This window comes from Neopelma chrysocephalum, unplaced genomic scaffold (genome assembly GCF_003984885.1).
Source record: "Neopelma chrysocephalum unplaced genomic scaffold, ASM398488v2 Primary Assembly neopelma1_72, whole genome shotgun sequence".
NCBI classification, from domain to species: domain Eukaryota; kingdom Metazoa; phylum Chordata; class Aves; order Passeriformes; family Pipridae; genus Neopelma; species Neopelma chrysocephalum.
The window spans coordinates 8,399,389-8,471,477 of NW_020897732.1; the positions used below are offsets into that span (position 1 = coordinate 8,399,389).

The window sequence follows — 72,089 nt, forward strand, 5'->3', positions numbered from 1 at the left end:
TCTGAAATGGACTCAGTCACACTGGAAAAGCGTCAGCTCAATATTAAACGGTGCGATAATCACCCCTGAAAAAAAGGAGAATTATTGATGCTTAAGTCAATAGCTACCTATAGCCATTGGGGGACGTGCTGCTCGCTCCATGTTTGCTTTTTCCCCTGCAGGACTCAGTCAGTCAGCAGGGCACGGTTTCCTTTGCAGTCTGGAGCGCTGGGGATGCTGTGTTTAGTTAAGTGCACACCAAGCCTCCACTGAGAGCTGTGGCATCTCCACAGAGGCAAAGGTGGAGGCTTTGGATTATTTTTCTGCATCTGAGATTCGCAGTGCGGTTGCCAGGTGATTTGGGGCAAGCAGCACCCACAGCCAGCCAACAGGAGGGTCAAATCTACAGTGGGGCTACCCACAATGCTGCATGGAGGTGCACAACCTCCTCCTCAAGCTCTGCTGCTGGAGTTGTTGCTCAGTGCCCTGCAAACCAGAGGGGTTCTGGGGAGCTGCCCTCGCTGGTGTAGGCTGGCTTTGTTTGTTCAGCTCATCTGTGCACCGTGACCAAGGTGCTTGGGAAGACCCCTTCAGCACCCTTCTTCCCAGGCGTGCTTGTCGTGGTGGTGATTCCACCTGGCTCCAGCTAAGAAGGCTTTGGCATATATTGACAGTAATGCACACAGGGGGAAAAACTCCCCATCTGTGGTCATGGAGCGGAGAGACGAGTGGCTGCCTTTCTTAACAGATGGCATAACAAACTACACGAAAAACGCGTCCCCCTGAGACATATAACCTGACATCAGATAGCTTCAACAGCATATTGAAATAAGTCCTCCCTGATGATCACTGTGGCTTCAGACACAGCCATACCTCTCTCCCTGAATCCCTTGACAAAGCCGTGGGTGATGGAGGCACAGCAGTTTTGAGAGGTCCCACCCTGCTGCCTCTGCCGGCAGCCGGATTTGGGGCGGCAGGCTGAGCAGTGACTGAGACGGCCCCCAGATGCTGGGGACTGGGGAAGTGGGGAGCTAAGACGTTAGCACTTCTCTGTAGGTAGTCTTTTTCAGGCTGAGTAAGCTCTTTGTTCTGAGAAGTGCTTACTTTAAACATCTGCAGTAGGAGTTTTTGTGTTTTACTTTGGGGATAATAGACTTGGACTAAATGGAAGAGGAGCAGAACCACCTTGAGGAACAAGCTTTCAGAAGCTGCTTTTGCTGTTGGGAAGCTCTATGTAGTGGAACGCTGCCCTAAAGCTGAGCAGTGGGCAGGTTGGTCATCCTGGCCTTCATGGTACTCTGGACTTGTGAAGCAATGCTCAAATATGACCAAATTTGAGAATTTGGGAGCTGAAATCATAGTGCTCGGCAGCCCACATAGACCCATCAGCACCAGAGGTGCCTGGGGTGTCTGTAGGGACCAGGGCAGGGCTCCCATTCCGTGTCTGCCCAGGGCTTGGGAGGCTTTGTACCAGTACAGCAGTGATTCACACATTGACTGTGTCCTTTCTCAGTGATAGCAGTGAGCAAGGAAGAAGCAGAAACAGCCCACACGACATGCAAATAGCACCAGCATCAGATGGAGTGGGAGCTGGTGGAGTAATAAACATTAAATTAATTTAGTTCACAACTCTCCTGTAGGGTATGGGATCTCCCTGTTTTCTCAGGAAGAAGTCTAGAGAGATTAATGTCAAAAAGATCCACTAATTTTGATGACCCAATTTGCATGCCTAATGACCTGATTTTTCTGAACACTTCATGTTCTGTAGCATTTTATGTGCTGGAAGGACAGTGCCCTTGTTTTCTTTCACAGCAACGAGTGCTCAGCAGTTTGTGAATCAGAAATTGGGGTATTTTATGCATTCAAAAAACAAAACCCCACACAATTACCAAGAGGAGGCTTTCAATGTATGGTTTGGATGACTTGGCAGTATCTCAGAGAAAGTCTTCAGCAGGGACAGAGATAGCAGCCAGGGCCCCAGGACGCCATTCAGCTGCCTTCACCATGTCTCCTTCCTCCTTCTCAAATTTCCTGCCTCGTTTCCTGGGCAGCTTCCAGTTTCAGCAACAAATGAGAGGGGAATTGAGTGGACACAGGGCTCTTTCCAGCAGATGCTAAGGCAGGCGTTTATGGACTTCCAAGATCCTGATTTGAAAACTTAATATATTTGTGTGATTAACAGAAGTAGCTCTGCAGCGTTTAACATCCTGCTTTGCAGAGCTGAGCTCTTTGGGCTGAAAGTCAGATTAAAGAAGACTGAAGTTCTCTGTCAACCTGCACCTCAGGAAGTCCTCCATCATCCCCACATCACCATTGGCCAATCAGAGCTCAAATCAGTCCAGCAGTTTAATTACCTAGGCAGCCTCATCTCCTCGGATGGTAAGATTGACAGAGAGATAGACAACAGGTTAGCAAAGGCATATAGTGCTTTCGGAAAACTCCATAAAAGAGTTTGGCGTAATAAACACTTGAAGAAAAGTACAAAGATCAGTGTTTACAGAGCCATAGTGCTGTCCACTCTCTTATATGGATCTGAATCATGGGTCATCTACTGCCATCACCTGCGACTCCTGGAACGCTTCCATCAACGCTGCCTCCGTACAATCCTAAACATCCACTGGTCAGATTATGTGACCAATACATCTGTTCTTGAACAGGCAGCAATCACAAGTATTGAGGCCATGCTGCTGAGAACACAGCTGCGTTGGGCAAGGCACGTCTCTAGGATGAAGGACCACCGCCTCCCTAAGATCCTGCTTTATGGTGAACTTGCCACCGGCTGCCGCAAGAGAGGAGCCCCAAAGAGAAAATACAAGGACTCCCTGAAACAGCATCTCAGCCTTGGCCATATTGATCACCATAACTGGTCTACTCTGGCCTCAAATCGGGAGGTCTGGAGACACACCATCTAAAACGCTGCTGATGCTTTTGAGAAAGCACGCAGGATCACCCTTGAGGAGAAAAGACAACGCAGAAAGAATCGTGCCTTGCAGAATTTACCATCTAAGGAGTCTTTCTGTTGTGCCTTTTACAACCGGACCTGCCTATCTCGTATTGGCCTTTTTAGCCACCAGCGCGCTTGGAACAAATGTGGGTAGAGCCCTTCCCAAATCTTCATTCATGGAGCCTAGCCATGATGATGATGATGACTTCTGTATAGCACAGCATCCTCTTTTTAGCTCTCTTATGGTTTGGTACATTAGATCCCATTCTGATGAACTTACACTCTGTTTTAACATATCACGGAATCACAGAGGAAGGGACCTCTGGAAATCATGCAGTCTAACCCCTCTACCAAGGCACTGTCACCTAGAGCGGGCGATACAGGAACACATCCAGGTGGGTTTTGAATGTCCCCGGAGAGGGAGACTGCACGACCTCCCTGGGCAGCCTGTTCCAGTGCTCTGCCACCCTCGGTGTTAAGAAGTTCTTCCTCATGCTAAGGTGGAATGAAACGTCTTGTGTTTTAGTTTATGGCCATTGCTCCTTGTCCTGTCACTGGGCACCACTGAAGAGTCTGGGACCACCCACCTTTGAGATATTTACATGCATTAATGTGATGCCCTTGAAGTCTTCTCTTCTCCAGACTAAACAGGCTCAGTTCCCAGAGTCTCTTCTCATAACAGAGATGCTCCAGACCATTAATCACCTTTGTGCCCTCTGCTGGACCCTCTCCAGTACCTTCTTCTTGTACTGAGGAAGCCAGAACTGGACACAGCACTCCAGATGTGCCCTCACTAGGGCTGAGTAGAGGGGCAGGATCACCTCCCTCGACCTGCTGGCCACTGCTTCCTGATACACCCCAGGATCGCATTGGCCCTCCTGGCCCCAGGGCACGCTGCTGGCTCATTGTCAGCTTGTCACCCACCAACACTCTCAAGTCCTTCTCAGCAGAGCTGCTCTCTGTAATTCCACCTTCCTGTGCCTCCCATTACCAGGACACCGATCTGATTCAGCAGCAGCCCCACATTTTCTCTGGTCTTCCTTTTGCTGCTGATGGAGCATCTCTGTAAGTTCCTTCTTGGGCTCTGCAGTTATGTGTGTGGTTTTGAACACAAGCAGGTCCCCAAAGGCCACCACTGCGGTCCTGCAAGGAGCACTGCCATCAAGAGTGGAAGCTCTGTCCTTGCCAGCTCCAACACTGTGCAACCATGGTGAGTGTGTGACTGGGGCCAGACCAGAGGACTGACTCAGGCTAAAACCTCAGGCTGAGACTTCATCCATGGAGCTGGAATACAAGATACATTAGATTTGGACAAGCCGCTGAAAAGAAGCAACATTACTTCACCTCCACTATTGGCTGTACCTGTTGGGTGCTAGTCTGGCAAGCACCCAACAAGCTATTCAAAATATCTTCCTGGGTATTTGCAGGGTATTTGCTATTTTGCTTATCCCAGCATAACTTGATCCTTGGTGCGAGGAAAGCCTATCCTGTGCCAGCAGGTTTACTTTCCCTGCATATACATATGCCAAATGCATCCTGTGCTATCTGCACAGTGCTCTTCTGCACTGGACAGAAATCCAGGTCTTCTGTGTGAAGTGTTCAGGTGGCTGATCTGTACCTGGGCTGATCTATATGACCCACAGAGAACCTAAAATATAGCAGCCTTCAGGAGAAACGGTGTGGACTTTTGACTGTGACATGTTACACATGGATTTGAGGCAGACAGTGAAGGAGAAACACTGGCAGCTCACTTGAAATCAAATGTCAAATAAAATCAACACAATTTAATTAAAAGGAAAAAAAATCTTTCCAAAAAATCTTTGAATTAGATTGAAGACTCTATCTCTTAAGAACATACTGCAAGCTTAATTTTTGGTGTTACAGTTAAATAAAGACATACTTATCTGATTAGCTGTAATCCTCTCATGTTTATTCCTTAAGTCAGAGACCTTATAAAAATGTATCTGAGATTTAGAAGTGGGACCCAAGGACAGTCAGTCTGCACCTGGTCTCTGCATCTGATTGCTGGGAGATCTCTCTGTGGTGTTACCAATGAAAAATTACTCAGCTGTTTTGAGAATCTCTGTTGTTCTCAAAACCAAAATGTAAAACAAACATATTTCTCCATCTCCTTCCATGGTTACCAGTCCTCACCTGAGTTTTTTGGACTTTCCCTCCTTGTAACAGAACTGGAGCATAGACTTGACCAAAATCCCAAGACCCCATGATAAAGGGGTTGAAATTCTCCTCAACCATAAACAAGAACCTCTATCCGACAGCACTGATCCCATGATTCAGGCTCCCTAGAGTAGAGTATTACGTAATATCCTCATTTTGATCACTGTCATCCTCACTAGATGAGCACAAGGACTGTGCTGTCTGTGTCATGTCTCATTGCAGTCACGCTGGGACTCCATCACGTCTGGACCAATTACCCCAGCAACATGTACTGTCAAGGCAGAAGCTGGTAGGGAAATCCAGTTCACGACTCATCCCATGTCTGAAATAGGTCAAGTCTTCAATGGGAATCACACTCTGGATCTTGCTTCCCTGGTTACAAAGAGGATGTGTTTCCGGAAGTCTACATTGCAGATGTCTGATGGTGAGATAAAACCCATCCAAGAAGACTAATATTCTCTGTCACGCTCATATTCTGAGTATTGAAAAAATTAATGAAAATCTAGTTGGCAACTGTATTTTTAGGCATTTAAAACCAAACACCAAAGAGAGTTGAAGAACATTTTGCAGAGGGTTCTGTGTCTCTGCTGTGCTGGGAGTGACCGAGCTTTCCCTTGCTGCCATTAGTGGGAGCCATCGCACAGGGCAGGGCAGGACCTGTCTCTGCTCGGGGCTCGCTCAACTTCGGCGCTGGTTGGGATTTTCTGCTGCAAAAATTACAGAAACCAAAGCCTCGGAGAATGTTTCGGGTGGTTGGGGTTTTTTCCCATACCAATGATTTTGTTTGTTTGGGAAAAAATGCCTTTTCTAAGGACCAAATTTCGTAAGATTGATTCAGTAGTACTCTGCCCACTTCATAGTAAATCTTTAATATGTTTGAAATTAATTAGTTAGAATTTTCACTTTTCAGCCAGAAAATTGTCAGTGTCTACCACTGACCATTATTTCCCCCTAAACTTGTGTACTCACACCTCCTTTGCCTGTGAGCAAATGTTACCTACTACTAGTAAAAAATTGTTAGGTTTATAAATCTCAAGAAACAAAAAGCTGAGAGGTCTTCAGTCTTTCTATCAGTTAGCCATTTTCTCAAGTTTTGTATTTGTCTCATGATAAGAGTCCCATAACGTTATATCAGACATCACAGTCTCACAGGATTGCATTGATGCTGTTTCTGAAGCACTCCTGGTAGGAGGGGAAAATGAGTTTGTAGGCCACTGGAAGAATGTTTAAAGAACACAGAGCCAGAGGTTTTTCAATTGTCTTTCCCATTTGCAATATAATGGCATATACAAACAAACTGCTCCTCTCCATGTGTTAATGGGGCTGGTTGTGTTTATTGCCCCTGCAAGCAGCTCCACTGTGATGCAGAGATGCTATTCCTCCTTGGGAAGACAGTTAGAAGGCTGTTCCTTGAGTCCCTTTACCGGGGACTTGAGGAGTAGTCTGACTTTCACTGAAGTTGGTCACAGTGCTGTTGCTTTTGGAGGGGGTAGGATTAGGTCCTCCCTGCTCAGCAGAGCTTTATTATGAAATCTCCGCCTGTGCTTTTTAAGCCACACAGATAAACAATCAAAAAAAGCTTTTCTAACTGATTTGAAAGCACAGCTGTGATAAAGGTGTGATAAAAGGACCAGCTCCAAAACCTATGTGATCATGGTGGTCCTAGTGTGATTTACAGCAACATTTCACATATCTGTTTATTTTAGTTAAAGAAGAAAAGTTTCAGTTACTGTAGACTTAACAGATTTTTATCTTGCATAAAATATGCTTAGCAGAGGACACACTTCAGTATGGTTTCATTGTTAGCAGACCTTTGGCAGTTCATGTCAAATATCAGTATAATGGTCTTACACACACTATTGATTTAATGACAACTATCACTGCAAGGAATTGATCTAATGTTTTCATTAGACTTAAAAAATGTTTTAACAACAAGTTCATTCAGAACTGGATAATTACAAAGCCCTACATGGCCAAAGATCACATTCCCCATAGAAGTGTAGTTTAGATGATCTTTTTAGGAGATAAGTAGATTAATAATAATAGAGGCGCGGTTGAGGGAAATAAAAGCTAGTCTTCATGCCTTAAAAACATAAATAAATTGAATTATCACCCATTATATTTCTGGAGGGAATTTTCTGAACTTTCGAACAAATTTTAATGAATATGCAGTGGTGTTTTGCTTGCTCTTGTAGGCACAAAGTAACTGGTTTTGTTGCCCTCTTCTTTTTGTCTGTTCTTTTTGTTCCTTACCCCATGGACATTAGCAGAGGTAGGTTTCTTCTGCTTGAGTTGAATATACAACTTTGTTAATTTTCAGCAGTAGTAGCATCTTTTATCCCTTGTATGTGAACAGGCCAGGGAGAGGCATTTTGTGGGAGATTTCAGGACATGGTGTCCTTACGGACATGATGCTGAACTGTCCTCAAGGAAAGTTTTCCATCACTGACTGTGACTGAAGCAATGCTGGACTGATTAGTGGCTCTTCATGAGGGCATGACCTAAATATGGGTGGAGAAACAAGTTTCCCGCGCTGATGTGGAAGCTGCAGACACATTTTCCATATGACTCCAGATGACAGTGATTTTCTTGTCAAACTATCTTCAACCTCTGCTTTTCCTTATACTAAGGCTCCTCCTTTCCGAGCACTGTGGTCAATATTCCTTTCTTTTTGCTGATATTGGACCCATAGGCCACATTGCATGCGCTCACTGTGGTGGGTCATGGCTTGCACATGCCACTGGATCTTCCTTGGCATTGTGGGTTTCTTGCTGCTCTTTGTAAAGGACTGCAGCTTTCAAGATGCTTCTTGGGAGCCTGCCCTGAGCCCGACTGAATGGGCATTTTTGGTGTCTCTGTGCACCTTGGCTCTGATTGCCTGCAGAGTCTTTTGTGCTCAGATCTTTAAGCCAGATCTCAGATATCTTAGAGCGGATGTTTCAAAATAAGAGAAGACAATAAAAGGGTCACTTTGAATATGACCTGGAGTAAAACCTGGGTCTCCCTCCCTATGGAAAGAATTACCTGTTCCTAAATTACAGACATCTTTTATACAAGCTTTACTTCAGACCACATTCTGGGGGGTTTAATAGTCCAGGAAAGTCTGTAATAAAGAATATACCAGGTTATCTAGACTGGTAGATTATCAAACAGCAACTCTGAACCAACATGGCTGTATACTACCTCAGAAAAGTCAGAAGCTCCTCTTTCAAGGAATATCCTGACTTTTCATGTATGTCGGGTAGTTTTACTGAACTCAGGGCTCTGTTTGACTGAATACATTTCCAGTATAACCATTAGATTGGGGCAAACATTTGACCTACATGGAGTCCTAGCACAGAACAAATACGAAAAGTAATGCAGACCCAAAAAAGATCCTAGCCCCACCCAAACTACCAAACTATGTCATATATTATTAGATTTTCTCTTATAGAATTATATTTGGTAAGAAATACAATAAAAGATCATTTTGATGGTCAGAAGATGCTTAAGGTGGATAAAAACAATGCAACGAACCCAGCTGATCTCTTGCAGCAAAGGTACAACCTACAGCTGCTACTCTTTATCTGTCATCAAAAAGCCTCTTGCAGGCAAATGAACTCCATGCTTAAACTACTGAGGAGTTCAGGCATCCCAGCACAGCCACACAACTAAAATCTTTAGGCTGCAGGGCTGCAGTCTGCACCACTGTGGGAGGAAGAGAAGTCCCTTCCCAAAAACATGGGGATCTGCAGTGCGGTAGACGAACCTCACAGGCTGTGTGGAGCAGTGACACCAGGGCCACGCTGTGGGTGTCCATGGGATTGCCCTGGAACAAGGCTTGGGCTTCTGACCAACACATTTGCTTTAAATAACTTCCACAGAAATTCAGCCACTGTGGGAACTAAGTGTCTCCATGTGTCCTTTGGGGCCAGGGTTTTGTATGCTTCAAGGTATAACGAAGATTAAAGGCAATATTCTTAAATGAATAGGGAGATGCTTATGCCAAAATATACATGAGTAATCTAGAGCATGATACAAAAATGCAAATGCAAGAATAGAAGGAAATCAGGACACCGTAATGCATATTGCTTTAATTTGAGGAGCAAAGGGATTTGACTGGATTTCTAGGGTATAATGCAATACAGAATAATACAGTGTTTATGTCAGATATAGATGATGAAATCTCCCAACAGATCAATGCAGGAAAAGGGTATAAATCAGTAGTATTGCAAGGTGTCACTTGAGAGCAAATCTATTCTCAAGCTAAGGTAATATTTTCTGATACTCCCTGTAGTTGAATGAAGTAATGTTGAAACAACGTAGGAGAGAAAAAAATAAATCCAAATGCACTGGAAGGGAAAATGAGAGTTAAAAATATCATCTTCAGGATCCATCATCTGTACAGATGGTCTGGGTGAAAGAGAGCACCCATCCCATTAGCAATCATGAAGATAAAGCTGGAACAGCCAACCTGGCTGCTGGGCCAGAGCTGAACTTGTCTTTGCCCAGGGCAGGGGAGCAGCAACCTCCACTTGAGCACTACCTCAAGGTGTTGCTCAGCACTTGGCTCTGTGCACAAACCTCTCCTCTGACAGAGTGGCAGACACAGCCCAGCTGAAATGATGGGGCTCTTTGCTTGTGAAGTGCCACACATTTCCTTCACGTTGCATTTCCTCCTTCATTTTGACAGTGTTAAATCACTTAGTGTGCTGTATACAAACAGTCACCTTTTTGTTGAGCATAGACTTCATTGAGAAAAAAAGAAAATTAATAAGTATAGCTAAGAGAACTACTATTCCTGTGTCCAGTAATTGCTTCTTCATCATCTGCTGAGTTTTAATATGTAAATGAATGGAGAGAGCCTTCTGGCCTTGCAGTCTCTGTGAGAGAAGGTTTATCTTGATGACAAATGCCATTTGGGAGAGCAAGGGAAGTTGATGTAAGGTAAGCCCAAACTAGGACTCATTTATACTGTTTTTAAATCACTGGGCTTATTTCCAGTCATTGCTGATATGAAATCAGACCAAGGCAGCACTGACAGAGCACCTTGTCTTGGGCTGGACTCCTCCAGTCTGTTCTGTGCGCCTTCCTAACCCCATTTGCCCTGGGTTGTTGTAACATTATTCCTAAATTAAAAGAAAAGATGAGCAGGTCATCCTGGGCAAAACGGGCTGGCTGCAGTGAAGATGTGGGCCACCCCAGTCCTCTGGGGCATGTCTACCTGTCTCAGCTGAGTGCATCCCTTTGCTCCTGGGGCCGTGTGTGTGAGGGCAGGAGTCACAGGCTGGGTGATTGCCACTCTTCCCTTCAAAACTCAGTTTAACAGTACTTGTGGGAATGTCTTGCTCTGCCTGCAGAAATCATTTTACATGTGTCTGCCTGCTTTTGCTTCTGCTTGATTTCTCTATCTGCCTAAAGCTCAGAGTTGAATAGATGGGTAGATCTGTTTGAAGTTATCCTCTTGTACATGAATGCCTGTTTTTTTCAGATAAAATTCTATGACATCTCAAATTTTTATCTTGAACATATATTAGACAAGTTGTTTCATACATATATATTTGCAGTGTTCACAAAGTGATAGCTCCATTGGAGTTTCTGTTAGAAAATGCTTTTTTCCTTCACAGACTGGAGGCAAGGGGAAGGGATGAGTTTGCAAACCAGCCTCACAACCTCACTCTGACCTGGAATTCAGCTCACTCCAGAGTGAATTCTCAAATACGGGGAGATCCAGAAGACAGTTTTTTTCTTGGATCACCAACTAGGACTTGAGGTGCATGGTTTCCTCTGCCTTGCCACATTACTAATCCCTTCTCTGCCTCCAGTGTCCCTTCTATGGGGGGAAAAAAAGAAGCTGTCCTTCCACTCACCCCATGCCATGATTCTTGGTTTCTTTGCAGAGCTTCTCAGAGCCCCTCCTGCTCCATCACCTGGTGGTAGTGCTGGGCTGCCCTCCTGGAGGCAGTTTTGAAGCAGGGACTGTAGCAGACCTGCCTTGTGAGGTGATGTGACCTTTCTCCCCCCTGCCACTCGCAGATGTTCCGCAGGTTTTGCATTATCCATTTTGCACACTTGCTTTTGCCTGGTTCCATTGCAGCCTGCATGGAAGCTTGCACACATTCCTCATTTGGTGAGGAGTTACTTGGTGTCCAACCACATCAATTACCCATGGACAGCTGACCAGGTGAGGCAGATTACCCCACATCCATGGTTATCCTTTTGCTGTTAGTCATAGAATGGTTTGTGTTGGAAGAGACCTAAAAGATTATCTGGTTCTAACTCCCCTGTCATGGGCAGGGATACCACCCACTAGATCAGATTGCTCAGGGCCCCATTTGATCACACATCAAATGTCTGTGCCTTCTGATGATGACCTTATTTTTTTCTCCAAATGCATAGAATGAAAGACCAAGGACTTAGAACCAGGACTCTTTCAGAATTATCTTCAATTACTCTTACAGTTACCTTTAAAGACCTGTTGTATAAATACTTTTCTTTCACATATGATATGCCAGGTTAATCTTGGTAGAGTTCAGTACCAAACTGCCAGAGAGTATGGAGTAAACTATTTTATACAAGTCTCTTACATGTTAGAGTATAACATCAAGTTAACAAACAATTACCTTTAATGAATTCACATTATATTGCATTTAGTATAGTATTTTTTCTATCTATTATGAACTGAACTCTAAACCAGCACATCGTCCTTCCCAGAAGCTGGACCAGCCTAGGATTTGGCCAGATCACTTTAATTTGAAAATCAGTATTATGCTGACAGTTGTCCAGCCCCCTGCAACTTCTGAGACTTATTGAAAATTCGTATTAATGTTACAGAGTTAAGGCTTCTGAGTAGATTCTCTAACATTTCTGTAAATAAAAGTTTAACATAGCTGAAACTGGAACTAGCTCTGAGGAGGGGAGCAAAGCATGAACAGGGTAAACAGGACTACTCAGCACTTGACAGGAATCGCTAACCAAGAGCCTTGTAGTGGCTTTGAGAAGGCATTAAACACTCAGGTTAGGGGTAAAAGACCTGCTAAAACTAGAAGGAAGATTAACTTAGGAACTCTATATCTTACAGCAGTGCAAACTGGGATGAGACCTTGAAGGAAACCTTGAAGGAAACTGCTGGAAAGGAATGGGGATCAGATGGGAAGCTGAGGACCATGTCCTGGTGTGACTGGCGAGCTCAGGAAGCCACATGCCAACTCCCAGCCCTCAGACTGCAGTTCCATGTTCCTCTGCTGGGGGGTTGGGTCATATGTGCACGAGCCCCCAGGGAATTTTGAGATTAAATGTCACTCTCAGGAATGCAGAAACTTTACTTCTTTTTAAATATATTTTCAGCCCTTTGCCAGCGATTAAAGTTCAAGGTCGAGATGCATCTTTCCTTGTGGACATTTGCTTTGATTCCTGATGTGCTTTACTGAAAAATCTCAGACGTACAGCGAAGGAGGTGACAGCATGTCAGAGAAGTACATATTTAGTTCTAGCAGTGAGTCAATCAGACATCTAGGCAATTACCCTCTGCTCAGGATGACAACTGAGAGATGTGTTTATTCTGTCTCCAGGAATCTCTGTTATTTTAGGATCCTTTCCAGAGTGCAACCAGTGCTAACTTGTCAGTACGTGGAGACTCTTGTTTATGCTTTGGTTTCCTATCTGGGTGGGATTATTCAGTTATTGACTTGCTGGCCCCCACTCAACCTTTTAAATTCATTTCTACCTTCCACACAATTTCTTGGCAGGAACTACAGGCTGTCTAAGCCCAGGCCCTCATATCTTCATCTGTGCTGATGAATCTTTTATCTGCTTTTCAAAGGGTATTAGCTCTTCCACGAGCTGTGAGGTTGCACCTTGCTATCACTGCTAAGACTCCTGCATTTGACTGCGGTTTGGCATCTCCCACAGCGTGACACAGAGGTTTGCTGGTCCTTCCCAGGGCTTCTCATCTTGGTGGCCCTTGCAGAGACAGGACTCTGCCTGTGTGGTGGGATCCCCATGTCAAGCCCTGCTCTCCTTTACATCCCTATAAAGTCACTGACCTTGGAGGCATCACTGCAGGTCAGTCCTGGGACACCTGAAGGCCAGCTGTGCCTGTCCTCTCTAGATGTACCATAGGCACACTGCAGGCAGCCTGTTACACCTCCTGCCTGGATCTGATTAGTGAGCTAAATATTTTCTGCTCCATGGGAGCACCCAGTGCCATATAAGCTGGAGGCTTCCCTCAGGCAACGAACAGATGAGTTTAGCTGGAACAGACTGTGTTATCTTTTGACACTTTACTGAGGAATCAGTTACTTTTGTGAGGAAAAAGGTGTTTCTGATGGTGTTCGCCTTTCTGAGTGATGCAAAGGCTCTGACAAGCTGCAGAAGTGGGTCCCACTGCTCAGCTCAAGGGCAGGCCACTGTTACCCCCCAAAATGTCCCCGGATGGGGCAGGAGTTATAAGCAGCCTACATGTAGGGAACTGAAGCTCCCCCTTTTCATTTGAAGAGGATTCAATATAACCTGTACTTTCCTGACCAGGCAAGACCCAGCATACTCAGCTCCTGTTGAGTCCCCACAGTGTGACCTGGAGCCAGGTGCTGCACCATCTGGGGCGGGATGGCATCTGAACCATGCACAGAGACAATCCTCTCCCACCCCACTCAAACCTCTCCCCACTAAAACTCCCCTCCCCACACACACCCTTCTCCCCCTGCGAGGCTGGAGGACAAAGAGGGTTTTTGCAGGTTCAGGAGGCCTTTCTTTATTTCTCTCCCTGGAAGCCTGCTTATTACAGCAGTAGCCTCTAGCTACATCTGTGAAGAGGAGCACCTCCACCAGGCACCTCCTGTAATAATGACTTCTTTTTTCTTTGAACTTGCGAAGCACTGTTGTATGACATTAAGAAGGTGAATCCAAAGAGGACCATAGATGAGGGGTCATTCCAAGTAAACCCTGACGGGACACAAGAGAGGAGTAAGGTAGCAGAAAAATGATATGACAGCACATAATTGCTGATATGTGCAATTACCAACCACTTATCCAAACAGCAGTTGGTCTTAATCTTACAACCTTTTTTCTTGCTAAGGGTATCAGCCACTAAATTGCTTCTGCTTCCTCTGGGACCCAAAGTAATCTTTAGGCTTGAAATTGAGGTATTTTCCTTCCTTTTCAGTACCTACATTTCTTTGCCTTTTTAATATTTGAAGCAGTATTGTTCCATTGTTAATCTTGATAAAAAATAAATCAGAGCTACACACATTATTAAGACAGAGAAAGAAAAAGGAAGAATGAAAGAGAGAGAATATACACTCTGACTAGAGACTGTCTGTTATCTAATCAGGCATTGCACTGGAGGTCCAGGTAATGTCCATTGATGTCCATGGGCTTCCTGTGGGTGCTGAATATCCTCAAATTCCATTGCCCGTGGTGGGAACTGAGGGTGGCCAACATTTAGCTGGAACAAGCCATCACGTTGCCAACACCCAGGAGCAGAGCTTGGCTTACTCTATGTGTTTTGCAGCATAAAAAATAGAGATCACACCAGATCCATGTAAATAGAAAAACCCCTGGAAATGTCTGGTGACTTGGGTCATTTAGAAAATATTTAAGGGAATTGTTGTTGACTCAGATAACGGACTTTTCCATCATCACTGTCTGTAAATTAAAAGGCTTAAGAGAGTATTTAAAGCATAATGAAGGTGAAAGCTGCTTCTTTGTAAATGGCAGTGGCCTTCTCATGATGATGCTTCTTAGGCCTGGCTTTACATGTCTATTCCCAAGCTATCACTGAGAAGGATTGAGGAGCAAGCTGTCCAAGGATATGCCTGGAAACAGGCTGCAACTGGGGGTGAGATGAACTGGAAGCTGTCCAAGATGTCTGTCTTCTGAAGTCCAGCTCCAAGAAGTTTATCTTCATTGTCAGTGAGAGCTTCAGGCTTGGGGTACAGTTGTTGCCATCAGCAAGAGACAGGCTTATGTTAAATAAGATTAACAACTGAGAGAAAGGGAGAGGAGAGCACAGAGGCTTGGCTGGCATTCCATGGTTAGTCTATAGCAGAACAAGCTCCTGGGGTGATCCCAGGTCAGTGCCCCAGCCCATGGACTTTGCTGCCTCTAGCAGTGTGTGTCAGCATAGACCTCAGTACTGGATTGATATGTGTCCCTTCCTCACTTTGAGCAAGAAAATAATTTCAGCACACACAAATTATAGAATGGTTTGGAGCTGAAGGGACCTTAAAGATCACCTATTCCAACCCCCATGATGTGTTGATGTGGACCAGAGTATGAATGACTGCCCATACCTGCCTGTGGACACAGGGACACACAGGACCTGACTGCAGCAGATCTTGGTATGATAAGTAAAGCAACACAGATAACCAGGCACACATTAATAGAGCCTGGCTCTAGTACATGCTGCCATTCTTGTTTATTCATATGTTGACCCCAGCATTAGCAGTACACATTTCTTAAACAAAATCCATGTCCTGCACTGCTAATTGTTAACATAACAGAGGGTTCATGAACCCGTCTTTCATCACATCTCTTAAACATTATTTAAACAGTATTTTATTACATTTATTTCTTCAGAGGTAAAAACATTTCCTTGCTATGCCTGTCAACTGATTTGAAAACTAAATATCTAAATTGCTGTCGTTTATTTTTCACGATTTCTATATTGTTTCAATATTAACCTGGGAGAATAAAACAAAAAATGTGGCTCTCTATTGTCTTAATTTTTGGATATTGGAAGACTGCTTTCCCAGGAAAGAAATATTGTTGGCTTGTTGACAGAATGAGTTTTAGACCTCAGTTTGGATCTTCAAAAGTGAACAAGGGAGTTAGATGCCCAAACCCTGTGACTTTCAATGAGAATTGATTACTTAAAATTCAGAGGTCTCCTTCAAAAGCTCATCCCTAATCCTTCAGAACCATTTATACTTCATTGTAATTAACTGTGGATTTAGACTTCAGTATAAATTCACCTTGACTAAAATGTACAAAAGAATCCTCAAGTCCTATTTTCAGAATGGCTCAGGCCCCAGAAAGCCCAAGCTCCACTGAAAGTCCCCAAAATTACTAGTGCCACATCTAAAGTGTGGCACTGGAGACCCTTCCTGAGCTCCTGAGTTCAGATGTTTGCATTTGCCACATCCAATTTCCATCCCACAGTAAGGCCTGTGCCTTCCCTGCCACCACAAGCTGGGTGTGTGTGGACTAGAGAAGTGGTGCAATTGCTGCTGCTCGTTCTGGACCTGGTGACCATGGTGGTGAGATGTGCAGTGAAGCTTAACTGACCATGATCTGTTTTGGCCCGATGGCTGGGCAATGACAAGGATGCATTTCATTAGGATATTGTTCTTCAGGAAGATGGGAAAGGTCTGCCTTGGTATGAGTGACTAAGGGTTCATAATGTACCTTGAAGTGAACAGAGAAAGTGGATAAATGTGGATATAGGATTTCTTTTCTGCGTTGAAAAGAGTGGCATAATTGTTTCCTGTTTATTGATTGCTCCTCCATCTTGGCAAAGAAGGGTCAGGGAAACCCAATACTGAGAGCAATGCCAGAAAAGCAAAGAAAAAACCTTCTTTGAGAGCTTTAAGATTTCTCCTTCTCTTGGTATGATTGCCGAAGTTTCAGTTCAAGTCTCTGTTTCTGCAGAGCTCTGCATATCTTTCTGCACTTGAGCTGTCCTGTAGACCTCTGTATTATCACGATCCCAGTATGCTCCTGTGTGTTCCCAAAATCAGAGCTGGGATCCAGGGGCTGCTGGCTCTCACTGCTTCACTGCAAACTGCTACTGGGTAAAAAAAAAAGGAAGCTAAGAAAACTTGTGGTTTGTGTTTTCCAGTTGGCCAGTAGTGGTAGCTCCTCCTATCTGGGAAGACCCAGAACAAGGTTTCCCATCTACTGATTCACACAAGAGTTTTAAATATTTTAGGTAGCGCTTTTTTTTTTCTCTCTTGTTTTAATTCAGAAAACACTGATTTGCTGTTGGTGACAGTTTTTTGTAAGGATCACATGAACCAGCTCTGATGACAATTTCACAGGGGTAGGATTTTTTAGTTCCAGGAGGACATTCCTGTGCAAGGCTGGATTGCCACCTAGACAGGGCACATATTTAGAAAGAACAGGTTATAAGGGCAGGTCTGTCCTAGTAACCAACAAGGCAAGGACCAGACCCCTGCCCTGTTGTCAAGGGTATGATATGAGCTGTGTCTGGATTCATACTAAATATTCTTCACCCTAAATTGCTCACTGCATCCTGCCCTGTCCCTATAAAATACTCTTAAATAGTGATATTTGGGATGAGATCAGTTCAATGATATGGATGATACAAGATCAGTACCTGAGCTCATCTGTGACACTTGGCAGTCAGAGCCCTGCCTAACCAGCTCTCCCTTCTGGGTACCACAGGTATCAGCAGCATCACAGCCTCCACCACTGGGGTTGCTGGACATTTTTTGGCATCCCAATCTCTGATTTCCCACAGCAGAGTATTGATTGTTCTGGGACCCCTGGTTTTTCTTGCTCTTTTTGGAATAGAAAATCCATCCTAAAGCAGAGAAGCTTTTTTTTGGTCAAGTTTTTTTCTGAGGCTTGTTACATTCTGTAATCAGTTTTGGTTTCAGCAAATCAGGATGTGTGTGAGTGTGTGGATAGAATAAAATACACCTCAGAGCAACCTCCCTATAAACAACCCTCTCAGTCACAGTCTCATCCTACCTTTCTGCCTCTGATTTTGTGCTGCTTGTCTAATTATGTTGGCTGCTGTGTAATTATTTTCATGGAACAATAATTTTAACAGCGTGCAAGTTTATCAGAGGTGCAAATTATACGTAATAACATACAGCAATTTTCAGTTAAAACTTGCATAACATTCAAAATTCTTGCATTTTTCAACAAATTGAAGAGGAAAAAGGTATTATTCATTTTGTATCTACCCTTTTTTTCTTAGAGAAAACAACCTACTGGTTTTCTTGGAGTCAGTTAAATCCATTTGAAAGAAAGCACATTTATTTTGGAAGAAGACTGTCCACATGGGGAGTTAATCAAGAATAATTATTCCTCTCTAAATTCACATCCTCAAACAATTTGAATTAAATCCCAGCCCTAGACCAGCCCTAAATGTCAAAGGAGGTTAAAAAACAAGTCATCTAGAGGAGGTTTATCATATGAAGAAAGACTGAGAGTATAAACCTTGCCGTGGCACCCTGGCCAGGCTGGTGAGGAAAAGCCATGTCAAGGCTGAATAAGACTCACTCACCCCCTTTGGTTACACAGAGGGTTAAAGTCAATCCCACACACGTCTCAGCAGCATCATCTGTATGTGCACATGTCGTGGTGATGGTGGTGTCAGAGAGGGAGATACTGTGATCATCAGCTGAGAGCAAGGATAAACATATTTCAGGGAAAGAACTTTGCTCAGGGATGCCTTTTCCCCTTGCTTTTCCAGCAGGCTGAAGGCAACACGACTCATACCTTTCAGAGTGAGGGAGCTAAGGGGAATTTAGGCATATCTGCAATTCCATCTCAGATTTGACAAATTGGGGTTTTAAAATCCAAGCTTCCCTTTCACATTTCTGCCAATTGACCAACGGGGTTTGTAGCCATTATTTCTCTAAAACAACAGTGACACTGCAGTGCCTTTGCTGTGCCAAAGAACCAGTGGTTGCAGCAGCCTCTGGAGAGTTTGAAGGCAGGACCAGGTTCCCCTGTCCTCTGCAGCCTCCCTACAGTAAAAGAAAAATACTTCCACTGTATTTACCTGCATGACACTTCATCCCTCAAGCAAATCACTATCAAAACCTGGAGGCAAATCCCCTAGCCATCATACAAACCCCACAGAGGTGGGTGGTAGGTGGCTTGGCCAGGATTTCCATCCACAAAACTTCAAGGTGCCTCAAATGTCTAAACTCAAGGTTTTACCAAGCACAAGGCATGTGCCAGAGCAGCACTTACATTTTGAGGTGATTCTCTGTTCAACAGAGCTTTTATCATGAATGTGTACACTGGGACTGCCTCCTCTGCAGGTTTCATGGGGAAATGGGACTGTTGGGCAGAGATAAAAGGAAGTATCTTTATATATAGGTATCCCTGCCCATGGCAGGGGTGGTGGAATTAGATGATCTTGAAGGTCCCTTTTAACCCAAACCATTCTATAATTTTATGATTCAGTGATTCTACATATAGCTGATGCTCTCCTTATAGCAGGCAAGCCAAGCTGGCCTGCTGGGCTGGGTCCCATAACACAGAATGGGCTGGGGTGCTTGGGTTTGCTTTTTCTGCATGGAACAAAAGAAAAAAAAAACAACAAGAATTTGCTCCCAAGGCAAACCCCACCACCCCATTCCAGCTTCCCTATCACTTCCCTATCCCCTCCCATCCTTTCCCCACGTCCAAACCCCCAGGGATACTTCAGGTCTTGTCTTGAGGAGGGCCCATATGAGTTTGGAGGAAGAATAAGCTCAGTGTCTTGGAGATGAGGGACACAAGTAGCCCCTAGAACTATTTTGGGAAGAATTTCAATCTACCCCTCCTGATGGGGGCTGATGGGGACAAATCTCAGGAGTGTCATCCATCCAGAAGGAAAAATATTACTACTGGTACACAGGGTGAAGTGCAGTGAAGAAGACAGGAGATGGCCGGCCATCACTGGTGTCTCTGGCCAGGCACTAGTTCTGGGACATGGAGGGAATTCTTTCAGAGGCAGAAAGTCATAGAGAAAAAGCTCAGATTATTAAGACATAAGAAAAAAAATTGAGTTATGGTATTGGCAGGAGTACAAACCATATGGAAATGTCTGGAGTCCTTGAATGGCAAGAGGATAAAGAACCACTCGACTGTGGGTGACCAGGCCAAGGGCAGGGTGTAATGTGAGATGCAGAGCTTGGTCCCAGCACCTCAGCTCTACCCTGTATCACAGCAATGACTGGGGCAAGGGCTTTTTCCAGCACGGAGGGAGATGGCTACTTGTAATTTTACTCAGAAGAATGTCACTGAATGTTGTCCAGAAACTTTACTCTCTGGAGTTATGTAACACCACTTTGTTATTCCTGTGCTCTAACATTGCATTTTTAAGCCAGGGCATGGAAATACCAGGGTGTGAATGAAATCCCTTTTCATCTGCTTTGGGTCATGGCAGTACAATCCTTCTTCTGTCCAATTTCCAGCCGTGTCACCAGGAACCAGCAGAGCAGGGCTCCATGTCTGACTCTGTTCCCAAAGGAGGCTGGTTTTCACATTCCCCTTACGTGGTTCTTCCACGCTGCATCTGGAGGGTGGCTTTCCCCATTACCCAATGTCTGATCATTGCTCTTTGATCTGACAAATTCTTCTCCTTCTACGGCATGGTTTTAAGGAAGAGGGATTAATGAGACTGTTATGCTTTTTAATCGAGGTTTTTGACTCAAAGGACTGCTCGAGAAAGCACCAGGGTACTTGTTTCTGGAGGATCCTTAACTCACTGTAAATGCAGGTGGCAGTGAAAACAAACAGGACTGCATGAGAAGTGTCACCTCAGCAGAAATTTGACAGAAGATTGTGATGACCATACAGGAAAACAAGTGGCTGCACTGCAAAAGAAATCTACTTTTCATGGAAACCTATGATGGATTCTGATCTCATGTTTCCACAAGAGGACAGTAACTCCTGTCATCTATTTTTCTTGCTCTCTGCCAGCACATTGGGAGAGGCTTCCCTGTCTCTGTGGAGTATCACACTTGGTGACCACACACACACATCTGTGGTATTGATGCCAGCTGTGGTTACCATTTCAAGTCCCAGTTCAAAATACAGTGTTTACCTCCAGAATAATTAGAAGACTTCATGAGTCCATGAATGATGGCTCCAGCAGCCAAAACAGTGATCTGTGAAGATTCTGAATCGTGTCTGAGGGTGACAAGCTCTCCTGGGCTGTTAGTGCCAGCAGGTCTGAAGGCACAGGCATAAGCAAACTAAGAGGAACAAGAACAGCTCAGTCTAGCTCAGATATATCAGCTTCTCAGTTTTGGGTGGAGTTGTTTCCTCTTTCAGGCACTCTACCAGTATGCACTGCTGCCAAGGGTGGCTATCTCTGAGGCTTCCTTTAAAACAATTAAATTAAATTAAGTTAGGGACCTATCCTATTTCATATAAGTCGTTTCAGTGGACTGTTGTCAGCCTTTCTCTGCATCTATCAAGACCTAAGATGAATGAGAGTAAATATGCACAGGGTGTTTCTCAAATTAGTGTCTTGCCACTTTTCCACTGCTCTCCAAAACTGTACAGAAGATAGAAAGAGCACAAATCTCTGCTACTGTCCATCCCTTTCTGTCACATGGGTTTTCTGATGATTTCTCTCAAGACTTTGCTCTGAATCTTTGGCTTCTTGGTTTTTTTCCCAACAGAAGTTTTCTGTTACAAAAACTTATTGAGGCAAGTGTCTGTCAGAGATGGATGGACTTCTTTAATGCTGCCTTGGACACTCAGAGAAGTCACTGCACAGGATTTAATCTAGTGTGTGACATGAAAGGTTGCTCTTCAGCTAATACTCTGGGCAGGTTAAATGTAACTGTAGGGTCAGATCTTGCAGCAGGAGCAAAATATTTAAGTAAAATGTCAATTCTGTGAAACGTCAATTCTGCAAGCCATGATGTTACCAGCTTGTTTGGGAAAATCCCCAAGTAATAAAACTGCTGTTACATAAATACTTTTTGTTCTTCCCCCACAAAGTTTTACACTACAACCTTGCAACAGTGTTCTGCATCTTACTTTACCAGCTGACTCTACTTCTGTTTATCAGCTACAGAGAGAGTCTCCACACACGAATTTCAAGTCAGGGACTTTCTCTGAATTGAATTCTTTGATGGGTTCCATTATTGCATGTTTAAGCTAGATACAGGGGCTTGATAACTCTCAAAATAAACAGGAAAAAATTCTTTTTCTTCAAGAGCAAGAATTTTTTTTTAATTCTTCAATTAATTACCAAATTCCAGCCTTCAGTAATAAGGCAGAAGAGCTTCCTAGCCAAGGTAGAACACACAGAGGAAGGCTGGTATAGATCTGTAGACTGATTTGCTCAAATGAAGTGCTTTAGGGAAACAGAAGCACATTCTCCTGACTACCTGAAATGTCAGCCTGAAATCCCATTTCTTCCTCAAACACTGAGTGAGGCATTTTGTGGATAACAGTGCCTGCGGATATCTAATTTTTTTATGACCACTCTGGCTTCTGCTATAGCTACAAGGTAAGAAATGTTGCTCTTGTCTCCTATCTTTGCTACCTGTGTTGGAGAGACAACTCAGAAAATCCACTCTCCAACTCATTTAAGCAGATCTGAACATCTTTATTGGATACCTTCTCAGACAGACACTTTTCTGCTGAGTGGATTAAATTCTCTCTATAAACAACCATATTTCTGGCTTTGAACATGAACAGGGATTTACCTTTTTCCCCACAGTTCTTTTCCTTTGCCTCTAAAAACAGCACATCAGCAACATGAGAGACCAATGCTACCAGCTTCCGTGCAGAACCAAGCACCTGTGCCAGCAGCAGCATTGGCATTTCCTAGCACCCATCCCTACATCCACAGACCCTTCCTGGGGGTGGGGATCATCATAAGGGGTGCAAGGAGAATAATGTGTCTGCGAAGCATTCGTCTCCTTTGTGCTGAGATTACCCACCACGACACTGACTGCAGCTGCCTTTGTGATTTATGTCCCTCTTCCTTAATGGCACGAAGCAGTTTTTAAAACCGTGGGAGATAAGTATGCTCAGTGTCTATGGACCCTGCTCAGTGAAGCAGCTACCAAACTGCATTTTGAATAACATCCCTGAATTTACTAATCTCTGCTTATAAAGGCAAAATATTTACACTCCTGAGTCAAAGGCTGGGATCTTCAGTTTGCTCAGCGCGGTCTCAAGTCTGTTCCTCTTGGATACAATGGCAGATTTACCATCAGCTTCTCTGGGAGTCATAGTCAGGCCAAAAACAAGGGCTTATGGAAATACCATCCACAGTTCCTAATCCTCTGCTGGAAGACTTTCCAGAAAAGCTGTACTGGCAAGCATCCCCTTCTCCTTCCACAAAAAAGTTATATTTGCATTTTATGTAGTGTCCCCATTTACTAGATCCTTTAGTGAAAAGTTTGAATCAAGTAGAGATATTTAGCATCCATACAGCAAGCACTGTATGTGTATTCAATAATGGAAAGATTTTGCTTTTAATTTAGATAGACCCATCACTTCATTGCAAGGATATATAGTTTATGATGTTACAAGTAAAACTACAATCCTGGGCTTCCAGACTCCAGTATTTCCTGTTGCACAATACTACTTCATTTGTTCCAAAGCCAAGGTAAACTGGACAGGTAGAATAAAATTAATTCTCTAATCCATAGGCATAGCACAAGTCTTCCTTGTAATTCTTCACTTGTTGTTCCAGGCCATAGCTTGTAATTCCAGTGCAATGCACAGCTCTCCATGAGGACTGAGATCATCAACTTGATGGCATTATCACATCTCTCAGCAACTGCTTTATGGCCCCATTTCTGCCACGGACTGGATACTGGGATACTACAGGCAGGATCAAAGAATATGGAAAGAAACCTGTTGCCACGATAAAAATAAAGTCTTCATCCAGAATAGCATTGACTAGTCAGTGTGAAGAGACCTGTAACATAATATGTTTGGATCTGGTTTTTTAGTTCCTTTATATATATGGCTGCCTTATTTCTAGAATTTGCTAACAAGATACCCAAGATGTGGACTGCCCGGATCTCAATGCTCAATGAAGTTATTTGCTGTTTCATGCTGTAAGATCTCTGCTCTGCCTTCTCTTTTTCTCCTGGCTACCTTTCACTCCCCAACTTCCCATATTGCCCAGCTTGAGCTCCCCTAAAGGACTGAATCAAACTCTGGTGTTTAAAAAACTCGACAGACATCACCTTCTGTGTCATCAGGTATAGTGTTGTTTGCTCACTGGAGCTGTAAAATCTCTCACAGCCTTGGCGTGTGAAACCTGGCTCTGCAGAGGTGAAGCTCAATGAAGCTCATGCTTTCTGTCTTCCACAGCAGAAATCTGCAGGCTGACTTCTGAGCTAGATTTTTTTTTTAACCCTACAATGGGACTTAATGCTTTTGAGAGGCTTCAGTTTGCATTCAACAAATGAACCAATTCTGCTTTCATCTGTCAGAAATCCTATGCATCTTAGAGCCTTTAAAGGGAAATGATCCAGGAGGCTTGGCAGGCATTAAAGGCCTCTCATTTACTTGCCGATCAGTTATGTTGCTTATGGTCTTCCACAAACAGATCTTAACTGGGCTGTGGCAGCAAAAAGGGAAGAACTTTGCTCCTGACATTTCCTTGAACACCCTTCAGCAGTGCTATAACCAGCCAGTGAGCACATCCCACTCTTATGTTTTTCTTTAATGAGTCTCACTTCTACTCATTTTCCCCCCAATGCTGCACCTTTACCTCTTTTCAGAGACAAATACTATTCAATTTCTGGAATAGGCATGTTGTCCAGGAATATTGGGATGTTTTATCACATAGTCCATATACAGATTGCTTTTCTTTGTTACCTGTCCCTGAAGTCCTCTGTCAGGGATGCTCAGGTTTTCTGCTTAGTGTTTCTTTGAGCTTTTTTGTCTAACCTCAGGGCATTGAAACTTAGACCCTTTGATATTCTGTGAGGTCTTCACAGTGAAATACTCATCAAATAACTGCTCTGACATACATGTTGGTCTAAGCTGGAGTTTAGCCTGACAAATTTAGCAGTTGTCCCATCTCATGTCTTACTCTGCCTGGACTAGCCACAGGAATAACTCCACTGTACTGGGATGGTGGGTCTGCATGACTCAGGATGGAAAAGACCACCACAGAGCACCAGGGAGGGCAGTGGAGGCTCAGGTGTCTCCCTCCATGTGCCTCTGCAACACGCTTGGTCCAGCTCATTCCAGCTACTTCCACAACAGCATCACGTAACCAGGATTTTGGCAGCCCTCAAAGTAAGCCAGGAATGTCCAAGCAGTGACAGTGCAGGACACACTAACCTGTGTCAAGACAGCTCTTGGCTTAAGTCAGCTCTGAAATCCACAAACCTCTAGAATATCCTGGCCTTTTTTTTGATCTTTTCTTAACACCACCATCATCCTGACCCTGGTCAGGATGCCCAAGTGCTGCCATATCCTCTCCCTCCCCAGAAAGGAGACTGGCCTGGACTTCAGATACCCAAATGACAAATTGCTACAAGCAGTACCTCTGGCTAAGCTATGCTGATGTCTCTGGAAGCTTTTGGAAGCATTAATTGAAATATTAGTGTCATGACATTCAAAAGTAACTTCTGTTCTTGTGTGGAGCATCCCCTTCTCCCATTGATATGGGAGTCATTTTCTGTCATCTTCTTGCTCTTAAAATTAGACAGAAATTGGTGTCACCCTTGGAATGCTCAACTCCTATGCAAAGAGGTCCCACCAGTTGCACTGCACTAGTTCTAGCCTGTGGCAGCTTCCCAAACACCTTTAATCAGCACAGGAATTACATGGACCTGTTGGAGCACGTCCAAAGGAGGGTTCTGGAGATGATCAGAGGGATGGTACCCCTCTCCAAAAGGCTGAGAGCATTGGAGTTGTTTAACCTGGAGGAGAGAGGGCTCCAGGCAGACCTTATTGCAGCTTTTTGGTATTTAAAGGAGCCTTGTAAGAAAGATGGGGACAGAGTTTTTTGTTTGGCCTGTAATGATATGACAAGGGATAATGTTTTTCAGCTAAAAGACTAGATGAAAGGAAGAGATTTTATACAATAGTTTGTATATTGTATATATAAGTATGTAGGTATTACCTACCTGCATTTGGGGGTTGTACATCACTGTACACTACCCACCTGCTGGCAAATAAACCACCCACCGTCCTCCCTGTTGCTGCCAGGATTTGGATCCTGGCAGTCTCCATCTCTGTTTCCTCATGGCACTTCTAAGCCTCCTAAATTGTTGGAGACTGGTATTGGCTGTTACCTGGAGATTTTGATACAGAAATATCGAAATGTTAAACGACTTTCCATTTCTTCAGAGTCTCTTTGGGATTTTCATTTCCTGTGTCTAAAACGGCATGTGATTTGAAGTGTCATCTCTCTGGCATCGAGTCCTTATTTCCTATGTGCTACATCTGCCTGATTCGATTGCGATGGTCTTTCAGCCCCAAAAGTATCCGGCAGGGCAGCTCTCACATCTGCAATCAAATAAAGGCATTACTCTGTTATAAGGCACTGGAAAAATGACTCATGTAGCCATTGAGATGTCTCATAACAGCAGCAGGAAACGGACGTGGCACATTGCGAGCACGAGAGACAATAAGGGGTGAAATAGCAGCACATTGTACTGGGATCAACAAAAGCTTTTCCCCAGTGCAGCATCAGCCCTGGGATGTGCCTGGACCATGGGCCCCCAGACCTGCTGAGGATCTCCTTGGGTTTTCCAGTCCTGGATGGTGAAATGACTGAGGATATGATTTGGAGGTGCTAAAGCAGAGAGAGCATCTCAGGGGCACATTCAGTACACCTGTGATACCTACCTGGGCTATGAAAATTAAAAAGGGAAGGAGTTTTGCTTCCAGGTGCAGCATGGCACCATAAAAGGAGCAGCAAGTGTGCCTTTAAAATAGAAAAAAAAAGTGGGGGGCAGAAAAAACCCCCAGTATTTAAATATTTCACACATTGGAACTGGAAATCTTGAGTGCACGGTCCCATTCTCTTGTGGTTTATAAAAAGATAACTGAGAGAAATGATAAGGATTTTCCTAGGAGCCTCTGGACAACAAACCCCACTCTGTAGATGTGATGGTGATGTGCCTTCATGCAGAGAAATGTGGAGCATCAGCCAAATCATGAAAGACTCACTGAAGCACCCCGAGGTCTGAGCGGGGCTGGACTGCACTACTGCCATTACACCTCTGGGCTGCAGGGCAGGCACTCTTTCGGGCAGTGCTTTCCCAAAAGGATGCCCCCAAAGATGACCCGACCTGCACTAAGAGACAGGGGAAAAGCAGAGATTCTTTTAAATGTGTTTTATTTTTTTAGGCTGGCAGTACCCATTTCTTAAACTCAGATAATTTTTCTTAATTCCCCCCCCGAAAAATAAAAATCAAGATAAAAATTGCACTTGGTTTAGATGAGTTGTGGGAGGAGTTGTGGAGTTGAGGCTTCTGTTTAAAAAGAGCTGTTGTGACATTTATTTCCTTAATTTAGACAAACTAATGAGGGTTTTTGAGGTTTACTTGTCCATTATTCTGATCTTGCAAAAAATGTTAAAGGGGAAATGCTCTTATAAGCATGACAGAAATTATGTAATCATGTCAATATTTATTTTTCACTCAAAAAATAAGCTTAAAAGGAGATGGTTCTTATTTTCTTCATGAGTCTCCTGCAACCTGAATTTAACACTCTCAAAACAAGCCCATTCTGAGCGTTTTCAGACCAGCTATGTACTAGTTTTCAGAGTAGGTAAGAGCTTTCTTTACATCACCAGTCTCAAACTTTCTGTGAATCACTGGTAATACTATAAGACAAAGAGGTAACTATAGCTTTTTAGTTCCTGAGATTCATCTGAGTCCTTCTGGATCTATATGATTTATTGACAACCGAGATCAGATGGGCTCCAGTTGCCTTAATCCAGACTGTAATACTTATGGCTCCACACATATGGATTACAAACAGTAGCTGATACTTACTGCCACTGTTGTGCTAGAAGATTTGCAGCAGAGTATCAGAGCAGAGTATCAGGAAAAGGAGAATTATTTCTTTAACCCTCTGCTTCCAAGGGCAAGAAATTGCAAGAGCACAGCAACCCTGTCTCCTTGGTCCAATCTGGGAAGTTGGGCTCACCGAGCAAGGGTACATTGCACATTCCACACTCCATGGGGTGAGTTGCAGATGGAAGATTTACAGTAATTTTCTTGGCTTGGCACCCCTCAGGCTCTAACCAGTGTGTTAGTTTAAACAGCATTCTTAATATTAATTTATATGCCTGTGTCCTATATATATATCCATACCCTTCATGCTCTGCAGTGTAATGGAAGTGGAGGCTGTGGGTGCTTTTAGCAGTGTTTTACAACAGCCCGGAGGACAGCCTGGAAGACATTTCTGCATCCCCAAGAGATGCCACTGAGATCCTGGGGCACATTGGAAACAAAGAAACATAGAGCTGAGAGGTGAAAATTGACTCAGAGACTAAACTAACACTGACTGTAGTTGGGGGACAGTAGTGAAGGGATGTCTCTGATGAAAACACCACCAAGAAGAAAGAAATCTGATCAAACCCCAACATCTAATACAGGTCACTTATAAAATGCTGCTCTTTGCCTACCTGACAGGCTGGTTGCCTTTCATTCTTCAATGGAGACAGGAATATCCTTTGGTGGTATGTGCACACAGCATCTAGCACAGTTGCCATGTGGTCCCAGATGGAGAATTACTAGTGTATGTACATACATATACAGATATACATATATACATGTATATTTAATGTGTAGCCCGTATTTGAAATCTCACCTATGACCACACCAAGCCAATTTATGGGTAGATGATGGAAGGTCATAATTAGAATTAATTAATCCAGTGGGAAATCCATTCCCAAGCAGCTCTCAGCAAAAGGCAGATTGGCAATGTAAGGAGGATAAGCTGTACTTCTAAAGCTCTTCTTAGATATTCTTGTCACTTCCAATATCCCCCAGGGTGTGAGCAGCTCTAATCTCCCACTCTGGGAGCCACCCATTTTATTGGTGTGCACTCCTCTCAAGGAGGAGGAGCTAAAGATATAGTCAAACACCTAAAAGATGCTGTTGAAATATAGACACAGATCATCCTTGCAGTCTGCTTCCCCAGATCCCTCTAAACAACCCAAATGGAAGTAAAAATCTCCATCCAAGCCCAGCTCATCCCCTGGCATGTACACAGAGGCAGGGTTGCTGTTTCTGAATAGTTTGATTGGCAAACATAACTGACTATGTGACTTGCCTGCTTGATAGTGGAGCTGGGATCTGGAGCCTGGTGCCACCATCCACTGGACCGTATCCTCTCCTATGTGGAGAGCTGCTGCCTGGGTTTTTGGAGAAGGAAGCAGATCCTTCATCACTCCCAAACATTTCCAAGATTTTGTCGTGTGAAAGCTAAAGAGAAACTTTCACAAGAATGGGATTTAGTGTTTTGTTACAAAGCACATTGATTTTTCTTCAATAATCCCATTCTGTGGAGTTTACATCATCTCTCCTGAAGCAAGACCCACTAAGGATGCACTAAGAACCTACTACTGTTTAGTGAAGGCACCTCAGTAGTACCAACAGTCTCAATCATGGAGCAACCAACTCTACGTGGCCCAGCATAAAGACACTACAGAAATCAGCTTTTGCCTAAGGGTGCTTCTAATCCAAACAATTTTAGCAATAAAAATAGATGTATTTTAAATAGGAGAAATCAAAGTTTGCCCTGAAAATTTGGAAACCAGAGGATAAAAGGAAAAGCCATTCCATCAGAGGAGATAAAATTAGCTGTGGTCTAAATTTCACCGCAGTATCTCATGAGCCTTTGGTGTTCTTCAAATGTCCCACACGTATATTAGTTTTATACCCACTTGAGAATGAAGTAATTTTCACATAGGATTTTTAATGCTTAATTATTCTTCTTTTGTTCTTATCTCTGTCACCATCAGAGTTTTAAGTTGTTTAGTTGCTCTGTGATTTGAGTTTTTCAGTGTTCTGAAGAAAGAGCTCAAAAGTGTTGAAGAAAAATGTACCACTGACAGAAATGGAGATTTCCAACAGAGGGCATCAGGACCAGCTGGACAGACCCAGACTTCCAGGGAGAAAATTAGCACCAAGTAAATGCCAAAATCAAAGTCACAGGTATTAAAACCTGTGTTTTTTCTATTCCAGTTGCACCTCTACTGGCTGGCACCAGCCTCATACCTCTGCACACACTGGGACACTAACATCCTATTTTTATCAGTCAGCCGTGCAACATTCCCTTTTAAATATAGCGTTGATGATAAGAGACTGGCTACATTTATCTCCAAGCTTCTCTAGAAAATATGTGTGGTTTATCCTCATTTGTCTCAAGCTTGTAAAAATGTTAGGTCTCATAAAGTCCTTGGGAAAGCCCACAAATCCATGAACACTTCAGGAACATGTCTACCAAAAACCTTGTATTTCTTAATCTCACTCCTTTACATACGTATTTTTAAATATTATGTTTTTAAATGAAAGAATATCCCAGAGAAAACATCTGTATAAAATGAAGATCAGAGTAGAGAATATAGTTGTAGAACTTAAAGGCATTTTCCTAACAGGTTGTAATTATCCTTAAAAAGGGCATAAACCCCCCAGGAAGCCCAGATATAAATATACACTACAGAAGAATTAAAAGCATGTTAAGGTAATAAACAGAGAAGTATCCAATGACCTTATCTGGCTCCCATTAGATTAAATGGAGAGTACTATTGCTGTCAATGGGAAGGGATCATGATTTAACCATAGAGTGACAGGGGTGGAGGGAGAGTTGTTCAAATCATTGATCACGGGAAACTGTTGGCAGTTCAGTCCAGGTGGTAAAAGTTGGTATCAGTTCCTTGTGTTTTACACTGCCTCTCCCTGTGATTTTGGGTGTCTGGTTGTTTTACACAGCTTTACAATGGCACACCTTTTTTTTCTCCTTTAAGCATTTAATTAATTTGTTGATTTTAGCATATTGAGATAGTTTTATGGAAATTGTTTTCACCTGACCGAGGTTTTTTTAAAGGGTAATTGCAGTTACATTTCCCAACAACTGTTTCTTCATTGAAAGAGACGAGGCAACCTTTTAAAACCACTGACCATCCAGCATCTCCCATCAAAATGTATTTGCAAATGGCACCACCAGTTTAGGACACAACTCCAGGAACCCACCAAAGAAATTGCAGGATTTTGGTGTGGAAGTGATTCATGGGACACCGTGGCCAAAGGGGCTGGGAAACCCCTTCTTCCCAAATGGGTGTTTAAGGGGGCCAGGAGCTGGCCTGGCTCTGAGCCAGGGGATGTGGAAATCCCTCAGGAACCTGCTGCTTGTCAAACTGAGAAAAGGAAGGGCATCTCTCAGTAGGTTTGAGTTAGCAGAATTGGAATGGAAAAGGTGGTTTCCAAGACAAATCTCCCAGTCATTGCTGAAACACCTTGAAGTCTTCAGTCATGGTCAGACCTTCTGGTTAATAGTTTGGGCATTTTACCAGTGAGCTACAAGACCAGGAATGGCAGTTGTTTTTTCCAATTCTTTCTTTTTTTTTTTTCTTTTTTTTTTTTTAATTGCATGTTAAAAATTAAGTCTAGCCAGGACCCACGTCCTTATAGATCTGTCTGGGGAAGCATTATCTCATGGGCTGTATGAGTACCTGCCGCTCATGCTGCAGTGGATTTGGCAAAAAGAGGTGATTTGGAAAAGAAACGCTCCAGAGAAATTAAGCCCTTTTATACAGGTAATCAACTGAAGTGAGTGAAAGGGCTTTTCCTCCCGAGAGCTCCTTGCCCTAGTGGAAGTGATTCTATAGATGCTATTTTGAAAGCATGTCATATCCATTGTGTTTTGAAACATTTAATTATTTGTGACTCCCTTCAGCGTGGGAGCCTTTCCTCAGCACTGCTAGGTGGGGTAATAGCTCGTAATCATCTCCTGGATGTCGCGTGGAGTCTGTTGCTGCGGGATGGGGAATCGGTGACGGAAGGATATTTGGAGGTGGAGCGCCTGGGGTTCAACACAGATTTATGCTCATGGTATTTAGCTCATGGCATGCAGGTATGCCTGGTTTTATATAATGGTTTTGTGTGTGCAATTATCCCCATTAATTTGCATTTGCTTTGAAAACAAATGACTTTGGCATTTATAGATTTGTATGCACTTTTGCTTTAGGAAAGCACTCATAAATGCTTAGAGTAATCTGGAAAAGTTATGCAGCTGTATCTAAGGCACTATCAAATGTATCCTTAGAGCAGATGGCTCATAAAATTACTCATGTGCTTGGAATATTTGAATCTACCATCCATAGAAACATTCTAGAAACGAAGCTAGAAATTAGAAAGGCTTAACTGTAGAAAGTTAGGATTATTTCAAGAAACCGACTGCTCTCCACATTTTTTAAAATGAAAATAACATCCAGTTTTATCAAATACCTTCATGCACTAACAGAAAAACAGCCAAACTTTTCCTACCAGCTGTACACAAGGGATGCGTCAGGGACAACCATCCCCCTAAAGATAAAAACAGAAACTAGTTCCTAATGTTAATTTCCCTACGTGTATAAACATTTCCCAGTGTTTAAGTAAAATCAGCTCTTAGTTTTCTGCGGAATGGGGGTTAACTCCCTGGAGAAAGGCGGGGAGTCCCAACCAGTGGCTGGAAGGAGCTGACCTTTGGTACCTGTGAGTGCAGCAGAGAGGCGGCCGCTCCTGCCAGCTGGGGTGATAATCCCCTTTGCCTCTGGTAAGCGATAGCTGATAAGTCTGCACAGAATTACTTGGTGATGCTTATTTGTCAGCTGGGGCTCTTTTCACCACTAAGTTAATCAGAGTCAATTTTTGGGTGGTAGGGAAGCTTAATTTAGATTGCTCATAGGTGAGGTTATGAATTTCCGCTGCCTTCATCTGGGCAGGTATGCAGGTAGATGTGTTGAAGGGCAGCTCTAAATGTTTGCAATAGAATTTTTTTGGAGAAAGAAAAAGTGAAAAACCACCACAACTTCAACATTCCTGGAATACCTTTCACAGATGCTAAATGCCCTTGTTTTTGTTCAGACTGACTGAAGGAAGAGGCAGTATCTGGTTTTCTCATGGCTGCTGGGATGCTGGTGATGCTCGTTGGGGCAGCAGTGAGGATGCCCATGATTTTTGTGCTACAACATGCCAGCTTTGTGATTTACAGATGTCTCTAGCAGAAGGCAGGACCAGGGCTCTGAAGCTGGGACACACTCTGTTTTCCCTAGTTTTGAGCAGGATTTATACCACACTAGACATAGGCTGGAACTGTGCATTGCCATAGAAAATCTGGTATAAAATACATAAATCTCCTGGGCAGTCAATAGTTCTTCTCTGTGCAGAGCTCACCTGGATACCTCTGCTCTTGATCCATCATTCAGACAGACTTAAACTGCTCTTAGACACCCTTTCCCAGAATGGGCACACTCACAGTGATTTTGTGCTACAGAATTGGAGTGAGGCTCTTCTGGACCTTCTGCATCCAGTGCACTTAGATAACCTCTATAAGCATGATCCAAATATTTAAGCACACATACATATATGATACATATAGTTAAGCATATAAGTATACACTTCTGTCCCACTAAAGCCAAAGGATCAATGCTTTGAAGCGTTGACTGTAAGTATAGAATAACATGAGTCTGTGAAATGTTTTGAAACACACCTCAAATGGACAGTTTGCCATGTCTCTGTAGTACCTTGTGACCCAGAAATATCTTTGAAGTAAACCTCCTGCTTACTTCTTTTATCTTGGACATGCAAAAGCAGTGTAGCCACTGATAGCTTTATTAAGAAATAAAAAAGAAATTATGTAAAGTGATAAGATGTGATAAGAAGACATGGTAGCCCAGCCCAGGATGCGTTTCTTTTGTAAGTTTTTTCCTTTCTGTCTGCTAATTTATGATTCTCTCCTCAAAAGTCTTATGTCACTCAGCTGGGGTGGCTTAACAGAGCTTTCTCAGGTAGTGAAAGGGTGTATTGCTTTCTGACCAGAGACAGGAAAGGGAAAAAAAATCTGTTGCTCTAGACTGAGGACAGGCAATGTCACCTGAAGCTCCTGTCCCCAAGAACTGTGTGATGTATTTCATCATTCCTTGTACATGTGGGAAGGTGCACATGGGACCTTGAGAACTGAAATGGGACCTGGAAAACAGAAATGGCCCCTGCTGTAGTGGAGGGCTCAGTGAATGGGGCCATAAGAAGTGGCCCTTGTGCCAGGATCAGGGGTATGTAAGTAGCTTCAGGCACAAGTGGAGCGAGTGAGGATGGAGTAGTCAGAGGAGACACAAAATCCACCCACTAAGGTAAAATGGAGACTCTATCCTGGGCAGTGTCCATGCTACTAATGTCACATTGGAGGCTATTTTAGGTGAAAATGTAACTGCATTAGCTGAGTCCCCAAGCGAAGAGAATAGCCAAAAGTATGTAGGAACTATCATTTACATGGAGGCCTGTCTTTCCAACCCCTTGTACTCCGAGGGGGATGAGTGTGGGCACCAGAGGACAGCCAGAGATAAGCAGTGTGCAGTCACTGCACAGCTGGTGGCTCCAGCTCCGGGGTAAGCTGGAATAGCATTCACCAATCCACATCCCTGCTGATGCTGGGGAGACACAGACCAGCTTAAACCTACCCCAAGCCTCAATCACTGCTGTGATAGTGAGGGCAAAAAAACAGGGATTTCAGTTGAAATCTAAGCAGGAGCCTAGGTTAACTGTAACTCGAAGTCATGGCCAGATGGTTACCATCCAGCAGAGGAATAATGAAGGTATTAAGGTTAATTTAACAGGCTTAAGTCTATAGGTGGTCTTAGAGAGCTGCAGCCAAGTAGCTGAAACCTGCCACCCTTTACTTGCCCTGGGAGCGTGCAAGAAGCAGCAGTGGATGGAGGCTCGTGTGATACTCCCAGTGCAGGTTTAGTGCTGTGGAGGATGTGGAGGATTTCCCCAGGGAGCAGGGGGGGAGGCTGAAGACCTGCCATTCTGAGCAGAGAGTACAGGCAGAGAAGGACAGAGGAGTTTAAGAAACTCTGAGCTTTTAGCTATGGAAATCTATGAAGCATAGAAATTGTCCACAGATTAGAAAATTTTATCTACTCTCATGTATAAGACTAGTTAAAAATTTCCAGCGGGATTTCCATTTATCAGTGTTATTTCCTGTGCTCCAGTCTCAGCCTGTCCCCTGACAGGCGTGTTGCTGCTTTAAAATTACAACTTTAATAGATCAGTAAGAAGAACTTGCTGTTTTATTTTGAACACCAGGGAGCAGGAACCCTTTTCACTCACCTACTCTCAGGGATGGAAAAAGAGGTTTGGGAAGTCCATGGTGTCATCCCCAGGGATGAGGTGTCAGTGGGGAGCGTCATCCCTTAGCTGGGAACCAACAGCTCCAGGGATGCAGTTACTCAGCTCAGATCTGTATCCCGTGGGAATCCCAGCAAGCCAGCACTTCATCTTTGCTCTCTGTCCCTCGATGAAATTCCATGGCATACTCTCCAGCACCAAGGTCTCCCGAGGAGGGTGAAGTCTATCCACACACTCCGAAAAGAGGTGTTCACCTCCAGCCTGACCTGCTCAGCCCTTCACCTCACAGACCTTCCCAGTTGTTCCCTCCAAGGAGCTGGCCCAAGCCCGAGCCCAGCAGCATGGACAACTGTATTTCAGTGCCTGAGATGGTGCCTGTTGAGTCTGTTAGCCCACACGTGGCCAATGGGATCTGAACACTTAAACTTCTTCGAGCACAATAGATTATCAAACTTAATTTTATTGCATATTTTCTTTCCTTTGCTGAGTACTCATATGTGCTGAGTCACGTATATGAGTTGTTCCCAGGTTCTCTGTCCAGCCAACCTTTCCTGACAATATCCAGCATCCCTTTCAGGCAGCCCTTCCTTAGGAGAGCTCAATTTACCTGAGGAAGGGATGGGAAAGGATGATCAAAGCACATGGGCTCCTCCTCAGATCCTTTTTGCTTCCTGAGTTTATCCAGTCAGCATTTGAGTGCATTTGAGTCCACGCTGTAGAACAAGGGAGGAATAGGGCCCTTTGTTTGCTTGTTGCTAAAGCACCTTACTTCTAATTAACAGAGTGATTTAATTAACATTAGGCAGAATCCGCCTGGTTTTGTTCCCTTAGGGGATAAGGGGAGGATAGCAGGCAAGGCAAACAGGTAACATCCTCTTCTGACACTAATTCTCCAGGGCACGGTCCTGATTTCTGAAGGCTGCTCCAGGCTATTTCCTTCAGACGCTTTGAATCTAAGGAAGAAATAAAAAACGGAGTGTGAATAAAGTTCACATTTGGGGAGAAAGGTTGGCTTTGACTGACTATTTGTTTCCTCAAATGGTGGTGGGAAGCAGAGGCAGTTTCTGAGAGATCACAAACAACTTCTGGACAGCTTCGAGCAGAACCCAGAAAAACGAACTTGATGATTTTTATTTTTCTTTTATTTCAGCTGAAAATGATGTGTACAATGTTATTCTTTTCTGCCGTGCTGAGATCCTCATTATTCAGAGGAATAAACACTTGCTGCTGCAGATTTTAACTGTATGGATCAGAGAAGTGATAGTGGACAGCTACTGGTACCAGTTAGGTGTCCACCCAGACCTGGGTATGACGGATTTATAATATGCTATACAAAGCAAGATAAGTTTATGATATATTCACAGCAATATATTCATCGCCTTCGTTAAGTGTAGGTTTGTCAGATTTTTGGCATTGCAGAGAGCATCTCTGTGAAGCGCAGGGCTGGAAGTATTTCGGTATGGCACAAAGAAATGAAACATTTCATAGGTAGCCTCAGCCTGGCTGCATTTTGGGTTGTCTTCTGCCTCCCTTCTCCAGAGGGCTGTCAGGGCACTTACTGTGATCGTGCTTCGTTTTTGTTTGGTTAAATCTACTGCTTTAATCAGCGCTTCTGATTTTTTCCTGATGTGTTGCTACTGATTATTGTTGGTTGGGGGGAAAAAGATGCCCTTCTCTGAATGTGACACTAGAGCAAAATATCCTGTCTTTATTATTTTCAATTAATATTAAGACTGAATAACGCAGCTTTGGCACAGTCTAAAGTGCGAACAAGGCGAATTAGACAAGAGATTACGCATTTTTGGCATTCTGGCATTAGCTAAAATAATTTAAGCTTTGTCTTTGGTGGTGGTCTCAAAGCAAGTGGAATGTGAAGGTGGAATTCGGGACCAGCTCCACCATACCCTGGTGTGAATTTCTTTCTTTAGAAGAGAGTGTTTAATTCCACATATTAACATGTTGGGCTATTTTACTGAAAGTGAAGTTACGCTGATTAGTTACACTACAGAAGCTAAAGTATGTACATCTGCTTGAAGCAGGCATTTAATGGCAGGAATAATGGCTAACTTTGCTCATGTAACATTTCACTTTAAGCATCTCGAGATGCACATAACTGGCGCTACAGCTGGGAGAGGGTTTTTTCAATTTATTTTTATTTTCTTTTAAATAAGCAGAATTCAAATAGTTTATTTTTTAAGTTACTTCCTCCCCTCAGATTACAGGAATTTCACCTCCTTCCTTATTACAAGAATTTAATCCCTTCCTTGCCAAAATGAACTGTCCTTCTAAAATAAAACTATGATGAATGGGACTAGAAAGGTAAATTCTTAAACTTTTTTCAAATGTGCTGTTACACAACAAAGTTCCCAGTATTGATTAAGCCCAGGTGGTCTGCTCACCCAGCAAACAGATATTTTACAAAGCTTTATTATGCCTCATTAGAATTCAGTCCTTTAGAAGATTTCTAATTATATTGTCTAATAAAACTAAACCTTCGAAGCTATTTGCATATTATATGAAGAAATCTCATACAACAAACTCACAGTGGATTCAATTAACATAATAGCTAATTATATATCCCATCAGCCTTTAGAGTAGCTCAGCATTCATGTTGCTCCTGTTTTAGCCTAGAGCAAAGGAGGTTTGAATTTTCACTTCTAAATATTGACTTTTAACTAATATCAAAAATGATTTGAACACTTTTGTGGATGAAAAGATAATGATTAAACTACATGAAACATTTTAAAAGACTTGTTTCCAAGTCACTGAAACAATTCCTGTTTAAACCTAAAGCTTTCCATATTATCCGTTCTGAGTCTGTCCATATTTTATTAAAAAAAAGACCAGATAGGTCTAATTATTTTGACAAATGTTTGATTGACAGCTCGGTTATTTTGAAACTGCCTACTTCCTGCACTTACATTGTGTATATTTTTCATTGCATTTTGTAATGCAATTGTATTCTTGGCTAGTTGTATCTATCAAGCAAGAAATTTAGGACTAGATTAACAGAGACATAGTAATGAACAGGCATTTGAGCACCCTATAATTGACTGTTATTAAGGTGTTGTCACAGTGGTCTGTAATGAATTCTCTTGTTTTCTTTTGAAATTAGATGAGATATTCTGGGGGAAAAAAAAGTAAAAAAAACCCCACCACAACACAAAAACAAATGCAAAAGTTTCCTTAAACCTTAAAAAAGAAAAACTCCCCAAAGAAACAAAGCCCTCTCTTTTTTTTTTTCCTTTTTAAAGATTTCAAATGATTTGAAGGTGCTTCCAATTTTGAAATGCTCAGTAGAAAAGCAGAGAGGGAAGGAGCAAATTTTGTGACTTATCTGAAAACTTAAAAAAAAAAAAATTGTGTATTCATCAACTTCCTCATCAAATGTAATGAAAAACCTGCTGGATATCATATTTATGTTTTTACGCAAGATAGAAGATAAAGTTTGTTGCTGAGTAAATGGTTTTCTCCCATTACAATGATGGCTGCCTTTTCATTCATATTTTAATGAGGTTAGTATCTCTGAGACAGCTTTTTCGGGGTGGAGGCCCATGTCTCCGGTACAATTACAATAGGAGTTGCTTTATTGACAAGTACTATTCAAAATCTTCACAGTATAGAAAGAAAGGCTTTAGTTTTCCACCACTTGTCCAAATACTTATTCCTCTCTTACTATTAAAACACTTTCAGAAAGAGCACTCTCAACTGCCTAGAGCCCTGCACACCGGGCAGAGCACAGCTCAGCACAAAAATACTTCGCTTAAATTCAAGTTGCATTTATTTCTGCAAAGATTTCCCTCATTAAACCCCAACAAATAGACACCAAAAATTAATAGACTGCCCTGGCAGCTTCTGCATCCATAGATTTACAAGAAACATGCTCAGATAATGGTAGTTCCTACCTGAACTGTGAGTCTGACTCCAACCAAATGAGGGAAGGCAAAGTTATGCAGAGATTGAGCATCCCATATATCTTTTATTCGACAGAAACAAAAAACGAGTAAATCCAACTATTGGCAAATTAAGTTATTGTATTTTTATTCATCTTCCCTATGTATATGCTATCTCTCCAATATTTTTCATTACATTTTCGGGGAGTAGAGCCCAAATCTAAATATGATGCTAAATATAAGCCTGAACCCCATCACATAGGTGCCAGTATGTGTACAGAAGCTTACTTTTGCATCCCAAAGAAAGCACACTCAGCAAAATCCTTTCTGTAAATTTGTGGGGATTGTCACATAAGTTTTGAGGGTTCATTCTTGTTTTCAGATGTTGGATATGTTTTCCTCCAGGTCGGTCCTTGGTTGTGCTGCACATGATAACGTTCAGGAGATGTGAGTACCCTGTGTTTATGTAGGGTACCCTGCAGCATCCATAGGCTTTGACTCAGCCACACTCAGTGCTTTCCCGACCAGCCAGGAAGCTGCAGGGGATATGACTACACACCTGAATATTGGTTGGAGTACAGACACAAAAAAATCTTTTTTTTTTTTCCAGGATTTGCAGAGTAAAACCCTTCTGCTGATGATACAGAATCTCTCTATGTGAAAAGAAATGCAGACATGAGAAGTGGCTTTCCCCCTCAACTAATTTAAGTTACTGTCCTGGGTGTAGCTTAGAAGGGGGACAAAATTTAGTGCAATTTATTGTTATAGCAGTCAGATTGCAAAAAAAGAAAATCCCACCCGAAACAACACTGACCTCAATAGAAGTGATGCCAGGGCAGGAATTAGATTGTGTGGTTGAATCTCACCTTCTGTCTTAAGCGCTGTAAAATATTCCTCCCACATTCACAGGTTTTTTATTTTCTCCCTTCAGAAACTGCCACGTATTTCTTGGTTTTAAGGGAGAAATTGTTTGCTCTGTGCCTGAGCTGCCAGAGACTCTGCACTCTCCGTCCCGGCAGGAGGAAGAAGCATCAGAGTTTGGAGCACAAGTTTCAAACACCACAAGTTTCTGCCACCACCTTCTGCCACCACTACTTATTTTTTCAGTTTGTGAGTTACTGTGTTTTCTTAAAAAAAAAAAATTGCATCCCAGTAGATGAGACAGAATTCTAATAACAAAATGTGGGTTTGTATGAGACTGTCTTTCCTGTAAAATAAGTCGTGCTGCCCTACAAACAGGATTGGGAGCAAAAGGCTGCCGTCATTTTATTATATTTTTTGTCCTCTTTTTTTACAAGGCACTTTTTTGTGTTTCCCAGACTTTTTTTTTTCTTTTTTTTTTTTAGTCACTTTTTTGCTCTTCCCAGGTTTCATAAAAAGTAGATTCCCCATCCGTATGTGACCGGGGGAGGGAGAGATTTCATAATGGGCCCTGGTGCAAGAAGAAGACGAAGGGGGACAGAGAGGGGAAAAAAACCCTCTAAGCTTTAATTTTAATTCTCCTGCCTTTATTTATCTGATTTGTGGCCAGATGGTGGTGAAGCAAGGCAACCCCTTTGTGCAAATGAAGCCCACATGTGAAAGTCCTTCTGTAATGTAATCATTGAGACCGGAAGGGTTCATACTGTGTCTGAAAAGAGACAATGGAGCCGGGATATATCAACATCGCCGAAATCGAGTTCATTTGCGATGCAGGCCCTTTGACTATGGTTGTCATGAAAACTTCCTACTTTGATCAGCAGAGGGTGGAGAGAAAAAGAAGAAGAAGAAAAAAAAAAAGAAGTCTTCTAAAGGGGCAGGGATGCAGCGCGGGTGTTTGCTGTGCACTTGGCTCCGGTTCACGCCCCTTTCCGGAAGACGCAACAGGGAGAGGAGCATCTTGCACCTTGACCTGTCTAGACAGGGCGCGAAGTTTGGGGGGTTTTTTTTGTCCCCGTTTCCAAGGGCGAGGGTTGCTCTTTGACCCCCACCACCAGCGGTGGTGGCTCTCAGGGCGTAGGTAGTGGACAGAGGTTTCCTGCTGAATTCTCGCCGCGGCCGGGAGGGAAGGGGATGGACAAAGACACGGACCAGCTGTTCGGAAATAAAGCTGAAATAGTAGAACCTGGGAGAAGCTAGGTTTTGTAAGCTATTATTTTCTGCACAAAACCCCTGGGAGGTATTAAACAGCTGCATCTGAGCTGGCGAGCAGCGGCTAAAAGACAGAGCAACAACTGAGAGCCCAAGACTTTTGCAAACTCCGCTTCAACCAGAGAAACAAGTGGCTGGAGCGCCAAGGGCTTTCATGGCCCGAAACATCCGCCGCCGCCGGCCGTGTCCCTTCGCCGCGGTCTCTTCGGGCTGCCGGGAGGTTCCAAACTGGGAGGCTGGCTTCTGGAGGAGGGCGAGGGGCGCGAGGGGCGCGGTGGGTGTGAGCCGGAAGGGTCGGCGCAGGTTCTCCAGGGCCACCTTAGCTGGAGCTGACGTTTTTAATTACGTGTGTAATGTAATGTTCAACGGTTCTGCATGGCGAGAGGGATGTTCTTTTTTTCTCTTTCTGCGATCTAACTGGGCATTATCTGTATGAAGTGTGGGTTTTTTTGGTGATACAATAAGCAAAAAAAATCAATTTCTTCCTCCATGAGGTTCCTTTAGCTAAGTCAGAGAGCAACTTAACAGAGTTGTTGGGACAGAAAAGGAGATGGGATAGATTTGCTCCTAGGCGAAGGGAGAAAAATCTATGCAGATTATAAAAAAAAAAGCAATGTTTAATCTGATGCTTACAAACCTTTGAAATTTGGGGTAGGCCAACATAACGAATGAGTAACCTTTTATTTTCCAGCCAAAGCTGTGTCAGTTTGCCCATCCTTTCTCGTCACTAGCAAATTCATGCAGATTGTGCCTTGTTTTAAGATTCTTGCCATATTTTAACATACTCCACACTGGTTCCTCACAAAAACCGGCTGAGTATTTGGTGATAACACTGCATTTTGTCAGATGCTTTATAACGTTATTTAGAAATGTATTTGGATCTATTTAGGGCTTCATAAATATGAATAAAGCATTTACAAAAGGCACGCCACTTGCAGAAGTAACCCACGGATTAGACCAGCTGCTTTATACGTTACAGATTTCCTTAACTTCGACAGTTCAAAACTACATTTTACTCATGGATTTTTTCTAAGTGATTAAATATAAATCAGCATTTCCCAGAAAAAAAAAAATCTCTGCTGATTTATGTGCAGGAAATAAGGGAATTGTACTAGTGGCTAAAATCCAGATTGCTAACTGGAGTTTCAAATATTTATGGACAAATTAGGGGAGGAGGGGAGGGATGTCATCCTTTTTTTTTTTCTTAGGCCTTGTGGCATAGGGATGGGTTTTTCTCAGCTAATTCTGCTAAAAACACCGAGGTGCTCTGCCTGGCTTTGTGCCAGAGCCTTCGTATACATATGTATCTATATATATTTTTTTAATGCTTTTGGGTTTGTTTTTTTTTAACTCTTGTGAAAATTGTGCAAAAAAAAAAAAAGAGGACTTCCAAAAAAACCAGGGGGTTGTGCTGGCCATGGCCTTTTGAGCAGTTTGGGACTTGAAAGAAGCAGGCGAGTGAGTCAGTGAGGAGCACAGGCACAGCTCTGCCTCGGTCACTGCCAGCTCACGGTTATTGCATGTCCTGGCAGGTATTGCTTTGATTTTTTTAGTCAAGCACAGCAAAGAGCCTTTTTCCTCTCTCTCTCTCTCTGTGTGTGTGTGTGTGTATACTGAGCATGACTTCCAGCAAGCAGATTTTATTTCAGTATGGTTTTTCTCCGCCCATGTTAAAGAGCTTCCCCTTGTTTATGGGTTGAAGGCTAGATTTTGGAGACTGGAATTCCCTCTTAATACGCACCCTGACTTCTTACAAGGTGCCAAACACCAGGCTGAGTGGTGTATTCCCTTGGACCTGCACTCACCTACCCTTCATGGGGGGGTAGAGACCCATTTTGTGTCACCGAGGTGAATTCCCAGCAGCTCCCTAAATGCCAGGGTGAGGGGGGGCTCAGCAGCTCAATGCTGTCGACTGCACTGAAATCAGAGCTGCATCTGCAAGGCCAGGGAGCTGTATTTATTGCACATCGTGGCCACTAATATCAGACTACAAAATGGGCTTGTTTTATTTAAATTTTGAGTGCCTCCTCCACGAGTCCATGTTGAAAGGGGCAGGGGGTGGGGTCGAGTGTCCCTAAGCAAGTAAAATGCCTTTTGGAGGGGCTTTCCCCCCCCGCCCCAGTCCATGAATGTGTTTTTGAAACAACAGTGAGGCTGGGCATGAAGTTTAAGTAATATTTGGTAGCATGAATTCTTGGGCATTCCCCATTCATCCCCACGCTGTGTAGGGCAGGGAGAGCAGAGCAAGCCGAGGGCTCCTCGCAGCCGCCCTGCTTATTTCCAGCTATTTAAAAAAAAAAAAAAAGCACAGTACGAGTATCCTCCTTTTTTCATCCTTACAGTGGGAAAGTGTCGTAGAGGAGTATGAAGATGAAATATTCTCACTTATCGCCCAAGAGGCAGACTATCTAGCTGACAAGCTGTGCAGTGAAAAATCAGGTACTGTGTCTGATGTAACATGTGCTCTCTCTACAGCCGTGTGGGGTTGGGTGTTTTTTTCAAACCCAGCGTACTGCTTTGGAGGAGAAGTGGGCTGTTGTTGAATAAGCAATGACACTACATGGCTTTTAAAGAGAAGAAAAAACAAAACAAAACAAAACAAAACTCCCCTTTCTTAAAGGCTTTTAATTCTTTTAATTCTTTTGTGCATATTAATGCAGCATAATTTGAGCATCCCAGCAAACGTGGTGTGTTTTCCTCCTGGTGTTACATGATTTTTTGCTCCTTGTGTGTCTGCGCTGTCACTTCCAGGTCAGAAATGAAACTAACCCTCTTGCAACAAAATACAGGCATTTGTTTCTCCTGTTTAATTGCTAATTGCAGCCACTAAGCTGGACTGTGCGACAGGAGAGGGCAGGGTTAGAAATGTGTTATTCATTTTTAGGTGAACTCTTCATTGCCATCAGACAAGAGTTGTCCTTAGAAGGGCTGGCCAGCCCACTGTCATCACCTGCTAGGGAGAATGTATTTTATAAATGTTTAATGTTTTCTTTCTCTGTAAAATATATAATTCCAAATAAGTAAGGCTTCTTTTCAATCCTGACAAAGTAAGGAAATGCTTCCTTAAGCTTATTTAAGATCTTCCTCCATTCCTCCATTTCTTTCCCTCATTTTCATTGTTGCTGCTTTTTTTTTTAACTTTTATTTTTATTTCTGAATCTAAAAAGAATATAAGGCACTAAGTACTCTAAGATTTTAAATGAAGTGGGGTTATCTTTCCTCAACATGCTGCCTTTAGTGCAGGAATATGCACGAAAATATCGATCTCTGAATCAACGCTTGTAAATATTGGGGTGTGTGTGTTTGAGATTTAAAAGCTGTAACCATTGCTTGGGATGTGATAAACAGGGCTCATAAAAAGTCCTAGAAGTTGGAAAAGAAGTTCTTAGAAATAAGTTTGTATACTTTAAAGTGTCAGAGTATTTGTAATACTTATTGAAAACACATAATCTGGAACACTGGAGAACTCCATCTGTAATGCCACAAAGTTCTCTCTTATAATCTTCCTGGACAAATAATTTCCAGAAAATAAACTTTCCGGAACAAATTTAATTTATTACAGATATTTCTTATTTGTCATCTTTGCCATGATAGAGCTGCTCTCGGTTGTGACAGAACAGACACAAGGAGTAGCAAATTATTTAGTAAACAGTGTACTTCCTCCAAAATGGATGACAGGGTTTCTGGTAGAGGGTTTTGCGCAGAAAAACTTTCTGGTTTTTTTGGAAACAAAACCCAGAGCAGCCTGTGGGATAATGTAGAAAAATCATCATCTCCCAGAGTGATTTTCTCAGGGAAGAGGAGATGGGGATAAATACCCTCTCCTCCTCGGGTCCCCTCATAGCAGCATCTAACACTTTTGGAGAACAAATTGCAGTTTTATGCATCTTCAGGAACTCTGTAAAAGTATTTTCTGAAGGCACAGGCAAAATATTGATATCAAAGCCCACGCTGTTAAAACCTTCTTTTTATTATTTTTTTTCATGGATGTGCTCAAAAGCTTTCACCTCCCCACCTCCCCCTTTAAAATCACATTTTGGGTTTAAAACCCACACTGTGTGCTCATCCAGGCTTCTTACATCAACAAGATAATTTCCTCCCTTCTGGCAGACGAGATTGCTGTAAGCCCACGTTCGCCTCCTTCACACAAATACCCCCCTGCATATGTGCAGGGTTGCTCTTCCTGACTATAAATAGTGGTCCACAGAGGGGAAAGTAGTTTAGTTTTCTTCCTGGCAATTAGCACAGATAAACAAGCTTCCATTTAATAAACAGAAGTGTAAGTCCTCAACGTTGCAAATATAGGATGCTTGCAAAAGTGGCAGGAACACTGCAGAGGATGCTGAGCTACCCTGGCATAAAAATAAGGACAAGAAATTAATCTGCCATTCACCGTATCACCCCATTGCCCTTTAAAAAAATGTTAGTATGATAAAGAATAAAGACTAAAAAAAGCCACGGAGAGTTTTTTTTTAAATCTAATTTGCTCTACATATAAAGTGGGATGAAAATAAATGTATTAAATTGAATTTAAGATAATGAAAACACGTTTTCATAAACTCTGCATCAGGCAGGAGATGGCAGAGGAGCACAGTAATACCTGATTTAGCAGGAAAGTACCTGTCTATGTTTTTCCAGAGAAAATAAATTCAGACACCGGTGGCATTGGAAACGGCGAGTCTTCGAATTTGTGTCAGTCTTCACGCCAGCCACGCAGCACTAACATATAACTTACCAAAGCCTCCAACTCACAGAACACAATGAGACTTATATTATTAGGTCTTATCTATCTTACAACGGCAATTTTCATTAATACGTTATATTAAAGCAATATTACACTCTTATCATCCTACTGTAAATTATTGGCTCTTTTTATTCAGAGCGCTGTGTGTTCATTTAGAATGGCATTTTTAACTTTTTTTTTTTTTTGGGCTAAATTATCATACTAAGCGACAGAAACAGTATAGAAAACCTCTCCACAGGCCAGTTGCAGATTTTGATACTTGTGGATTTCACCATAAAGCAGGGGAAAAAAAAAAACAAAATCAAAACCAAACCAAGTCAGTGATGTATTCATTTCATTATTATGCTTTTAATTTTGTTTTAAAAGTCTTCGTATGTGAACAGGGCTTTTTTCTTGTGGGACATTGAGGACTTAATATTGGTGTAATCAAACCCTTTTTATACTGTGCCATGGCAAAATAATAAGCCTTGCAGTTTTCTCTCAGCCTACCAACATGACATTAATGAAAGTCCCATATTATGGGAAGAAAACACCTTCTCCTCAAGTCCCGTTCAGCGCTTTTCTTTAATTCTAATATCATAGCAGACTTTTTTTTTTTATGGCTACTGGAGGTGGATGTTTCTTGTTTGATTAGAAAGTGGAAAACTTCAATAAAGTCTTTTAGCGTGATCAAACCGTTTGATATTTACAAGCATAGATCCATTCACTGTCATGTATTCTTTGATCACGCAAAAAGTCTCAGTGCTAGACAGGCAGGCAAAACCTGCTGAGATGCACCTTCAGATCCTCTACTATTTTTACAAGCTTAAAAAAAGTCTGAAAGTTAATTTTCGAGGAGATTACCTTTTCCTTTATCCCCTCCCTCCCCCAAACAGGAGGTGCCCGTTGCTGGTCAGCTCAATGGAATAACAGAGATTTTTTTTTTTAATTGGACTTTAATTTTCTTTGCTGATTGCAATAATTTTCTGTGTGCTCTTTCTGGGCTTAGATATATTTTTAGTTGTGATAGTTGGCGCTCAGTGCTGTGCCAGCAGCATTTCATTCAGGGTTAAATGGAGTTATGTGAAGGCCAGTAAGAAGCCAGAAACCAGTTAAAGCTTGTGGTAATGTACAGACCAGAGACAGCTGATTTATAAGTGGAAAATAATTTAACACCACGTATTTTATGGGTGCTGAAAGCTACTGTTTAAGTAACACCAGGACTTCTCCTACATGATTTTCTTTTTATGTGCTCACAGCTATAAAATGTTCTGTTTGGTTAAAATCTTCTAGTCCCCATTTTATCTTAAAAGTGACTTATCCCATGTGTTTCTTTATTTAGCTGTTTGCCAAGTTTGACTATAATTTAGGCACACGATGTTGAGTTATAGAAACGTGAAACAAAACGCTCTTATTCTACTGCAAAGAAATCCAGAAGTCTCTTTCTGCACAATTATCACTCAAACTATTGTGTTTTTGCAAACTGATACTTTCTAGGAGGCTCATTCCCAGTGAGAACTACTCTCCTGGAGAGTTTAACAAAGCTAGCAGCTACATCAATTAAAAGCAACTAAAATGACTGTTATGGTTATGTGCAGAATATTAAACTGCCATTAAGCCATTTACCACTTACCTTAACACTCTCCGCAAGATTACAGTTAATAAAAGCAATAAATGGGGTGCAAAGCTGGGTTTTAATGCTGCCACAGCACTCTGGAATTACATATTTTCTCACATTTTTCTCCCCATGCAACTAGGAAAAAGAACAGTGAAGAGAGAGATTAGCCTTTGCGTCCCTGCCCTGCAATAGGATTTATGAGCACAGATTTCCCCAAACACCACAAGGCACTGAAGGATCCATATCGGTGGGGTTTACTACAGAGCTGGGCTGTGTCACTCCCTGTTTTAAAATATGAAGTTTGATCTAAAAACCCACCAGCAACAAGGGTATACCGGAAAGACAAGGGAAAGTGAATTTAAACACTAACGTAGTCCCCTCTGGAGAGAGAGATGGGATATTTTCTATGTTTATGGGAGTCTTAGGGTTCAATGTGCTGGGGTCTGTTCTCCAAGACTGATCCATGGCCAACCCCATCACCAGCAAGTGCCCAAAACCAGATGTGAAACCCACCTGGGCAGCGACAGTTTCACCACAGGAGCTTGGGTGCTTTCCAGGTGGTTTTCTAGCAGCTATTTCTCCACAAACTGTGTTTATGTGATGTAAAAATCATAGGAGAACCGGGCATCGTGGGGCAATTTTTCAGTTCAAATGCGCGATAGTTTTCAGGGCTTTGCAAAAATGCCATCTTGTGCGGGGACGCACGAGTCGTGTCCGTGTCCTGTAAGGGAAGAGTTGGACACTCACTTATTTAAGACATTTGAAGACAGAAATTGAGAATAGATTGCTTCATTCTGTTTTTTAAAAATCCTTCTTAATCTGTTTCAAAGAGCGTATCTAAAAGAGCCTGACTCACTGTCATGGTTATGCCTCACGCTGTTCCTCCTTTCTGATTTATTGCCCAAAGTTGTTTAACATGCTCTAATTTTCAACTTAACACATCCAGTGGTGGAAGTGCTTCAAGAAGAAAGCCTGCTTTTTCTAGTTTGAAAAATACATTTTTTTAATAAAAGAAACAGGTATTTTCTGAAAAGTGTTACTGTGCAGGACATCAGTAAATCACAGGGAACTTTTTCTTCCTTAGGTGGCTGAGCAAAGACTGATGCTCACAAAGGTTATAGAAAAGATCAGCTCCTGATTTCAGACTGAAGTAAGGTGAAAACACCACTTTTCTCCTTGCCTTATCAATTTTTGCCGTTGTAATATCTCCTCTGGTTTCTACTTTCAATCTTTAAATGTTCCTGCACTCCCTAATCTTTTTATTATTATTATTATTTTAACTGTTTTTCTGTTTCTGATATTTTGACATGAAATGTGCAGAGGTTTTGGTGAGAATGTGGAGTTTGTTGGGGAATTGGGTATTCTACCTTATTTCTGTGTTTGGGTTTTTATTTACCCCAAGGTATTCATCTCAGTTGTGCCGATTTTCACAAATTCAGCATCTGATTGTCACAGAGTTGGAGTCTTTAAAAACTGAACTTCCTTTTCCAGCAGAAAAAGATTACTAAGACAATTTCAACAAACTTATTATTTTTTCGAATGTGTAGCAGATGATCTTTTCATCTGTATTTCCAGACCAGAAAGAGTTCAGATTTTATAGCTACGAGCTGCAAAGTTTCTGTCGCTGTTGTTGAGATGACGATGGGAAACTTTCCAAATATTTATCCTTTTAAAGGTGAAATAGCATAGTGGAATGTGTGCAGTTTTCTTAAAACAAGCCATTCCTTTAAAATTTCCATATCAAAGTCCTACTGATCCCGATATAAGCGTTCACTCAACCTGAGCACCACTAGTTTAATAACTTTTTTTAATTAAAGCTTTCTTGCTGAAGAAATGGCAAAAAACATCAAAATATTTCCTGAGAGAGGTTATGCCTTTCATCATTGGGGTGAGGTTTTTTTGTCCAAAATATTTACTAATCAGTATAAAATATTTGGTCGTAAATCTCACCCAGAGCTGGGACTCGGCTCAGGTTGTTGCTGTGTCCCCAGAAGATAAAGTGGGAGAATATCTGCTTCAGGCTCCAATACTCTATGAAATCACTGTTTAAAAGGACATTAACTACTTAGCCATGGTTTTAAGGTAACAAGATTAGTTCATTCAAAGCAGTAGAATTTTTAGAGTAACAGTAGGCTTTATAACAAAGAAAAGGTTCTGAAAATGCACAGGTCACCTTTACAGATTGAGTAACCACCGAAGAATATAAAATGATGAATCATATCATGGAGAAAAAAAACCCTCTCTGATTAAAAATCTGTTAATAAGTCATAATTTCCAAGTTTATTTATGTATTTCTACAATATTTCTGAAGTTAAATATTTCAACAATAACACGGTCCATCCCTCAGTGTGTGTAAATTGTTGGAGCTTCACAGAAGCCATTAGAGCAGTGCTGATTTACAACAGTTTAACATCTGGTCCCCTAAATCTGTTACACCAAGATTTGTTGTCTGGTTTAATGTTTTTAAAAAGACTGAAGCTTTTGCTCAAGCTGGGATATTTGCTGCCATATCTTACTGACAGACCAATTTTGCAGAATACTTCATCAAAGTTATAATTTGAGTATCGTGGAGCAGCTATGCTATATAAAATGGACATAATGCCTTCAATGTTTAAGGAAGACTTTCTTCACTCTTAATCCAATTCAACACCTTCTTTCATGTGTATGTAAACAGAGATTTTTAAAGAAACTTTCAAATATTTGAACTGTTTCTATTTCATTCTGCTTCCAAACAGCCAATTTATGCTGGGATGGGTTCTTCAGTGTGGATACTGAGCTCACCTCATATGCAAAACCTACAGCCAGCGGGCTCCGACTGAAGTCTGAGAGCAGGAAAATGTTTCTTACACATTTGCACATAAAACTAAGATATATGTGTTTCAAACTAATGGGAAAGGTTTGGATTCCAGTCCTATTTCCATTCTGTGAAATCTGTTGATTTTTGAGTGGTCCTAAAAGATAGATTTGGCTCAAAGTGCGTTTAAAAAACATATATTACCAGATCACATAAAAGGAACACAGGTGCTTGGAATCTGTGCAGCTATGACAAAGTCTACTTTTAATCATATGTTTTTTTCCCCAAAAAATTTAAAAGTATTTTACCTCTCTCCATCATCTTCTTTTTATCATTCAACATGAAAAACCCATAAAAGTAACAAAGAAAACTGCTTTTCTGGGAGAACAGCATAGTGCAAATGGCCAACCATTATCAAAAGATCAAAATAAACAAACTTAGATGGCAAAAGGGAGTAATTTTGGTTTCTTTTTCTTTCTTTTTTTTTTAATAGAGGGAACTTTCATGCTTTCTGTAACAGCAACTGGTAAATTATTTCAGGTGAGTATATTAGAGTTTCCTTCTCTGTCTTTTTTAAAATTTGGGTGCAGTGTTGTGCTTTATTTTAGGTGCTCCCAAAATTTATGACAATCATGCTAGAAAAGACCTTCTGAGTAATCTGGCCGGGTTGTTTTACTGATCATCAAGTCCTCACTGTGCATCCAACCACTGCAGTTGGTGTGGTTTGTGCTGAGAGAACACTACGAGATGATGGTAGTGAGATACATGTCCCTCAGAAGGAAGGTCTTTCTTTAAACTATAATTTTCACACTTACATGTTTACAATCTGTCTTTGGATTTTGGAGTGGAAAAACTGCCAGAGAATTTTGGTCTCTGTTCTTTTTTGCATCAGTGTTGAGATATGGGCCAGATTCATCCCTGTATCACCCCAGTCTTATCCTGGTGAAACCTGGGAACAGCTGGAGCGATGCTGTAGTGGACCACATCTGATACGTACTTTCTCCAGCCTTGGGCATCTATTTTTGGGGTAAATGCTCAGATTGTTTCACTATCATTTTATTGAAGCAGATAATGAGAAGCAAACTTAATATTTGTAAGGCCCCTTGTGAAGCCAAACTCATCTTGGGTTCACTAAGATATGCTCAGCCTAAAAAAAGATTCATGCTTTTTATCATCTGTGAATTAACAGATAAAGTAAAATGGTGTGATCTGATATGATGTATGATGTGACATGACACGAACTGCCTGGGATCCCATCTATCCAGATATTTATGTAGCTGTCCTCAGCTTGTCCCTTTAGTTCCCTCCAAGAAATGAGCATCTCAAAACCCATATGGAAACCCAAGGAAATATGTCCTGACTTCAGACCCTGTCTTCTCTCTTTTACATTTATCTCACCCTACTCTGATGAAGTCAGAGATGTATCCAAAGGCATGATCTAGTCCTTTATCAATGCAACAGAAGTGTAAAGATCATTTCTAAGAAAGGAGGACCGGATCCTTGCCCAGAGCAAGTAGCTTTAGTCTATTCACTTGGGATAGAACTGTCACATTTGACCTGGGGAGACTGGTGTTCCCCAGTTCATGAGGACTGTTAATATATATTTTTTTAAAACAGTTAATTTCACTTTCCATGCCAAATATACCGGGCAAAGAGCACTTTTCTGGTGACAGATTTCATTGCAAATGTGGCTTATACTGAATGAGTGGAGGTCACTAAGTTCATTTCACTGAGGAACCAAAAATGGATGAAGCGAGATCCTAAACAGCAAGATCGATGCTTTATCTATTAAGATAAACTCTAATACAAGGTTTTTCACTAACTAGTCATATTTTTTATTCACATTTGTCTTTGTGGTCTGACATTTACTTGTACTGTGATAGCTTCATCAAAATACAGTTTTTAGAAATTAAGTATTGCTTGTTTCATTGCCACAAAGAACAAGCGTGTTAGAATATTATGAGCAAAATATTAACTTGTATGGTGTTCCTAATACATATCAACTTTACCAGAAATGAGAAGAGCCAGATACATATTAAATGAAATACTATTAATGGGTCTTACGGCAGGAGTGGGGAGGAATACCTTGTAATTACGGTGCACACATCCGAGTGCAGCACACTTTGTTCTGGAGGCTTAAGTAGGTAATTAGCATTGTGGTTATGGAGTTGTGAGTGATCTTAAATTGTGTTGGTCTCTGAAAATGGTCCTTACTCTTGGTGCTGGGGTGGATGCAGTTACCTCTAGAGCAAGTCTCTTGGAGTTACCTGCTGGGCAGGAGCACCCCGGGGTGGAGGTGGCAAAGGGAGACCAGCCAGGGGTGGGGAGGGAGTGAGGAGACAAATGCTCTTGGGATGCTACTGGGGGCACGGCGTGCATGTACAACCAGCTCTTACACCTTATGTTGTCTGAGCAGGGGATTTCTGAGGCTGGATGAAAACAAGGAGAGCTTTTAGCAAGGGAAGAGTGTGGAAGGTTAGGAAATAAAGGTAAGGTAGAGTTGCTGCACTCGGTAACTTCCACACAGCCGCGCCTGTGCCGGAGCAGTGCTGCAGCAGCATATGTCGCTGTAAGAGCGTTGATTAACAGCAGAACTGTGCTTAATTCTATACAGGTTAATACAGAGTCTTTCTTTAGGAGCGCCTCAACAAGGCTGCGTGCGAAAGAGTGAGAGAAAAAGAGAGACCAATTCACAAAGCTCATTTAAACTGAGCGAGAAGCTTCGGAAAACAGGAGTGTCTTCGTGCCTTTAACCATATTTACAGACCTGGCTGGTTTAATGGCATTCTGCAATAAATTCCATCGCCTTCGGGAGCAATTGATAAAGGTTCTGGTAACCGCCTGCTCCAATCTACTTTGGGGAATGTTAATAAACCAGTACCCAAGGACTCCTAGGTGTGTGCCGTGGAATAGAGGGAGCTAAATGTCAGCTAATTAAGCAGAGCTGAGACCATGAAAGATCTTGTGAGTTAAAAGTTAAATATTAATATCAGTTTCAAACTTTATGAAAAGCTGGCTTAGTGGCAGGGAAGCAGAAGGGATATCTATCCAGCATGTTCGTGACATTTTCTATTTCTAGTTAACCTCGCAGCCACATTCAAAACCAGCTGAAGTTTTCTTAAAGCAAATCTGGAAGAGAAGCCAATAAGGAATTATAGCAACCCTTGAGGTGACACAGATATTAATGAAGGAAGAAAGAAAGAGATTTCAATATGGCAATGTTTCTTAAACAGTAAAAAAAAAAAAAAAGAGAAAGAAAAAAACCTCTTCCCTGTCATATTAAATGTGACATGAGCAAAAGGTGGGAGTTCAGAAGGGCTTGGTGCTTGGCAGGGCTGTATTTATCTGACTGCCCACATTGGTCAGTTCTGCAAATTCCTGCAGAAATTTTCAGTGTGCCACTGGTGCTTGTAAAAAGTGGAAAAGTGAACGCCGAGCACTGTGCAAACCTGGTCACACAATGACCAGGTTATCTCGAGCTGCTCTGTTTTGTCTTTGAGTTCCATTATTACCACTCCTCATCAGGAGCTGTGTTAGAGGGGTGGCTCTCAGCCCTGGTTGGAATCAGGATCCCCTGTGCTTGGCCTTGCACAAGCAGCACAGTTAATTCACCCAGAGCTGATGCTCCTGTCATCACACACCTGCTGATGTAGGACCATTGCTCCTTCACTAACACAGGTTGAGAGTGGGCAGAGATTAAACACTTTTGCCTTGTCAAAGCCAGGTCTTAACCACATGGCCATCTCTTCTGGCCTCCATGGGAGTGGTAAATTGTTAGAAAGTGTTATCAGGGGACACAAAAGAGTGATTAAAGGCCTCTTTACTGATACCAAAGAAGATGGAGACTTGTCTCAACTTATTTCCCTGTGTAAGCAACACCATGATGACTAATGAATACTTCTCCATTGCTTTTAGCTTCATTGGGGGGTTCTGCCATGCTCAGCTGTGTTGGCCAGAAGCAGGACAGTGTGGTTGTGCTTCCAGCCTGCTGCTCATCACATTGCAGCACATGAAGTGAACTGCAAAATATGCTCCATTTCATCCAGATAGACAGTCCTGACTCTTCTGGAAGAAGACGAAGAATCAGTGTCATTCCTAATCTGTGACATTCATGATTGATGGATGCAAAGAGAGCACCTGAGCACCCTGCATAAGCCTCTGGGTTCCTTGTGCCTACAAGGACAGTACAGAGCCGTGGCTATGCCTCCTGTGTGGCTTTGGTTATCAATATACTCCATGTGTGTCCTTCCCTCATAATTCCCCCACTACCATTGCATTTCAGAATATAAAACTGAACTGTCTAGGTTTGGCAGGTCTCATGGTTAAATATCTTCCTTCCTTCCAGCTCCTTGAGCTTAACCCCAGTGCAGGCAGTGGTGCCCAGCCCTCAGCTCCCAGCCTGCTGCCTTTCCTAAAGAAGCTTCCCATGCATAATTAAACCCCAACACTCAGCTTGTACTTTAACACTTACCTACCTGGAGTGGGCTTTGACTTAAACTTCTGTATCTTGCCAAGCCTTCCTGGCCATGCCTTACATGGAAGCAGAGGGATTCGTGGTCACCTGGGGATGGCACAACTTGGGAGAAGGGTAATGATGCCTGAAACCCAGGGAATGGGAATATGTGAAGTTGTTTTTTTTTTTTACTTTCAAAGACTTAACTTTGCATGACCAGGTAAGATCATAAAAGGAATTTCAAGATATTTGTTGTTTTCTGAGCCTGAGACATCTTTCATACAACCTTTGACTGTGCTCTTCCTTAGAGCAGCCTGAGCAAGCCAAAGCACTTTACCAGTGTGAATAAGTATCTTTACCCACAACTTAAAATAATGAGTAGAGACAAAATTTGGCAGAAACAGGACTACAAATCATACATTCTCATTCCTTGTCCAACTCCTGATTTGCTCCACATTACTTAAACAAAAATAGGTACTGAGTTGCAGACATGCATTGCTTTTATTATTAGTTATTATAATTATATTTATATTTCAGTGGTACTGACCACAAAACTTTGCATTGAAATGTTGTCTGTGGCATACTGCACCAAAATCCAGATATTTTTCCCTGTTTTCAGAGCCCTTGATTACACTGGCCCAGGTGAGAGGAGGACTGCAGCTCAGCAGGTGGTCACAGATAAGCTGGATTACTGACCTTCATTCCCACCAGACACTGCTTCCCCAGTTCTGCTCACTTTCCAGGGTGACTGGTGGCACCTCTGCACTTGCAGCCTTTTCATATAATGAATATTGGGACTCTAGTAAATACTTGAAACCAGGCTGAGAAATAATCTGGTGGTGCTGAGCACAGTCAGGACATTTCAATGCAGCACATTGAAGGATGACAGCCAAGGTCCTTCTGGGCTGAGCCACCCAGAGCAGTGGGAACACTTGGAAAAGACATGAACTGGGATCATCCCAAAGTGAGTGACTCTCATTTTCCCCATGTTTGTGCTTCTCCTGTACAGTCAATCCTTAAGGTCTCAGGAAACCCACGTCTGCTGTCTTTCAGGTTCAAAAGAGGGACAGATGAAGATCTATCTGCCTACAGTCCTTTCCCACACAAAACCTGTAAGGAATGAGGAAGTGGCATCTTTTCTCTGTGGAGAAGTCCTTTTAGGCTAAGACTGCTTCTCCTCAACAGGGATTTTGTCACCCTGTTTCATTCTGCACAGAACAGCTGCACTGTGGAGAGTTTAAAAAGTACTGGGGGAGAGCCCTGGAGTATCACACACAAAATAAGAGAGCTGCTCTCTCTGTAGTGGGAGCCAGAGTCTGGGACACCAGATGTGATGCACTGCAGGCATGAGCAGTTACCCACTTCCCACTGACTTTGCAAAGTCTCCATGGTGGGAGATGTTCCTCCATCCTTCAGCCCAATCTGCTCATTTGATCCATCTATTTTCTTTCTTCAAATAATAAAGACAGAGCTCATGTTTGGTATTACATATTGGTGCAAAACTTAACGTCATGGGCTAATTTTATGTGTTTCCTGAAATAATGCTGTGATGGAAATAACAAAGATTGTCACCATCTCCTCCTGTTTCTCTTCGGGAAAGGTCTTCCATTTCTCCTGAAAGGCCTGTAAACAACACTGGATACATCTAAAAAAGCTTTGCCCTCATGAAACAGAATGAACAGCTCCTTGATTCATTTGAAGATTATGATAAAAAGACAAAACACAAATAGCTGATATCAACAATCTAATCTTTCACCTTAGTGTCCAGGTGAAAACACAGATTCTTAACCTTTGAGCCCTTTAAGTGATTTCCTGATGCGCTTCAGCAATGGCAGCAGGATTTAAGCTGCCACTGTTCAAGGAAAGTCTGCTTGAAAGCCTCTTTTATACTTCACAGCTTTGGGGTTTAGTTCTAAATGACAGCTTTTTTTAATAAAATATTAGTTTGCCTTGACAGGAAGCTGTTTTGTCATGGCTGCATTCAGGAAGGCAGGTAGGTTACTCTTCCTTAGCAGGGCTCTCATGGTGTCAGCATGAACAATACTGGTACCTGCCCTATAGAGATCAAGGCCTTGTATTAACTGTGCAAGAAATTAGGAAGGGTGACTTTTAAGCACATGAAATACACAGGGGGAATTATCACAGAACTGTAGAATGGTTTGGGTTGGAAGGGGCCATAAAGATCATCCAGTTCCAACCCTTCTGTTTTGGGGAAGGACACCTTCCACTGGACCAGGTTGTTCAAAGCACGATCCAACCTGGATTGTTTTCCAGATGTTTCCAGATGTCAAAAGCTGTAAGGAAGGAGTGATTATGATTTCATGGAAGACCTGTCCTTCTGGTCTTTATTCACTGGGTGACTCAAGGAAGAAAAGCATCTAGCTAAAGCTTAGTGGTAACCTGGATACAGCTTTTGTGTGGCTTGGGCATTGCACACAGCCATGGGGTCTGGAGCCAGCACAGTTATTCCAAGATGCTCTTCAAATCCTCATGATGAGTTACCATTTACAGCAAGGCTTTCAGGCTTTTTAGACTCTGTATAAGCCACAGGTTTGTATGGAAGGTCCTGTTTGGATAACATTTATGGGAACATCTCCAGAAGGTTTCTAGAACACTTTGCAGGTAGTGTAAACTTTCTTCCAGTTCTACAGATACTGGAAGGAGACGTGACATGTGTTGTGACCTTCATAGTACTCTCCCAAATGCTGTAAGTGCTCCATTTTCTTCTTGATGAGACTTATTTTATACCAGGAAATTTTTTGGGATTTGACTGAACTTACTCTTGATGCCCCCAAAAGATAAATGAACCTAACATGTTGACATGATTAAGAGAAAGAGTTTTTCTCATTGACTAATTGTTGAAATAGTATTTCTGAACTACAACAGTTTCTTCCACAAGAGTGTTACTCTTTGCCATGCTTTAAATGTGACTTCCATAAATCTAGATATCAGAAAGCAGCGGGACACACAGACTTCACTTGAAACACACCTCAAAAAAATCTAAGCTTTCTGTTTCAAAAGCCTTTTTCATTGTTCTGTACTTACTGAAAGGAATTCTAAGATGTGTTTCAGGCAGAACATAGGAGTTATCTTAGGCTTCTTAAAAATGGATTATTCTTGGAAAAGCTAAGTTGTATAGAAACACATAAAGAGCTGAGTTCTCTGTATAAAAAATCATTAACAAATCAAAGCAACTATTCTAATATTTTGAGCTTTTCTTGCAAGTTAAGAACAAATCAGCAGATTTTTTTCACTGACACTGCATGGACATTGTCCATACCAGCATGAACATCTTTCTATTTGTCTGCAAGTGCTCAGACCATGGAACAGTCTTTTCAGCACCAGGTCCCATCTTAGCAGCTCTTGTTCAGAATTACGTCTTGGATGATGAATGAACTATACCTAGAATATACAGATTAAGTTTTCTCTTTTTAATGTATTTTCCATCTTCTTCCTCCTACAGAGGGGAAAGATCAGAAAAAAAACTTAGTTTTGTAAAGGAAAACACAATGTCCCTCCAGCTGTGTTCCAGGATAGCATGGGTCCAAGCTTCTTAATGGACACAATCCTTCAGAACCAACAAGAGCAGGATTTTTCAATTTTAGTTGTGCTTTTTGTGCCTCTGAGACCTGGAGTCACAACTTCCATCTCAACAGCCAGGTCTTCTGCTTCTTCTGCAGCAAACCCAAGATCATTCAGATCAGAAAAAGCTCATCCACAGGGACATTTCTAGCTTCAGAAGACATGAATCATTCCACAAAGAAAAGCTGTGAATTTAATGGTATCAGATAAATGTGTCTGACACTGGAAGCATCAAGCTTCTGCATCCTTGTACCTACAGCCTAGACTGTGATTGATGATAATGGACACATGTTAAATCACTGTACCACCATCCAGAACTAGTATTTAGTTAGGGATAGCTTCTATCTGTCCACTCCTAATTGCTTTCTCACAGCTTGAGCACAATCGTTCCAGAAACTGATACAAACTTTTTAAGGAAATACGTCTCATGTTCCGTATATGTGCAGACTACTTATGAGTGCATAAACCAACTATCAAATCTGTGAGGTCCCATCTTATTGGTTGATACTATCTCGTGTGATATTCTGACAGGAAAAATAACTTTATAATCATATGACAAATTTCTATAGAAGACAATTTCTAACTTGCATTGAGCCTTATCAGCTTTGCAATCTTTCATCTTGCACTTGTCTTACTGTAAGGAGGACACTTATTTTGGAGTATTTAATACAAATCCTCCACATCAGCAATTTCCATTCCCTCCAGAATAAGAATTTATTTGTATGTGTGCATTTGGGGAAGGTTGTCAGCCTTGCTTTTAACCTGAAGAGCCCAGGTTCAGTCTGATCGTTGCTCTTTGACTCTGGGTCAGTTTCCTCACTCCTGAGGACAAACAGGCACAGCTCTTTATTTCAAACAAGATACCAGTCTCTTTTGATAGACATGTCACCAGAAAGAGCAACTTTTATTGGTCAAAATTTGAATAAACTGAGGGAGAGCAGGAGAGGACTGACTGGCAAAGACTCACCTTCCTCTTATGCATCTGATGATGCAAATAGTGGCTTGGAATCAGGGTCATTCAGTCCAAGTTTTTCGGAGTTTGTGTCATGGATGAGCCCACATGGGAAAGGAGAGAGTGAGCAAAGATCTGTGCATATCACATTGTGTGTATCTTCTAGTTTCTAATCCTGCTTGTATCACAGAGACTGCTCCCACCTCAACTTCATCCCAAGACAGGGATGTCTTCTGCAGGTCTCTGGTCTAGCAAACCTGGAGTCCCAGCCACGCTTCTGCACAGTGTGGTCCATGTGTCGCAGCAAGAGGATGCAATGCTCACTCAGGCAAAGCAATTCTGAAGTAGCTGTTTCACTGACAGGTTCCTGTCCTGCTTCTTTTGGAGATAGTTGCCTCCAAGAAATCTCCAGGTCATGATGAGAAAGAAAATTTTGAAATTATTGAAGTATAGTCCTTGAGGAATATTAATGTTCCTCATCATGTGAAGACTTCTGAATTAAGACAAAACATAGGAATAACTAAGGCAGAGCTTGGGCACAGTTTTACACTATGGAGCCCACTCAGTAATGTGTATTCCAAGGTTCATGGATGTCTAAGGGTTCAGGTTTGCTCCTCGCCCTCTCTACAAAGGACTAACTACCCTGTGCTGCTGTCCCCTCTGGGTCTGTTGTGTCCTGCTGAGTGCTTATGTCTTCTCCAGAGAAGGCTCCAAAATCCCAGGAAGAAGCAAAAAAGGAGAGCATAAGGAGGAGCCAGGCTGTAGAAAAGAAGGGAAAATTTGGGGAAGAGTCAAGGAAGCTGAATAAAACCTAAGGAGTGAGGAAATATGAGAAGAATAAAGATAAGAGAGAGAAAGGTCTAGTGTGGATCCGGTGTTGTAGTATGACTTGTACTAGGACCCAAGACACAAAGGGGTACCAGGAATTGGAGGGAGGAAAACCCACACCAGTTGAGCACAGAAGAATAGAGGAGCTTTAAACATACCAGGGAAAATTAAGTACTGTTGTTGATGGTTGGTTGTTTGTTTGTTTGTTTTTAAGAATGATCTTTTTAAGGAATTTTTCATAAAAACAACTGGCACTAGCAAAGTTGTTCAGAACTAAGAAGGTGTTGAACCATGACAGCAGTGCAGGTGGTACTGTAGCAACTGCTGCAGGATGCAGGGAACACTGGGGTGCAGGGTTGCACTTCTTTTCCCCTCAAAGGTGAGAAAGATTCCTTACAAAATCAAACAGAATCCAATATCCCCAAAGGAAATTAAATAAAAGGTAGGTTTAAACCAACTTACAGACAGAGAAGAGGAAAAAGTTTATTGAAAAATGTGAGGCCAAAATGCAAACTCAAGCAGGAATACCAGGTGTCTGTTTTACAACGGCCCACGACAGAGCTGATGGTGAATGTGCAGACCTGAGCAGTGCCTTGGGAGCGTTTTGTGTTGTGTCAACCTGCCACAACATGTAGCCCTCACTCCAAAGGTGGCATGCTCCAAAATGGAGACACCTCTACAGAGACTCCAACTGGCCCCAAAAAGCCTGTCTGGGGAAATGGATGAAGATTTGGGGTACCTAATTTTGGCCCCTTGTCTCTGTAGCAGAAAGCTGAGTACACAGGTGTGTGTAAAACCTTCTTGCTGCCCATGCCCAGCAATCCCCACACTGTTTTGCATATTGGAAATACATTTAGGAGGCATCCCACATCTGGTCTGGGAAAGGATGCCTTTTATGCTGACCCATTTCCCAGCACGTCCCTCAGGAGCCCCAGGTGTCAAGCAGCAGTTCCAGGCATCGCCAGCATGACAGCCTACATGATGGGAGGATCTTTAGTGTTCGGGATTAGAGCTCCTTCATTTCTTAAGACTTGTGACAATGTTTCTGAGGAGATAATAATGCCCTGAGTACTGCCAGAAGTGAGACAGGACGAGTAGGTGGGCTTGGGTGGGAGGTGGGAGATGGGGGGAGAGCCAGCTCTGGAAGGAGCCAGGAGCCAAGTGAGGACACAGGTGACAACTCACTTGTCCCTTGGGGTCCATCTGGAGGTTCACATGCTGCCCACCCTCAACCTTGAGGCTAGGGAGAGGAAGGCCTTTATCCTCCTCTGCACTCGAACGCCGCCGTGCTGGAAATGACGATGCCGTCTGAAGAGCAGCAAATTTTCCTAGGGGTGCTCAAAATCCGGAGCACCTCGGATTGCATTACAGACCCCACCCTGCACGCTGGGTCCCCCCCTCTGGCAGGGCCAGGCCCTCTCCTCTCGGCGACACCCGGCACAGCGGTTTTCTGGAGCCTTTGATGTGATGGCTGCAAGAAACCCACTGTCAGTCACATGCCGTGTGCGTGCACTGCAGGTCTAGAGGTCTCGTACTTATTCATTCTTGCCACAGCTCCAAGCCTTCATTTTCTTGCCCCGGGAAATGCGCTTAATTATTTATTTGTATTGGGCCCAGGCTTGTGATACTTGGGTGCACACTACAAAGCGGCGTGCGAAGAACTATTGCTGGCTGCCATCGCCCATCAGCCCCCGCTCACCCCAGGCCCCTGACAAGATAACTAGCCCCATCGACTGCACATTAAGACACACATTAGGAAAAAAGAAAGGTGAGGTTCTCCGTGCTTGTAGCCCTGTTGAAAGCAATGGAGCTGACATGCCCGGAAAAGTTAACCTGCAGTGCCTTCAGTGGGGATATCCCCCGGGAACTGGCTGGGGCTGGGATAAGAGAATGAAGCCGGCTTTGTTGTGGGCTCTGCCATCCCCAGCAGACTCATTGGCACCTGGCCAGGTCATGCCCAGGCATCACAGTGCCACCTCCATCAGCTGGTGGGCACTGCAGCGTGATCCTCCTGGTGCCGGGGGTACGAGGTGCTACTGGGCGCTGGGAGAGGATAAAAGTTAATTAAAGCTGGTGCTTTCGGAATTTAATTAATGCTGTCTGCCCTTTTGCTTTAGGAGTTGATCTCGGCAAGCTTGGAACTTCAGTGTCCCTGCTCCAGGCCCAGTGCTCTGGCTGGTGCCCGCCTTTACCAACATCTGAAAAAAAGTCCCCTCTGACCACGGGATACCTGAGAGTTTACCAGATAACTTGTCTCATGGCATGCTCCTGGTGGGATTACCATGAATCCAGGTCCTATCTGGAGCAGGTCAGATCTGCACTCCAGCTGTTCAGGGCTGGATGAGCAGGGAGGGAAGCAACAGAGGTGGTTGGGGTCTGGGTCATGCCTAGGTACTAGAAGGAGCCTGGATTCAACCTCTGATTTGGAGTCAGGCAAGAAACGCAGGTTGCTCCAGGTGTATCACATATTGGGGTATCCTTGGAGCTGCTCTCTGTTAGTTCACCTTGGAAAATGAATGGGATTGCAACCCTGTGGGAAAAACCCTCAGTGCTGGTAGGGAATTGCACCCATGAGCATGGAAACATTCACACAAAAGCCTTTTGTCAAGGTTACCACAAGGGCTTTCCACACAGCATGGCCAGGACTGGATTGCTTTTCAGCCACTGGAGACATGGTCACTGAACACTTTCCTTCAGCTCTCTGTGTGCCAGGCTGGGGCTGCCACTGTGCCAGGTCGTGGGAACACCCAGCTGGCCCCTCACATATTCACCCATCCAAAGGAGACCCCTTTGGATGAGAACCCTATTCTGCCCATGCCATGTTGGGGACACCCCAGGCAGCCCCCCATGCTCACCCTCCCCGCTGCTGCTCCGGCCTAACTAAAGTGCTACACCTCAGGGACCACAGAGAGAACCTCAGGAGATATCTACTTTTTGTCCTACTTTGATAGTGATATTTTTCCTATTCTTAAAGCATAAGAGAATCTGCTCCTTTCCCCCAGCCCCTCGCAACTCCCTTGCCAGGACACGTGTGTTCTGCAGCTCTCTGCTCAGGTACCAGTGCAGGAAATCACTGTGCTGGACCACAGCAAGGTTTTGCTCCTCCATGAACTGGAGCTCAGGTTTGAGCAGCAGGATTTATTAATCCTTTGCAAAGAATTTGAAAAGCAGCTGGATGGCACTGGAATCATGGCATGGGTTCTGGGAATCCAGAAAGCTCTTTGCACAGCCTGGTTCTGACACTAACTTCTTACACGACCTCGGGCATGTCACTTTGCTGATTCCTACCTTGATCTCCCCATCTGGCAAGTGGAGATAATACTGTCCTGCCCCACATGGCTGTTGGGAAGATAAGTTCGTCATCACTTTCTGAGGTACTGTGATGCTACAGGAGATGGATAATGAGACAGACAGTAAGATAGCTAGATAAATCAATCTCTTCTCATTCAAGTGAAAGCAGGCACTGCAGGTGCAGCGTTCAAGATTAATCATCAGAAAAATTAGTTCCCTCAGTATCTTTTCAGGAGGAAGAAACAGCCGTAGGGCCCAGTCCTGAGGAGAGTTGTGCACATGAGTAACCTTAACTTGAATTCAAAGGCAGTGCACAAGTGAAACTACTCATGTGAGCAAGTGCGTGCTCCACTTGTAATTTCTGAAAATGCCTAAATAAATGATGTGTCCCAACTGACACATGTCCCTAGGTCACCGGGATGCTTTTAAATATTTCCCTCAGACATTTATCTCTACCCTTTATTAGCCAGCTGCTTTATTAGCTGCTTTATTAGCAGTTGGCTTCCTGAGAAGCAGTGGGTTACAGCTTTCTTTGAAAATAAAATGAAATAAAAATAAACAGAAATGTGTTGCTCATGGGCTTTACACACAGTGTGATTTTATATATACAATAATTATTAATTCAAACTAACCTGTTACTCTTTCAACATCACATATGTTTGCCCTATGTAAACTATTCCAAATATATTTACCTTCTCTATTTTTTGTTTGTTTGTCATAACAAAAAAGGGGAATTTTAAAGGCAGCAAAGTCTTATTTGAACTTCTCTACAGCTATGTCCTATAGGAATCACTTTTTTTTCCTCCAGACCAGAACATGGAGCCCTTTAACAGGCCAGACTGGAGTCAGGAACTGAATAGGGTTATATATTCAGTTGCCATAGTTGCCATATGGTGCCAACATTGAATGAAATAAAATAAAAGTCCAGAAGGACTGGGAGTCAACATTGGGGCAGCCTGCACAAGGCTGACTGCGGGACAAAACCGCCAGCCCTGGCAGGACATGGCAAAAATCCCAACCCCAAATGGCCAAAAATTCGCTGCAGAGGCAGAGGAAAAGTCTCCCTGAAGGGGAAGCGTGTTGGGATGTGTCTGCGCCCAGGAGGCGCGGGAGAGCCAACCGAGGCCGTGCGGACAGTGGAGAGGGGAAAACTCATCGGAGCGTGAAGTGGCGAACAGTCCGAACAATTGTCACGACAAGAGGAAACGCGTCTCAGCCCGGCTCAACCTCGCCGATCCCGGATGGACAATTAACCGGCCAGGCTCCGCTGGCATGAAAGGCAGCTCAGAGGAAACCGGGGGATAGAAGGCTCCGCAGAGAAAAAGAGCGAGGAACTAAAACCAAGTGGATGTAAACAAATAAGACAGGACTGTAAGGCGTCGTGGGCTTAGGGCTGGGGAAGGGTAGTGGTTTAAGAGGACAGGAAGATATTATAGATCTTCTGAGTGTCAATGCGTGCTCTGAAAAGGGTGGCCGGGAATGTGATGTTTTACAGATGTGAGAACAAAAGATTTTAGGTCGTAATAGTAGATGATGGGGGGGGAAAAAGGGGTGGAGGAAGAGAAAGAAAGAGAGGAAAAAACAGAGAAAAAAAGAGTAAAAAAAAAAGAGAGAGATAAAAAAGTCACCCCAGTTCTACCTAAAATTTCTTATAGTTCAACATTCACAAGGAATTACAAGATGCTCACTAGGCTAAGCACAATTCAGAGCATCCTCATATCAATATTTCTTCCACTTTTAGTTAACAGAGCCCTCCCATTCTAATTAAAATAACTTCTTGAGGGCTGAGAGTTGATTCCAGAAATTCAAGCTATCAACATTTGTGGGTTTATATATATATAGGGAAAAAAAAATTAAGCTACCAGGAAACTAGCACCCAGGAGTGCCAATATTATCAGGAAAATTAGAAGGGCTTTGAAACCGCTCCCAAGTGTCTTAAGGAACTTTGAGCCACATCCGTTGCCTGCAGAAAGCAGGTCTAAGGGAGTAAAAGGATGCTGAGATTTACCCCTATGCAGGATCTGGCCTTGGTTTCAGCTATGTTCAGGTGAAATATATAAAATGTGCCAAAACATTGGCCATGGATCGATTGCAACCTTGTAGCTGTGATTGCTGGAAAACAATTTTAAAAATGGACGCTAAATCTAACAAAAGGAGAGGCAACCCCTGGTCCTTCTGGAAGTGGATTTAATTCCAGAAAGAAGGCAAGGGGCAGGAAAAAGCCTGCCTGGATGAAAAGTCCTTAGGCAGGTATTTTTATAAATCAGTAAGGGAGAAATCTGGTAGATCTAAAAGGCTGTTATGCGCCGTGCATACTGTATTTAACAAAAGTCTGCAGAGGAGAAGGAGAAGGAGGAGGAGGAGGAGGAGGAGGAGGAATACTGTACAGCCACCAGCGTGAGGGGAAGCAGGGGGACTCCTGCAAGAAACCATAATTAAGCTGCAAGAGACTCCTGCTTCTCTCAAAATGAAGAACAGAGAGAACAAGAAGCGGCCAATGTGGCTTCATAAGGGACTGTGCAAAGATCTGAGGCTTTAATTTTTTTAATTAAAAAAAAAAGAAAAAAAACTGTAGTCAAAATTAGAAAGCAAGAGGGGGCAGGGGAAGGAATCAAACAAGCATACTCAAATTCAGTTAGGGATTATAGGGGAAATAATAAGGATAAGGGGGGAAAAAAAGAATTTAAAGCCAACCAAAGAACTTTAAAAGGGCATTGCAACCTATATCAAAGGGAAAAGACATTCTGGAGAGACAGTAGGCCCATTAATTAATTAGAAGGGGGTTAAATTACTGGTGAATCAAAAAATGGGTGGACTGATGGACTTTTTAAAAAAAAAATTATTCTTAATAACAATAAAAAAAATTGAGGCAATTTCTGTAGGGAGGTCAGAAAACTTTGTAAAATAAATAAGCGAGCAAAGGTAAAAATGTATAACAAATTATCTGTTCGATTTTTTTCCTGCTTTTGGATCACAGACTGTCTGGAAGGGTATTACAGGTTTCTGAGATGTCACTTATTAAACACTCTTGCACAGTGTTTTCTGTAAACTATTTGTGAAGTGTGTTGATGCCAAGTTGTTTGCATTTGCTCCTCAAACCTGAGGCTGAGTGAGTTCATCTGAGTGGACAGAGAGGTCAAAGTCTGTATTGCCCTCGCCTAAGCAAGAGGGTCAAAGCCTCTTGAGGACCCAGCTTGCCACCAGCCAGCCTTCTCCAGCATCATATCATCACATTTTTTTTCCTCAGTATTCTTACATATTACTTAAAACTGGCTTTTCGCAAGTAGTCCTACAACAAACCTGTTTACCCAAGTATTTACAGGCTCTGAAATGGAATTTCTTAAGGACAAGCAGAATAAAAAAGGCAATTCAGTTTGATTCTACAAAATGTGACAATATAAAAATTACCTAACCTGGATTTCTTCACCGCTAAGGGAATTAGCTAACAAATTTCCTAAAGTACTGCCACTTTATTTTCTTTTCTTAATGAAAAGCTGAAGAGCCGTAGGAAAATTAGGATGAAAATGTTATGATGCCAGAAAAAAGCTGGTCCTGTTTTGCTAGTAAGAATAACAGATCTCCTGTACCAATTCAACTAAAAGAACAAACATTATAAAAGAAACATGAGCTTGAGCTTGTCTGTGTAGAGAATTTGGCCAATATCAGCCATTCTGCTACCACTCCAGCCCACCCCCCCACCCCCCCCCCCCCCCCCAAATAAAAAAAGGCAGACTGAAAAATAGCTGCACTGGAGCACCTCCTTACATGGGCAATACCCCCAGATAAATGAGGGTTTGGTTCCAAATAATCACTGTCTTTTCTGAGTGGAGTTTTCCAAAACCAAATGCTTTTGACTTTAGAACAGATTATCCAAATAATGTATTTCAGCTGGTGGGACTGATTTTGTTTCACTGTCGATATTCCAGATATTTTTCTCCAGATAGATAAATCCTTGAAGCCAGATCTGAAGATGTCGGGAGGCAAAGTGCATCTTTCCATTGACTTTGGTGGGATTGGGCACTTAGAGGTAAACAAAGAAACAGCATCGATTTATGTAAAGTACCTTTTGACCGCCAAACACTGAGTTCCTTTTTATAGAAATAGAAAATTTGTGAATTCAGGTCTGATGTTCGAAATACGTGGGATTATCCATGTGAGCACAGTTCAGGACTGCTCAGTTGGGTCCTCGGATTTTAATAAAACAGTCACTGCTGTCACCCAGCGTCTTACTCCCAACATTAATTCAGATTGACGTGGTTTCGAACGTGTCTCAGCAGAAAGAACAGAAGAATGGCAACAAGCTGATCTGGGGGAGCCTCTGGTGGCATCTCAACAGGGCAAAACCCTAATGCAAGCTCTGGCTGTGCAGGTGAGGATGTGTGGATGCACTTGGCAGCCTGTGATGGGTTTGCTTCCCTAGTGATACTCAGTGCATCCTTTGCCCCACATCACCTGTCCCTCCTCACTACAGCCCCACTGCAGACACCTGCTGCACTTCAAACATGAAGGATGCCCTCCCTATTAGAACCAAACTAATGAGTGTGCCAACACGAGCTTCATCACATAACTGGGCACTATTGACTCATAGAGGTTATAAGCCTGTGCTGAAATGATTCACTGAATGAGGAGCTTGTTTACCAGCTGTTTTAGTGATCTTAAAGAAGTGAATGCTTTGTGGATGTAATATGCAAATTAAACTAAGCTGGGTGTATTTGAAAATCCCAAAGATGAAGGCAAAATAATGTAAAGGAATCCAAAAAGGCAGGAAAAATGAGTAGAGAATAAAATGAGATTCAACAGAGAAAATAGAAGCTACGGCATTTGTGGAAAAATAATCTAAACCCCAGATATTCAATCAGTGATAAAAACCCGAGAAGCAGTAATGCTGCAAGAGATCTAGAGATGATAGTGTGGAGTAAATTAGACATGAGTTTGCCTTGAGATATGGCAGCAAAAAAAGGCCAATTTGATTTGGGGCTGAAGACATCACAGTGCAAGAAGGTAATAGCCCGTCTGCATATGGCTCTGGTGCGGTAGCGCCTGCAGTATTTAATTATGGGCACCACATTACCTGAAAGATAGTGACAGATTGAAAATTATTCAGAGGAGAGCAATAAAAATAGTTCAGAGGCTGGCAGGATTGAGTTATGAAAAGGCAGAGTAATACGGACGCAGAGTCCACGCCAGAAGGTGCTTATCCCGACAAGCAGGAGCACGTGATGGCAAAGCTGGGTCTGTCTTTCACCATTTCTTCCTTGTTTGTTTCATAACCAAATTGGTGTGTTCATGGTCCACAACAGCACCAGCAGGTGATGAGGGAGTGGGCAGGCAACAAAGTGGCTGCAGGAGCACGTGGCTGCTGGACCCGTTTGAGATGTGCATTGAGAGACAGGAACAGAAAAGAGAAAAAGAAAAAAATCAAATATTGGAGTTGAGGTTCATATCACTCTCTCCTCTGAAGTCCCTATTTTGGGGTACTAAGTCAGGTGGCAACAAATACCCCAGGGTAGGGAGATTGAAACCCAGGCCATATCTTGGAGAACACTCCTTGTGTAGCTCCAGCTCTGTCTCCAGCCCAGGGAAGGAAGGAGGCAGCAGAGTCACAGGATGAACATGCGGCTTTGGCACATCCAAACCTTTTCCCATGTGGCTGATCAGTCTGTGAGCTATCATGGAGAGGTGGGTGGAAGCTCCTGGGTAACAGCAAGTCAAAGAAAAAGATGGAAATGAGAATGGGAAAGGCACCATACAAACAGCAGGACCGAGGGATGCTCAGGGAAGGAAAGGCTGAGGATAGAGGGATGGAAAACAAGAATCTTTGCGGGTCCAGTACCAACCCAACTGAAAATCTGAAAAAATTATGCTCTTGTGTCTGTTTGAATTTTCTTATTTCTTTCTTTTTTCTTTATTTTTTTTTCCCTGGTAGGGAACATGTGTATTTGTCGAGATGGGAGAAAGTGGAGAGAAGGTGCTTCACAGAAGGTGGAGGACAGGAAAAGGAGCCAGGCCAAGGAGCCTAGGTATGTGGAAGAGTCTTTGGGAGTTGATACAAAGGTTTGGAGAGGGTAAGAGGAGCCTTTTTTAATTTTCTTTCTAAAAAGAAAAGAATTTGCTGTGAAGAAATACTAAGTAAGGAAAAGCTGTGTTGAGAGCTCCTTGTTACAGTGAGAGAACATCTGGTACAGAATTTTAGCAAATATTGGCAACATTGGGGACCAATAAGACAAAGTAGTGAGGTGCAGTTCTGAACAGGGCCTTTCTGCTACTGGGGCAAATGGGGATGCTCCTTTCCAAAACCTTCTTAATATCCTAAATCATCCTTTGATGAACCTTGTCAACATGGTGAAATGGTGAAAAGCACAATTTAAAGGTATGAGTAGCAGGTAACTATCTTTTGAACAGAAACAAGCTACCCTGTGCTGGTGAGGAACCTGACGGTGTTGTGTGTCTTCAGATTACCTGGCTGTGAGCTGATAGCACCTCACTTAAACACAGCACCCTCGTTTCCCCATGGAACCTACGGGTGTTTGTTTCAGTGTAACTCGGTTCTTGCAGACTTATGTTCTTGTTTTACTGTGTAAGAGCAGTGTTTGGTTTAATAGAGAGGATACAGTCAGGATGCAGTTTGACACACAGACCCTGCCAAGTAACTTTTTTATCACATGTAGTTTTATTCCATGTCTGAAAGTATGATGGCATCAGCACCTGAGCACAGATTCATGCTGTGTCTTTAAGATTTCCCTGGATTTGGGCCATGTAGATGCCACTTTAAAAGCACTGTCATTTCCCGTATTTGAAAGTGACTCTTTTCTGAATAGTATTTCACTGGGGATTTTCTTTGAGAAGAGAACAGAGCTGGATGAAAAGAGTGCAGATTTACACACTTCTTCTCAAGTTGAGCTACTGTGCAAATGTGCTCCGCTCACATCCCCCCCTCCTTTTTTTTTCATCTCATAAATTTAAAACACATTTAAGATTTGTACAGGTTTCCAGCAGCCCTGATAAAGACAAAGACATTTGCCCCTGTAACAGGAACTAACTGTTTACAATATAGGGCTGGAGGCTGAGCCCGCACTGGACTATGAGCTCATGAGCATCCCCCCCATCAAGGCCCTGTGCTCCTGCTCCAGCCATCCACAAAGTCTGGTGCTCATTACACTGACTTAGAGAAAAAATAGAATCATAGAGTGGTTTAGGTTGGAAAAAACATCTAAGATCATTGAGTCAAACCATTACCCCAGCACTGCCAAGTCCACCACTAAACCATGTCTCCAAGTGCCATATCTGCATGTCTTTTAAATACCTCCACAGGTGGTGACTCCACCTCGTTTCCTGGGCGGATTGTTCGATTCTTGACAATCCTTTCAGTGAGGAAATTTTTCCCAATATCCAGTCTAAACCTCCTCTGGCATAGCTTGAGGCTGCTTCCCCTTTTCCTATTGCTTCTTACTTGGGAGATGAAACAAACTCCCACCTGGCTACAACTTCATTTCAGGTGGTTGTAGAGAGTGATAAGGTCACCTTGAGCCTCCTCTTCTCCAGGCTAAACACCCTCAGCTTCCTCAGCTGCTTCTCATGAGACTTGTGCTCTGGGCCCTTCACCAGCTCCATTGCCCACAAGCAGGGAAGATGGGAATTCATGTGGCAGGACACAAATCTCAGTGCAAACCCAGATGTGAGAGTGAGCAGGATCACAGCAGAGAGGGAAGAGCATGACAGCTACTGTCTGCAGGGTCAGGCTGAGCCTGGAAGTGGAAGTCTCATTATTAATTTCTTATAGTCTTTTATTGATAGCAGTGCTTAGTGCCTTTGTAGTGTACATTAATAAATATTTCTGTTGTCTGTGTGTGATCTACATTTTTTTACACATTCCCAACAAAAAGAAAGCTTTCCTTTCCCTTCCCTTCCCTTCCCTTCCCTTCCCTTCCCTTCCCTTCCCTTCCCCAGTTTACAAAAGAAAAAATAAGATTTCACTCCTTTTTGCTTCAAAACCCCAGGTGTGGTGGGGTTTTCAGTGCTCCACATCTCCTAAAGGAACTCATACTCATGGCACCATTTCAAAGAGTGTCTGAGAAAGTTCCCTTCTGAGCAAATAAATTTTACTGTAATAACAAATGGTTGCATTTTCCGTGCAGGAGGAAGGCAGTATCGACCAATATCCAATATCTCCTCATCTGAGAGTGCAAAGTGACCTTGGGGATACAGTACTCTTGGGTGCTGAGGACCAAGGGATTTATGAGCCGTCCCACAGGGAAAGGAAAGTTTGGGTTGGCTACTGGGCTCTTGGGAACATGTACTGGAGATGAGGCTGGCAAAGGTTGGAGGGAGTGAAAAAACAAAAAGCGTTTTGCTTTTGCACATATATAATGTAAACTCTCTTCAATTAAGGTAATCAAACTATTTTCCTACCTAAAATGCATATGTATGTGTGTGTATTTATATATATATTAAAATAGGGACTGACCTAAGAGCTGAAATATCAATAAAGTGTGGGGAGAATGCCAAAAGGAAAGTATTTCTCCTGATGCTGAGAACAGACAAATGGGCTATTTCGAGCAAAATGACAAAATGCCCTTGTCTGAAAATCCCAACCTGACCAGATCATTCTGCAATAATGTTGAATTGTCTGATTTCTGCAGAGGCAAAGATGTGGTGCTGTGGTGTTGGGTGAGCCCTGAAGGACATGCTGTGTCCCATGCCCGAGGCAACT

General features: G+C 42.7%; 1 protein-coding gene across 1 annotated transcript; it reads left to right on the forward strand.

The window, feature by feature from the left end:
• The first annotated feature begins 7,357 nt into the window (after positions 1–7,357).
• Positions 7,358–43,900, forward strand: CNPY1 (canopy FGF signaling regulator 1). Its single transcript, XM_027686838.1, has 4 exons — positions 7,358–7,373; positions 13,955–14,049; positions 43,481–43,577; positions 43,890–43,900. The coding sequence occupies exons 1-4, from the start codon at positions 7,358–7,360 to the stop codon at positions 43,898–43,900; spliced, it is 219 nt and encodes a 72-aa protein (XP_027542639.1).
• Positions 43,901–72,089: the final 28,189 nt, after the last annotated feature.

Excerpts from the sequence above, each read along its gene's own strand:
- CNPY1 (XM_027686838.1), top strand. Across the intron at positions 14,050-43,480 it reads GGACACAAGAGAGGAGTAAG|TGGGAAAGTGTCGTAGAGGA; the intron begins GTAGCAGAAAAA and ends TCATCCTTACAG.